The sequence below is a fragment of the Durio zibethinus genome, chromosome 22 (genome assembly GCF_047325235.1).
Source record: "Durio zibethinus cultivar Kanyao isolate XHJ-2024 chromosome 22, ASM4732523v1, whole genome shotgun sequence".
In the NCBI taxonomy this organism is placed as follows: Eukaryota; Viridiplantae; Streptophyta; class Magnoliopsida; order Malvales; family Malvaceae; genus Durio; species Durio zibethinus.
Window position 1 is genome coordinate 15,914,030 of NC_143183.1, and position 71,851 is coordinate 15,985,880.

Consider the following 71,851-nt stretch of genomic DNA (forward strand, 5'->3'; position numbering starts at 1 on the left):
TTAATATTTTTTTAAGATTATTTTAATCATTAAATTAAATAACTGAAGATAATTTTAAAATTTTAACTGCTGCTCTTGCTTTCGAGACAAAAGTGTTGTCTACATCAAGGATTCTAAAAGCACCGGCGCCGATGATTTCACGTTCATGGTCCTTGATTATAACATACAATCACCTCTTTTTGTTACATTGATTTTTTATTTTGATTAACGTTAAAATAATAATTTTGTAATACTGGTCAGGTGTAAAAAAAAATTAATCCCTTGTTTGTTTGTTAGTTTGTTTGTAGATAAATATGAATTAGTGGTCAAGCTCATACCAAGCTAGGACTTCACTAGATAAAGAAACAATAAATTTTCATTGTTCACCAATTTCTTAAAATATATTTATTTCCAATCTATACAATATATTGAAAAAAATTCTTAATGAAAGAAATCTCTTATTTTTACCCATCCCAAATCATAAAATTCTTTCAAAAATTCAAATACAAAACGAACAAATCAAAACCCCCACTTTTGTTATCCCTTTATGTTTTGTTGATATTTTTGTTACTATCAAGTCTCAAAACCAAGACACATTACAGTCATATTATCTTAAAGTAAAATTTCAAAGTAATACAAAGACTTCCTTCTTAATCATTTTAAAATTTTTCAATAAATTAATGATAAATCTCTATATATCTAAATACAAACTAATAAAAATAAAAAACTATTTCATAAGATCTCATTGGCCAATATTGTCATTGATGACTAAGTAATATTTTCCATTTTGATCTTCTAACTTCTCACAAGATTAAGAAAATTTATCACATACTTATGTGTAAAGAAAAAATAAAAGAAAAATGAACAAACCACAACTTAACAAGTATAGACTCACATATCTTATTGGATTAAGTGTTGTTTTCATACATGCATATAGATAATTCAAAACATGTCAAATCATAATATCAAAACATTTCAAAAATCATCATTATGTAAAACATTTTGTAAATCATAAACCAATATCAAAATATATTAATTCATAAAACATCGCAGCATATGCTGTCATTTGGATACTGTAATCAAATTAAACCATTAATCAATTTTTAAAAATCATCATAAATCATTATCATCATAAATCATCACCAACAATTTCATCATCATAATCATTACTAACTATTATAGCCATTTAGCTAAGGCTTATGTTAACTACTATAACTATATTCACGGTTTTGGGACCACCAAACGTAAATGGTGTTTTAAAATCGAAGTAAATGAGGGGAGTCGCCACCAATCTTTGTTAGGGTGTGATTGGCCACCAAAAAGCTTATCTTTTTAATAAAACTATAAAAACAGGTTTAAAGTTCATCAAAATGATAAATTTTGATCTATAAAAAATCAGGTTAGGTCCGGGAGTCGGTTACGCGTGGGGAAGGATTAGCACCCCCACAACGCCCATAAATTGGTACCATATAATTACATGCTATTTTTGGTGTTGGATAAAAACGATTTTAATTTGAAATTTAACACTAATTCCCTTCATTTGAAAAAAAAAATAAAATTTTGCTAAAATATTTATTTAGAACTATTAAGAAAATCTTTAAGTTAAAGAATTATCTTAAAATTCTCCATCATCTAGGCAGAATTTAAAATAACTCTTTTCGCTTAATATTTAACACAATATTCATTAAAATGAAATAACAATCTTTATAGAAACTAATTGTTAGTGACTCTCCAACATCTAGGCAGAGTACCAAGAATTATTTCTTTCAGAATGTTATTTTTAATTTATTTTATAATATCACAAAAAAAAAATTTTTTTTTAAAGTATTATTTTTTTTTACTATAAAATATTTTATCATCGAACAGCAAATTAAAGAGAGAATAATGCAATCAATTATCGATGATGACATGCTAACGTATGTATGCTAATGAATGTCATTTACAATGAAATGCAACTTAAGAGTTGGATTCTTAAGTATAATGAGACCACCCCGACTTTCCAACATCTAGGCAGAGTTTAGGTACGACTGTTTATATTTAAGATCTCAATTTTGTTATACTTTTTATTTATTAATCTTATTATTAATGTGAATTAAGAACTCAGTATGAAAAACTTAATGAAATGGAGTTTCCTAAATACCCCATCATCTAGGCAGCATTCGGGAACAAACTATCTCATGTGAGACTTCCACAAGTGTCCTTAAAGTTTTGAAATAAATTAAGGGTAAAATTTTAGGGTTTAAGTTTAGGGTTTGGGGTTTAATTAAAATGCGAACATCTCTAAAAATCCTCATCATTTAGGCGGACTTTCAGAGCAAGTTCAAAATTTTTTATAACTTTGAAAAACTAGTTAAAATTTTCTTATATATATATATTTTTTATGAAAATTTATTAATAATAATTTCCCAACATCTAGGCAGAATTATTTGTTTGAAGAGATATTTTTTTATTCCCTCCAACATTTAGGCAGGGAAAATAAAAGGCTTATTTCATTATTATTACTATTTAAACACTTTTTAAAATATATTATTATTTTTATATTGTTTTCATTTTATTATTATTAATAATAATTAAATATTTATCCTAATAAATTTAAACATTTATGCATAAAAAAATACTTAAAATAACAAAAATAATATTATATAAAAAAATTCAAAAATTTAAAAAAAAATTTTTTTTTTTACTTGAATCGGACCGGTCAACGGTTCGATCAACGACGGTTCGGCTGGGCGGTTCGGTTTGGGCTGGGAGCGGTCTGGTTGGTTCGATGGTTTAGGCCGATCCAGAGAGCGGTTCGGTTCGGTCTGATCAAACCGATTCAAAGCCGTTGAGAAGTCCAGTTAGCGGGTCGATTGCGCGAACCCCAGGTCGGGTTCGGATCAACGCGCGGATCCTCTTTGGTTTAAACGACGTCGTTTTGGGATGTTTATTGAAACAACGTCGTTTTGGCTATTGACAATTTATATAAAAGTTAAAAAATCTTTCTTTCCCTCATTCCTTTCACTCTTAAAAAAAAAAAAAATTCTTTTCTCTCTCTTTTTTTTTCTCTCCGGCCAAACGCAGATGGCAGGTCGGCCGTTCCTCCGTCGCTGTCGTCGCTGCTCGTCGATCACCAGCCGCTGTTGACGGTGGTAAAAAAATTCTCAAAAAATATGAAAACGTTCCCCTCGACCTCCTGAGTTCAGATCTGAGATCTCTTTCACCAAAAAGTGTCCCTACTACCCTAGATCTGCTAGTGAAGCTTCGGTTAAATCTTTTTTTTTGTATTCTGACTTTTTTTTAACTGACCTTGATTTTCCTTTGTGCAGGGGCTCTTAGCGTTGGGTTCCTCCCTGCGGGGAGGACTGTTTGATTTTTTTTTCTTTTGGTTTTTTTTTTGACAGAATCTCTCATTTCTTCTTCTCTGTGTTTTGGCTTCGCTAGGAGCTCTATTTATAGAGCTTCAGCCATATGCGTTCGGAGGGAAAGGCATGGGGCTCAATCACGGGATGTAAACACGAGCCCTGTGTCTCTTTTATTCATTTCTGTCTTATCTGGCATTTGTCAACGGAAGGAGTAATTAAAAGAAAATGACATTGTGTGTTGACAAACAAAGAATCGATTAAGGCAACATCGAAAGTTGAATAATAAAGAAAGTGATCGAGACGACACTACGAGTCAAGAAATGACAAGATCAGGATTAAACTTGGATTGAATCACAAGTCAAAAATGAGGAGACTGGGATTAAACCATGAGTCAAAAGATAACAACAACAATCGAGATTAAACTACGATTTTAAATTAAAGAGATCGGGATTGAACCGTGAATCGAAGAATAAGAAGATCAGGATTAAACCACGAATCAAATATTAACGATGACTAGGACTAAACTGCAAGTCGAGAGAATTAAAGAAATGATCGAGATTAAACCACGAGCCAAAGATTAAAGAAGACTGAGACTAAACCGCAAGTCAAGAAATTAATGAAATAATCGGGATTAAACCACGAGTCAAATATTAAAGATGACTGGGACTGAACCACAAGTCAGAGAATTAATGAAATGACCGAGATTAAATCGCGAGTCAACGATTAAAGATGACTAGGACTAAATTGCAAGTCAGGAAATTAATGAAATGATCGGGATTAAATCACGAGTCAAAGATTAAAGATGATTAGGATTAAACTGTAAGTCGGAGAATAATGAAATGACCGGGATTAAACTATGAGTCAGATTAAAGATGACTGGGATTGAACTGTAAGTCAGAGAAATAATGAAATGACCGAGATTAAATCGCGAGTCAAAGATTAAAGATGACTGGGACTGAATCGCAAGTCAGAGAAATAATGAAATGATCGGGATTAAATCGTGAGTCAAAGATTAAAGATGACTGGGACTAAACCGTAAGTTAAAAAATTAATGAAATGATCGGGATTAAACCGCGAGTCACAGATTAAAGATGACTGAGATTGAACCGTAAGTTAAAAAATTAATGAAATGATCGGGATTAAACCACGAGTCAAAGATTAAAGATGACTGGGATTGAACCACAAGTCAGAAAATTAATGAAATGATCGGGATTAAATCGTAAGTCAATGATTAAAGATGATTGGGACTAAATCGCAAGTCAAAAAATTAATGAAATGACTGGGATTAAACCACGAGTCAAAGATTAAAGATGACTGGGACTAAATCATAAGTCGAGGAATAATGAAATGACTGAGATTAAATCACGATTCAAAAATTAAAGATGACTGGGACTAAACCACAAGTCGAGAAATAATGAAATGATCGAGATTAAACTGCGAGTCAAAGATTAAAGATGACTGAGATTGGATCGCAAGTCAGAGAATGAAATGACCAGGATTAAACCACGAGTCAAAGATTAAAGATGACTGAGATTGAATCGCAAGTCGAGAAACTATATAAGATTAAGCTGTGAGTTGAGAAATAAGAGATTGGGTACTTCATAGACCAACAGTTTTGATTTTAAAAATTGTGCTAACATACCATCTTCAAGGCCATCATTTTTGTTTCGAGAAAAAAAAATGTTGATTGTTTCTGATATCTCATAAAGGAACCTTCTATGCAACTTATCGAAAGGCATGTAATGCATGCAATGATTGTGATGAATGAAAAGACAAAGACGCCATCAACGAATTATATCATGCATTTCATCCAAGTGAATTCAACTTTTGGTTCAATTCTTTCAAACTTTAAAAGTCGCTTTCAGTAATCTCATTTTTTTTCTCTTTCAATTTTTGACCAGAAATTTTTGTCTCATGACGGACCCATCTGGCTTTTAGTCGCTCTAAAATCTCTTTTTTTTATCCCTTTTTTCCTCTTTATCCTCAGTAATCAATCGATTTCTTTTCATTCTTTCTGCCCCCGTGTTACTATTTTTGTCATCTTCAAATTACCTTCTCTTTTCGAACGATGCATTGGTCTATTATGAACTTTATTAGTCAGTATCTTAATTTTCAATGACAAATGCAATGATCTTAGGTTCAAAGTTAGGTGTGCAATACGATCAGTAATAAGATATTTCAGGTTTAGAAAGATAAGCTTTTCGAGACATAAAGAATAGTTGATTCAAAAGTATTTCAAAAATCAAATATCAATTCTCTAAATAATGAACATTTGGACGACTTCGGCCTACTCGGACCAGGTCTTTTTCCAAAAACTCGTTACATTTGTGATCTTGTCACCTGTGATTTCATATGACCAATCTTTGTCCCATATCTGTGACTAATGAGAACTTGCCCCCTAAAAATCATATCTTTTAATTCTGGTGACAATTCGTTCATTCGGTGCCACTCCTTTGTTTTCTGAAAAATACTTTCTCCGAATTCCATTTTCATTCAAGCCGCCTATACAGGTTTTTAGCTTAAATGACCCTCTTTTGACTCAAATCACCCTTTTCGGGTTTTCAATCTGAATAACTTCTTTTCTCTTTTTTTTTTTCCATTTTTTTATTTTTTTTATTTTTTTTATTTTTTCATTTTTTTTTTGTTTTTTTTATTTTTTATATTTTTTTTGCCTCTTGTTTTTTAAGCAAAATATTTGTTGGCAATGTCTGAATTTATAAGACTTGGTAATTCATCTCCGTTCATTTCTGTAAGGATCAGAGTCCCACCAGAAAAAGCCTTTTTTTACCACATATGGACCTTCCCAATTGGGCATCCATTTTCCTCTATTGTCATGCTGATATGGCAAAATCTTTTTCAAAACCAATTCACCCTCACGAAAGCATTGGGGTCGCATCCTTTTGTCATGTGCTCGTATGATTCTTCTTTGATACATTTATCTATAACTGAGTGCTGAGAGCCTTTTCTCTTCAATAAGATTTAGCTGCTCAAAACGATCTTGAACCCATTCTACCTCATCCAATTTTGTCTCCATCAACACCCTCAGAGAAGGAATTTTCACTTCAATTGACAGTACAGCGTCTATCCCATATACTAGTGAAAATGAGGTGGCCCTTGTGGAGGTTCGAATTGATGTTCTATAGGCAAGCAAAGCAGAAGGTAACTTTTTATGTCAATCTTTATATGTGTCAGTCATTTTCCCTAATATTCTCTTGATGTTCTTATTCGCAGCTTCCACTACACCATTCATTTTTGGGCGATATGGCACTGAATGATGATGCTTGATCTTGAACTGTGCACACAATTCTTTCATCATTTTATTGTTTAAATTGCTAGCATTATCTGAGATAATCTTTTTTGAGAGACCATATCGACATATTATCTCTCTTTTTATAAATCTACACACTACTGATCACGTAATACTAGCATACGAAGCTGCTTCCACCCATTTTGTGAAATAATCGATTACCACAAAGATAAATCGATGCCCATTTAAAGCTTTAGGGGTTATGGGTCCGATCACATCCATTCTTCACATGGAGAAAGGTCATGGTGGTGCCAAGACGTGCAACGAGATTGGAGGGGAATAAATTTTATCTGTATAAATTTGACATTTGTGGTACTTTCTAGCATAACTGATGCAATCATTTTCCATTGTAGACCAGTAGTAACCAGCTCTCATGATTTGTTTGGCCATTATATGCCCATTAGCATGTGTTCCACAAATCCCTTCATGTACTTCTTCAAGTATCATTCTTGCTTCCACTACATCAACGCACCTTAGCAAAATCTGATCTCGACTCTTTTTATATAAGATTTTTCCATCAAGCACAAAACCTGCTGCTAATTTTCTAATGATCCTCTTATCATTTTTTGAAGCCTGCTCTAGGTAGTTTTGACACTTGCTATACTGTATAATGTCATAGTACCATGGTTGTCGATCTACCTCTTCTTCTACATTTGAACAATGAGCTGGTAAAACTTTTATTTGTACTCTAATGGGTTGGATTCCCACACCATTATTTAACTTAAACATCGCTGCCAAAGTGGCTAAGGCATCAGCAATCTGGTTTTTTTTTCGAAGAACATGCTGAAATTGAATCTTTTAAAAATGTTTCCTCAAGCTAGCTATGTGCTTTTGGTATAACACTAGTTTTAAGTCCCTGGTCTCCTATTCACCTTTTAGTTGATAAATTACCAACGTAAAATCTCCATATACTTCTAGTGTTTTAATTTTCTTTTCAATGGCCATCTGTAACCCCATGACACATGCCTCATATTCAGCGACATTGTTTGTGCAATTGAAATCTAACATTGCGGTACATGGGTAATAATTTTCTTCTAGGGATATTAGCACTGCTCCAATGCCAAGCCCCATTATATTGGATGCCCTATCAAAAAACATTTTCCATACTTCTCTTATAGGCTTTTTATCTTCATTCTGTAAGATTGCCATCAAATCTTCATCTGGAAAGTCAAACTTCATAGGTTCATAATCTTTTGTAGTTCGATCAGCAAGAAAATCAGCAATTGTACTCTCTTTTAGGATTTTTGTGTCACGTACACAATATTATATTCTGAGAGCATGACCTGCCATCTCGCTAGCTTGCTTGATAAAGATGATTTTTCAAAAATATACTTGAGAGGATCCAATTTTGATATTAGCCACGTTGTATGGTAGAGCATGTATTGTTTGAGTTTACGAGTAGTCCAAGCCATGGCACAACATATTTTTTCTATTTAGGGGTACTTGGTTTCGTACTCTGTAAACTTTGTCTCGTACTCTGTAAACTTTTTACTCAAATAGTATATAGCATGCTCTTTCTTACCAGTTTCATCTCTTTGTCCCAATACACATCCCATCGATTTTTTTTAAATCGTTAGATATAAAATCAATGGTCTTCCTGCAACTGGTGGAACCAACACTGGTAGGCTTATCAAATACTCTTTAATATTTTTAAATGCATTTTGACATTCTTCATCCCATTCACCAGGATTATTTTTACGAAGCAACCTAAAGATTGAATCACATTTCGAGGTAAGTTGAGATATGAAGCGAGAAATATAATTCAATCGTCCCAAAAAGTCTCTCACCTCCTTTTGCATGCATGGTGCTGATAATTCTTGAATGGCTCAAATTTTGTCAGGGTCTACTTCTATACCTTTTTCACTGACTATAAACCCTAACAATTTTCCAGATTTAACACTAAATGTGCATTTGGTTGGATTCAGCTTGAGCTGGTATCTTCGTAATCTTTCAAAGAGCTTTTTGAGATTAACAACATGTTCTTCCTCTTCTTGAGACTTAGCTATCATGTCATCAACATATACCTCTATCTCCTTATGCATCATATTATGAAAGAAAGTGACCATTACTCTTTGATATGTGGCACCAGCATTCTTTAGCCCAAAAGGCATAATTTTATAGCAAAACGTGCCCCATATTGTCACAAATGTAATTTTTTTCATATCTTCACGAGCCATTTTGATCTGATTATAGCCAGAGAAATCATCCATGAATAAAAAAGTGGAGTGCTTAGTAGTGTTATCCACAAGGGTATCAATATGTGGCAATGAAAAATTATCTTTCAGGCTAGCCCTATTTAAATCTCAATAGTCTACACACATTCTAACTTTTTCATCTTTCTTAGGAACTGGGACTATATTGGTTACCCATTCAGGGTATTTGGCTACTTGTAAGAAACCAGCGTTAAATTGTTTTTTTACTTCTTCTTTTATCTTCAGTAACATTTTTAGCTTCATGCGTCTCAACTTCTGTTGTACTGGTCGACATTCTAGTTTTAAAGGTAGCCTATGCTCAATTACCTCTGTGCTAAGTCCCGACATATCCTAGTAAGACCATGTAAATACATCCATGTACTCTTGCAGCAGATTCACCAACTTTTGCTTCTCAATTGGTGATAGTGAAGTACCAATCCTGACTTCTTTCTTATTATCACCATCTCTCAAATTTAATGGGTCAGTTGATTCTTGGTGAGGTTCTATAATTTTTTCCTCTTGTTCCATCCATTTTAACAAATCATGAGGTAAATCATAGTCTTCTAAATCAACATCGTTATCAAGATCACTAATGTGAGTCAAATTTTCAAAATCAAACCCGGTGTTATTGCCTTGGTCATCCATAATATTCATTATTAGAAAACTTGAAAATGGGTATAATCATAAAAAGATATATATTGATCTTGGCAAGGGCAAAGAGAATGAAAAAAAAGAATGAAAAATAGAAAACAAGGTATAAGTGAAATGCATTGCATTCATCATTTTATTAAGACAATGAAAATAAGCCCATACACTCACATGCTCTTGGGTAGAAGCAATTGGAATTTTTTAGTTTAAAGGTTCAAGGATAACAAAAATGGTACACCATTCTTTGAGTTTCTTAAAAAGGAAAAAAAATCTCTTCATCTTGATCTGTTTCCATTTGAAGTCGTGAGAAAGCTTCCTCTAATCCCATTACCAGTCTTCCTTGTTCAATTCCTGTCGACCCAAGATGGATATGCTTGGCTGAACAGAAGGTTTCGTATAAATAAGGGAACACCATTTTCCCATCAATCAAATTTTATCCTTTGAGGCGCGTCATTCTCTTTTATTTCTTTTCCAACATTACATTCTTCTTATCAGCAACTAAAAGCTTGTAGCCTAACCTCCATCTTTCTTTGTTTTCAACCAGGTATGGTGCTCTTACAATCCCTTACAGAGCTTTCTTTAAGCCTTGCCCGGCTTACCAACCCTTACCAACAGTCTGCTTGATCACCATGTTCGTAGCTTTTGATAATTGAAGGATCGATATCTTTGACCCTTCTCTTACGTAAGTAGCGTTTGTTACTTCAAAAGCTCTGAAAGAACATTCAATTGCTTCTTCTACTGTCTCAACATAAGGAGTTGTTAGGGTCTTTGTTACCAACAAGTCCTCTTCACCATCCACACAGACTTGTTTTCCTTCTATGATGAATTTTACCTTCTGATGTAGTGATGAAGGTACAGTTTCGATCGTGTGAATCCAAGGTCTTCCAAGTAGATAACTATATGCTGGAGTTATATCCATTACTTGAAATATAACATTGAAGATACAAGAACCAATCTATAATGAGATCTCTATATCACCAATTACCTCTCTTCGCACCCCATCAAATGCTCTTACAATCATATGGCAATTTCGTATGTGAGAGGGATCCACTGGAAGCTTTGACAATGTCGTCAGAGGTATAACATTGATAGATGATCCATTATCAATAAGCACTTTGGCCATAGTGTGAGACTTACACTTGACAGTAACATGTAAGGCCTTAACACTACCACGTCCCTTCGGAGGTATTTCATCATCAATGAAGGTGATAAAATTTAAAGCTATAATATTTCCAACCATATGATCAACTTTCTCAATAGAAATGTCGTGCTCGACATAAGCTTGATTGAGCACTTTCAATAAAGCATTTCTATGTGGCTCAGAGTTCAGAAGTAGTGACAGTAAAAAAATGCGAGCTAGTAGTTTATTCAGCTAGTCAACCACACTGTACTCACTATGTTTGATGATCTTTAAAAATTCACAAGCTTTTTTTTCTGATACCGATTTGTTAATTTGGACTTTGAAGCTTACCACCGATTGAGAATCTTGGCTTTCCCTTGTGTCTTCTTCTCTTATCTTGCCTTTCCCTTTCCTGGCCCTTTTTGACATTTTAAGAGTGTAAATTCGACCACTTCGGGTCATTCCTCCTACTCCCGTTATGTTGGCAGTATTCTCCGTGCTTGGATTATTTGAGGTCATATTAGGCCCTCGTATCACTACATCATAATCATATCACCATGGGACTGCTTTGTTGGTTTGATAAGGGAATGGACTAGGGACATGAATGGTCATTGGTGTCATGAGAGAGAAGATAGTTTTCTCAATTATGGGCTCTAATTTTTTATCTTAGTAAACAGTGAGGGGTTTAGGGATAAAAGACTTGCTAGGACGTTCGTCACCCACTGTATTCACATTATTTCCATCATATTCATCATAGAATTCAATGATGGCCTTATCCATTAAGCTCTGCAATGTTTGCTTAAAGACCTCACAACTTTGGATCGAATGTCCAATTGTTCTCTCATGATATTTATAAAAATGGTTTGGGTCTTCATGACTGCCATTGTCATCCAAAAATAGTGGTTGAATCATGCCCGTCTCATACAAATAGTCATATACCCTTTCGAAAGGGGTTCTTACTTTATCTGTGCATCTTTTGATCTTTTCACCTTTTTCTTTACCCACCATATTGATTTTTCCTTCGATGTGATCAGGCAAAGGATTTCCACTAACATTCAGCTTGAATTTAGTATCAAAAGATAAAAGCCCGTCATTTATCAAACCTTGTACCTTGTGTTTAAATGCTGTACAATTTTTAGTAGAGTGTCCTGTAACTCCGTAATGATAATCGCACTTGGCGTTAAGGTTATACCAACTTGGGTAAGGTGGTCTTAATGATTTTGCATAAGTAGGAGTGATAAGGTAGCCTTTCATTAACTGAAGGTATAAATCAGTGTAAGACATGAAAATTGGGTCAAAATAAGGTCTTTCCCGATTATTATTATTTTGTGAGTTTTTTTTATTGCTATTTGGATGGGTCGATCGAGTAAACGGTCGAATTGGAGGTGTAGAGGTGTAATTGGATGATTAAGGGCTAAAACTTGGTCTGGATAACAATTGTTAGGGTGCTCGATAATGGTATGATTGTTGAAAAACTTGGTTTGTGGCAGGGTAGTAAGGGGGATATGGATTATACGGGATAAAAGGATGGTGTGAAAGATTTCTGTGAGTGACAGCATGTGTCTCCTGCTCTTTTTTCTTTAAAGTTACTATCTTTTTTTCAGACCCTTCAATTTTACCACTTTTGATAGCGTTCTCTATCATCTCTCCTGAGATTACCATATCAGAAAAGTTTTTTTGTGGCATTCCCTACCAATCTATTATAATACGAGGCCTTCAATGTATTGACGAATAGCACGGTTATCTTTTTTTCTGTCAGTGGCGGTTGAACCTGGGCCACTGTATCCCTCCATCGATGTGTGTATTCCTTGAAGGTTTCTATCGATTTCTTCTCTATATTTTACAATGACAGCCTATCAAGGGCTCTATCCAAGATGTGCTTATACTGGGCAAGAAAAACTTTGGCTAAGTTTTTTCATGAATTGATCTTACTTAGATCTAACTGTACATACCATTTAGCTGCTGAACCAGTCAAACTATCTTGGAAACAATGTATTAATAGTTTATCGTTATGGGTATGACCTGTCATCTTTCTACAAAACATGATAATATGAGCAGAAAGACACTTTGTCCCATCATATTTCTCAAAATCTGGGGTCTTAAATTTGGGTGGGATAACCAAGTCAGGCACTAGGCTAAGCTCATTAGCGTCAATAACCCCATAAATGTCATTACCTTCAACCACTTTGAGCCTCTCTTCGAGTTGGTCATCTTATCTTGAATTTTTGAGTTTATAACAGGTTCTGACATTTCATGAGACTTCTCTTGTTCAACAGGGTCGTCAAGATTTGATACCATGATGGGATCGACTGGGATGGGTCTCGAATTGGTATTCAAGTGGGTCGATCGTTGATTTGCAGAATGATTGACATAGGGGTGAGGTTTTGCACTTGGTGGTTGAATGTGTATACCCTGAGGAACTTGAGCCTGAACCTGAGGCAGAGTGAATCCCGGAGGGTATAATGGCTCTTCTATATTAACCTCATCTCTTATCTTTAACGCGTCAGTGACTCTTTTTCCCTTCATTAAACCAAGCAACAGTTGTCTTAATTCAGTCATTTGTGCTTCGATGCTTTGCTGTATTTTCATCACTCTTTCTAGTATTTTCTCTTGTGCCCTTCGACCCTTTCAAATCTAGCTATATTCTCTTCTTTCATGGCTTGAGTTTGAGAACGAGTATTATATCTATGCGAAATCGATGAATTTTGGTTTCTTGGCTTTGCTATCCTTGAACCTTAGTTTATTAACCATGAATTAGATCGCATGATATAATGTCGTTGATATTATTGTTAGCATAAAAATGAATGCATGAAATGAATGAAATGTAAATTAGGGTACTGTCTTGGATCGATCGAAACAAAAAGAAACTTTCATTAACCATGAGAGTCTTTATACATTATCCGATCATTCTTGCATTAAAGCCATAAAAACATTTTACTTGAGCATATTGCTCCTTAGCTTCATATAAAAAGTGCAATAATCTTTGACTGTGGCCTTGGGTTGGTACAATCTCCCGTTCCAGTGCTTCCGCCTTTTCAACCATGTTGCTTGCTTTTCGAACAACCTTGTAGATTTGAGTAGTCAGATGTTCGATGTATTACTGCCTCCCTAAACTTTCTGCTCTCTACATCTCTCGAGCATCTACCTCTATATTGCAAGTGCGAGCCCAATAATCTTTTCTATCTTGCCACTCAGTTAAAATCTTGTCTATGTGACTTTGATTGCTTGTCAATTGAAGTTCCAAGCTCATTAATTCATGCTCTAAGGCTTTTTTCTCCCTTTGCAAATCGAAGTTCTTGCTTTGTTCCCTCTTTAGTTCAGCTTTTAGCTTTTCACTTTCTCTTTGGTGTCTTGCTATCTTTTCAAAAGCTCCTGAAAGTTTTTCTTTCCATTCATGCTGTTCTTTGGTGAGTGTGAAGATTATTTCTTTGTTCTTTCGAGCTCTGTTCTTCCAATATTCCATCATATCTCGTAGTTCTTCCACATCTCTCTTGGATCCCTTCAAAGGTCTGCTATCCAATCTTAATTTCTTATTTTTTTGATACAAATTTTGTAGATTTTCTTTTAATATTTTTCGTTCTTTAGTCAACTTCTGTACTGCATCATCTCTCATCATCAAATCATATCTTAATTAGTTAACCTGATCCATCATAGCCATCTTTTCTTTCTCTAACCTTTTTTTTTCAATCTCAAACTCCCGTTGAGTGATCTCAAAAGTTGATAATACTGGTATTGAAATAGGAGCTGACAACTTCTCTGAAATATCGACTGGTAGAGGCTTAATTTCATTAACCTTTTTTATCCTCCAGGTAAGGTAACCTTCTGTAACATTATCTGTAAATCTAGCTGGACTTATTCGGTTGACTTGTTTCCATGCTTTGATGATTTCACGAACCTTTTTCACGTAACCGGGTGTCCCATAATCGAACTCGAGTGAATTGAGTCTATGAGTCATAGGGATAAATTATCGTGAGTCATATTGTCTTTGAACCATAAGGGGTGCGTAACTTACTGCCCCTCATATTCCTAACAAAGGTACCTATGACTCATCTCCACAACTATATAAAATGGCCATCGAAAGCATCCATGGTGCCCTCTATGTTACATCATCGCTAGTGAGCTTCAGAAAGAATGCCAACCATTGACCTTTTGTCCAATCTTTCCTTCATTTTTTAGCAATAAACTCCTTGATAGGACTGAAATGAATAGAGAATGGCTGAAATGATGTCTTTTTTTTTCCCCAAAAATGACTTCTGAGCTAGACAAAAAGTAATTGAGCGCACCTCATAAATCATCTTTCACTTTTTTTTCTACAAAAATTAAGTAATCTAATAGTCTCTGTCAAAATAATTGGTGAAAGGTTTATACCTTTATCTAATTGCTCAAAAAAATCTACCACTGATGTTTCTATATGTCCTAAAACCTTAAAAAATATCATCAATCCATAGATGGTCAAAGCAAACACATCCAATCTCTGATCAGTATCAATATACTTTCTTATGTACTCGAGTAGAAAAGTTGATGGAATGGTCTCAACCCCATTCTTTTCTTTCTTGTGCTTGTCTATCTCTTCAACCTCCACTTGCATGATCTTGGCTAACTTTTTTCTATATCCGATAGTCTTATACTCTTTCCAATAAATTTTATCTTGATTGGTAGACTCTATCAGGAGTAAAAAAGAATATTCTTCGATCGTGAGGGCCAAGTCTTCTTGGTTGAATACAAAGCATCGATAAGATGGATCCCAGAACTGTATTGCCACTCTCATCAACTGTTCATCAACCTTCACTGACATAAGCAGTGACACATCCTCGTATTTCTTGGAAAAAGATTTTTTTCTCTCTATTCTCCACTGTTTCCAAATGGTTTCCAATTTTGATATATTATTCTGACTGAGATCCATATGCACTGACTGTGGTAGCACCGATATGTGACCATCTACTAAGCAATCTCTTTCTTTTCCTTGAGTACCTTCTGAATGGCCCTTAACCTCTAAGTAGCTTTTACACACAGACGACATCCTTTAGGTTTTCTGAAAGTTTTTATTACTGAAGATTGGTCCAAAACAATACCCTCTAAAAATATGATACCTATATGATGCATGCAACAAAATTGAAGACCATAAAACAAATCAATAATGTAAATGAAATAAATAAATAAAAATGAGTAAATGAAAGAACAACCATATGTCATAACAGAATATACATAGTGTCCTAATTTAGGTAATTTTCTCGTAGAAGGGACAATATGGCTCTATCCTAAAGTTGAACCTTACGGCTCACTATATGCCAGGTTAAGCTTTACGCGTCTAAAGGTTCCCAGACTATTCCTCACATCATCATTCATTATAGACTAGTAAGGCTCCCCGATCCTCACCCATTACAGGTTGCTAACGGAACGGGTTCAATCTGAGTGAAAATGTTTCGTTAGTAAATACGGAGGTTATCACCTCACGAGAGCATAGCTACTTCATTTCCTCTTAAAAGAGATAGAGTCCGGGTCTAGAGCTCATGCATGAATATGCAAAGTGTGTGCATAATAATGTATTAATTAAAATAACATGAATAAATCATAACCACAAAAATCAAAATAAATTAATAACTAACATACAATTTGTTTTATTCATTAACAAATATTTTTTTTTGAAAAATCAAGGTGAAGGAAATTAAAAGAAATGTCAAATAAAACCAATTAAATCCAACAATTCTTAATAGCGCATAATTAAAAGTTTTGGCTTGACTCTCGAATTCATGTCCCTAGTGGAGTCGCCAAGCTGTATCCACGATTTTGGGACCACCAAACGTAAATGGTGTTTTAAAATCGAAGTAAATGAGGGGAGTCGCCACCAATCTTTGTTAGGATGTGATTGGCCACCCAAAAGCTTATCCTTTTAATAAAACTATAAAAACGGATTTAAAGTTCATCAAAAGGATAAATTTTGGTCTACGAAAAATCAGGTTGGGTCCGGGAGTTGGTTACGTGTGGGGAAGGATTAGCACCCCCACAACGCCCATAAATTGGTACCATATAATTACGTGATATTTTTGGTGTTGGATAAAAACGATTTTAATTTGAAATTTAACACTAATTCCTTTCATTTGAAAAAAAAAATAAAATTTTGCTAAAATATTTATTTAGAACTATTGAGAAAATCTTTAAGTTAAAGAATTATCTTAAAATTCTCCATCATCTAGGCAGAATTTAAAATAACCCTTTTCGCTTAAGATTTAACACAATAATCTTTAAAATGAAATAACAATCTTATAGAAACTAATTGTTAGTGACTCTCCAACATCTAGGCAGAGTACCAAGAATTATTTCTTTCAAAATGTTATTTTTAATTTATTTTATAACAAAAAGATTTTTTTTTTAAAGTATTATTTTTTTTTACTATAAAATATTTTATCATCGAACAGCAAATTAAAGAGAGAATAATGCAATCAATTATCGATGATGACATGCTAACGTATGTATGCTAATGAATGTCATTTACAATGAAATGCAACTTAAGAGTTGGATTCTTAAGTATAATGAGACCACCCCGACTTTCCAACATCTAGGCAGAGTTTAGGTGCGACTGTTTATATTTAAGATCTTAATTTTGTTATACTTTTTATTTATTAATCTTATTATTAATGTGAATTAAGAACTCAGTGTGAAAAACTTAATGAAATGGAGTTTCCTAAATACCCCATCATCTAGGCAGCATTCGGGAACAAACCATCTCATGTGAGACTTCCACAAGTGTCTTTAAAGTTTTGAAATAAATTAAGGGTAAAATTTTAGGGTTTAAGTTTAGGGTTTGGGGTTTAATTAAAATGCGAACATCTCTAAAAATCCTCATCATCTAGGCGGACTTTCAGAGCAAGTTCAAAATTTTTTATAACTTTGGAAAACTAGTTAAAATTTTCTTATATATATATTTTTTATGAAAATTTATTAATAATAATTTCCCAACATCTAGGCGAAATTATTTGTTTGAAAAGATATTTTTTTATTCCCTCCAACATCTAGGCAGGGAAAATAAAAGGCTTATTTCATTATTATTACTATTTAAACACTTTTTAAAATATATTATTATTTTTATATTATTTTCATTTTATTATTATTAATAATAATTAAATATTTATCCTAATAAATTTAAACATTTATGCATAAAAAAATACTTAAAATAACAAAAATAATATTATATAAAAAAATTAGAAAATTCAAAAAAAAAATTTTTTTACCTGAACCGGACCGATCAATGGTCCGGTCAACAACGGTTTGGCTGGGTGGTTCGGTTCGATCTGGGAGCGGTCTAGTTGGTTCGACGGTTTAGGCCGGTCCAGAGAGCAGTTCGGTTCGATCTGATCAAATCGGTTCAGAGCCGTTGAGAAGTCCAATTAGCGGGTCGATTGCACAGACCCCGGGTCGGGTTCGGATCAACGCGCGAATCTTCCTTGGTTTAAACGACGTTGTTTTGGGGCGTTTATTAAAACAACATCGTTCTAGCTATTGACAGTTTATATAAAAGTTAAAAAAATTTTCTTTCCCTCATTCCTTTCACTCTTAAAAAAAAAAAAAACTTTTTTTGTCTCTCATTTTTTTTTCTCTCCGGCCAACGTAGATGGCCGGCCGACCGTTCTTCCGTCACTGCCGTCGCCGTTCGTCAGTCACTGGCCGTCGTTGACGGTGATCGAAAAATTTTCAAAAAATACGAAAACGTTCCCCTCGACCTCCTAAGCTCAGATCTGAGATCCTTTCACCAAAAAATGTCCCTACTTCCCTAGATCTGCTAGTGAAGCTTCGGTCGATCTTTTTTTTTTATATTCTGACTTTTTTTTTTAACTAACCTTGATTTTTCTTTGTGCAGGGGCTCTCGGCGTTGGGTTCCTCCCTGCGGGGAAGACTGTTTAATTTTTTTTTCTTTTGGTTTTTTTTTTACAAAATCTCCATTTTCTTCTTCTCTGTGTTTTGGCTTCACTAGGAGCTCTATTTATAGAGCTTCAGCCATATGCGTTTGGAGGGAAAGGCATGGGGCTCGATCACGGGATGTAAACATGAGCCCTGTGCCTCTGTTATTCATTTCTATCTTATCTGGCGTTTGTCAACAGTAGGAGTAATTAGAGGGGTGAAAGGTAGGGTCTGGTGGCAGTGGCACCGGGGACGACACCACTGCCATCCTTAATTTTTTTTGTCTTCTGTTCTCTTTTTTTTGTATTTTTTTATTTTGTATTTTTGTTTTGTATTTTGTATTATTTTTGGTATATTTTTTTTGTATTTCATATTTTGTAATATTTTTATTTTTATTTTATTTTATTTTGGGACAAAAATTGATGTCTACAATAACCTATTAACAGAACCCTATTATCATGGCTATGCTAATTATTATAACTCGTTAGTTAGGGCCATAGAACTAGTTCTATTGTCAATGATCCCATTTCCTAGGGATATAAATATATAGTTATCATAAAATCATTATTTAAGCATAATCATTTTCTTATTTCATTCATAAGTATGATCCGTCATTTATATAGCAAAATGCAAAGTAATCATATGTTTGACCCTATTTTTATATATTGAAAATAAAAAAATAAAACATTTACTTATTTAAAATATACATATATACATAGGTTCAAAAACAAGTAAAGTGTCTGTATTCTACTTACTCCCTTTCAGTTACACCACTTATTTTCCCATAAAATAATTAATGGCTTGTTCAAGATTGTTTTAACATATCAAAAATTAATTAACTCTTTTTGAGGCCATTTATACTAAAAACAACTAAGTCATTTAACAATTAACTCAACAAACTAATTATGGCAGTCTGAGTTCTTTTCATTAAAATGATCATAACTCAAATATCTAACTCAAAATAAAGATATTTTTAGTGCGTTAAAAACTAGACTCGATAAGCTTTCTAACCATATATGGCCGACCATGTAATTTCTTATAGATTAATTGTAATAAATTTTGAAATCCATGTTTGGAATTTAGTTCCACTTGTTTTGTTAGAAAATAGACTCAATAATCTTTTTCAAACATGTATGGCTCAAATCGTAATTCATTGTATAAAAATTAAGAGAATTTTCGTAATTTTTCCTTGCTATTGCTGCCAAGCAACCTATACATTCTTATATAAAAATTAAATAACTCTTCATAGAAAACTCGAAATTAACTTCCATTTGTTTCGTTGGAAAATAAGTTCAACAAGCTTTCCAACGATATATGATACTTACATTAATAACGTATCCATTAATATAGAATTTTATTTTAATTCACTATTGTAGATAATAGCATTTCACTCAAAAACAAAATTTTTTCTTTAACCTTTAAAAATCAAAATCTTCACTTTCAGCTTTTGAAATCCATTCAAAATTATCATTAAATCTTACTAATATGCAGAAAACAAAGCCCAATAATTTTTCTAAATAGATAATGAGATTTCATAATTTTTTTCTTGATTGTTCTTTTATAAACTTCAACCCCAAATAATAACAATCAATATGACATTCTTCTTAAATAAAAAGAGGACATATACTCACTTTTAGGAGAATAACTCGATTGTAGTCCCTAATTTTCAGATTTCTAACTTTATTTTCAAGTTCCCTAACCCTAAGAAAGATGAAAAAGAATAGCTATCATTTTCTTATATGTTTTACAATAAACAAAGATGGCTAGGTTTTCTCTCATATAATATATTAATCACTCTTTCTTTTACTAATTAATCTTTTAATAAATTAATAGACTTTGATAATAGTTTAACTTAATTATCATTTAAGTTGGGGTATTATAGTTATTATAATATGTTATGTGTTTTTTTTTTTTTTCATTATGATAGATTCTTAGCCACTTGTTCTTTTACTAATTAATGTTTTTATTTTTGTTATTATAATATATTGTACTTATTTCCTTTTATTGAAAATTAAAATGTTTAAGATTTGATGGGAGTTAAGTTTTAGTGATGGCACATTATGCTAAAGTCTGGGTTGAGTCTAGTGGAGTTTTAGGTGGTGGAGTTTAACATAGGGTATTTTTCTCAAATTAAATTAATTTTTTATTTTGATTAATGTTGCAATAGTAATTTTGTAATACTAGATAGGTGTTAAAAAAGCTTATCCCTTATTTGTTTAGTTGTAGACAAACATGAATTAGTGGTCAAACGCATACCAAGCTGAGACTTGACTAGATAAATGAATAATAAATTTTCATGCTTTACCAATTTCTTAAAATGTATATATTTCTAATCTATAAAATATATTGAAAGAAAATCTCAATTGAAATTATTATAATGTCTTTTTTATTATTTGATAAGGAGTTGACACATGATTAAATTGACTATAATGCTCATATTTTTATAATTGATTAAAATTATTATAATGCTCTTTATCACAATATGAAATGTCATCCTACCTTAATTGCCAAAATTTTTATAATGTTTTTTTTTATCATAATTATGAAAATATCTTTCCTACCTAATTGATTAAAATTATCATAATGCCCCTTCTATCATTATCATGAAAATGTCTTTTGATTGCTCCATAAGAAGTTAACGTGCCATTTTGTTTGAAAATTATTATAATATTTCTATTAAATTACATATTAAATTTTAATATAATATAAAATTAACCTCATTTAAATTATTAAAATATTCTTACCATTATTTCATAAAAATTTAACATGTGGCGTTTTGTTTGAAATTTAATATAATATCCCTATTAAATTATATATTAAATTTTAATATAATATAAAAATAACTACATGTTAAATACTAAAATACCTTTGTCATTACTTTATGAAAATTTGACTTGTGATATTTTATAAAATTATTATAATACTCCTATTAAAATACATATTAAATTAATTACATAAAACTTAACTATATATTAAATTAATATAATAAAATAAAAATTAAAAAATATAATGTGATATATATAAATATAAAAAGACATAACCAAAAATTAAATTATTTTTTTATTTTAAATATTTTAACAAAAAAAGTTTATAAACTATAATAAATTGAAAATCATATGCTTGATCAAATAATTAATAAAAATACAACGTTCATAATATAATATAAAGATTAATAAAAAACTATAACACAATATATGAAATACTATATATATGTATATATATTAATTTTAATACTTTTATAATATTTATTATTTTTATTCAAATGTTTGTTAATTGGTTGACTTTTTGTCAAAATAAAAATATTAAAAAAAAAGTGAGAAGAACCCGCTAGAGAAAAAAAAAAAAAAAAGAGATTTCATTGTGTTTTAAAATAGTATAAGGAAACGAAATAAGAACTTGAAAAAAAATGAACAAACAAAAAGAGAAGTCATATAAAAGAAAAAAAAAAAGCACAAGGGAGAAGAAAGATGAGAAAGAGTGAAAAAGAAACTAGAAAGACAAAAGATACGGATCCATAAAAAAATTAAAGAACAATAAGTTTAATACAAGAAAGAAAAGATTACTATTTAAAATAAAAAAATGATTATAGATATTAAATTTTAATTTTAATCTTATTAACTAATATAAATATTACATTTGAATTTTAATTCCATTAAATATTATTTTTTAAAATATTATATAAATAAATTGAGTTTAATTTTTAATTATATATAATTAAAATAAATAAATAAATTTTTATATTTAAAATTATTAAAATTTAATTCCGATGATGAGAATTAAAAATCTAATATTTAACCAATATATCACCTGATTATTGCATATATAATCATATAATCTTTATTACCGTTAATTGAAGATGAACCCCGCAAGATTAAAAGAAAAAAAAAAACAAAAGAAAGAAATATCCATTCTAATTTTTATAGTAAAAAAAAAATTAAAGAGGGAGAATCTAAGAATAAAGATACCTTAATCTCCTCGTTACAATGACAAATTAACACTTGTCAACAGTAAAGTCAGATATTTTTCAACTCCCAATAACGTTTGCCACGTCTCTCTTCAAAATTGGCAAAACGGCAATCCATATTTACCCCTTACTAAAATCTAATTATTACCACTAACAATAAAACCCCAGCTTACGTGGCAGCGTAGGGTGCTTCGCTCAAAATATCCAAAAAATAAAAAAAATTAAAAAGCTAAGTCCTACCACCTCCCACGCATCCTTCTCCCGCAAAATTGCTTGTTGCCGCGGCCACTCTTTTAGTAGACAAAATTGAGCCTTCGGATATCCTGTAATTACCAGAGCTGCCACTGTGGTGGATTTCAGGCGACGGTTAGATGGAGGCTGGGGTGACGACGACGACGACGACGACAACGGCGTCGTTTAGTTCGATACTTGATAAACCCCTCAGCCAACTAACCGAAGAAGACATTTCTCAGCTCACTCGCGAAGATTGTCGCAAATTCCTCAAAGAAAAAGGTTCTTTTAATTTATGAGTTTTTTTGTTTCCTCTTTTGCCCTTTTTGGTCGCCGATTTTCTTAACTGTATCCAGAATCCCGGAAAACATGGTGAGACAGGAAAAAACGTAATATTTAACGATTAACACGTGGCATTACAGGAATGCGGAGGCCGTCGTGGAACAAATCGCAGGCGATCCAGCAAGTGATTTCACTAAAGGCGTTGTTGGAGAGCAACGACGATTCCGGCGCCGGAGCTCTCCGGAAAATCCTCGTTTCCCCTCCACCGCCGTCAGTGTCTCCTCAAAATGCAGCGGCGCGTGTGAGTTCACTTCTCTCCTTATTTGTTTTCTTTTGCTTCACTTTATTATCTTTTTGGGTACATTTTACTTCACTTTGTTAGTTAGAGAAATAGACAATAATTTTGGAATCCTCTGTTTAGGTGGCTTCGAATTCAGGCGATTCAGTAAAAGAAGGGGAATTTGGAGAAGAAGAAAGCCCGTATCGGCGAAAAGATCCTCCTTTGGAACCTGCTCCCGTAGGGGAGATAAATTGCCGGGGCGGTGACACGGATAACAAGAATCTCTCTCCTAGGTTTATTTATTTATTTTTTATCTTTAGTATTTGGCACTTAGCAGTATTTTTTGAAGTCAATTTTGTGTTAGTGTATTTTGCATTGAGGGTTTTCATCCATGTCCTTTGATAGATCTAAAAGTTTACTTGGATTTTGTAGTTTATTGAATTTTTAAGAAAGCAATGAAATTCAAAAATTGGGTTTTCCAAAGGGATGATATTTATGGACTGTTTAAAATTTTCTTTCAATTTAGAATAGTTTATGTTTGAGTTAAAATCCTGTTGTGCTATCACCTTTTCCTTCCATTGATGTATGGATATTGCAGCTAAGTGTTGACACCTTGACACTGGTCATATAGTCAAGGCTAACAGTTAACAACTCGCATGTCTGATTTTTGTATTTGTGGATAGGCTATATTACCAATTTAGATGGGGTATTAGTATACTTTTGTTTTGAGTATTCTTTACTTCAAGTTCTCAATGGGAGTATTTGAAATTGTTTGACAGAAGTCCATGTGAAACAAATGAGTTGGGTGGGCAAATGACGATTTTCTACTGTGGAAAGGTTAACGTGTATGATGGAGTACCACTTGATAAGGTAATGAAGCTTCCTCTTTCTGTGGATACCTGGAGAACAATGTTAGCATGTTGGCCTTCCAATGCATCCAAATATGGGTTTGCAGGCACGGGCAATCATGCAACTGGCAGCGAATCCTATTGATTTTCCTCAGGACAATATATGTAGTGGAAATGCTGCCCTTAGATCCTTTGTGTGCAATGTACAAGCTGCCAGTGACCAAAATGGCCTTATTGCTTCTGATTCCTTGAACTCTCATACCATGCAAACAGGTTAGATTTGGAATGGATACACGAACTGCTTTCTTTGGCTATTGCAAGGAAGCAAATTATGATGTTTGAAGATTATTTAAGCTATACTTGAACTGTAGCTACATTTTAGTTAATCAAAGAAGAATTCAGAAATCGGTTGTTTCTGATGTATGGAGCAGATTAGCATGACTGTGTTTGCACTTGAAACATATCTCTTTGTTATCTAAAAAGAAGGAAACTAACTCTCATTATCTGTAATTTTTTGTGACTATGCTTTTTGTAAGTTGTATATCTCTTTTTAAATGGTATATGTGCATCTCATGCATCTCTCGACTAGTGGTTTTAGAACAGAAATAGAGCATTAAGAGCTAGATGCAGTCTAAACATTTAGGTCTTATAATAAACAATAGATAGAGTATCGGCATGAAAGTGGCACATGCTTGGTTGCTGAGATGAAGATAAATCTAACAATATCATGTGGTTGGCTTTTTTTTTTTTTCTTTTCAAATCTTATTGCTAAAATAGTAGCTTGGTGATAATTTATTGACAATGATTACAATTAACCTTTACAGAGAATATGGCAGAATACCAGCAGCAGTTTGGGGAAGAAGTAAACATCACTCGTGACTCTGGTATGGCTTTTTTTTTCCTTGTTTTATTTTTTTCTTATATACTCTTCTATTTATAAATGCTATCATAACTCTTGTTTGGTGGAGTAATAATTCTATACATAAATAACTTTAGAGTTTTGAATTTTAATGGCTTTATTTTGCCAACAAATGCTAGGTCTAGCTTAGCATTCCTTTATCATGATGATAATTAACACAAATGTGGAGAAATCACTAAGAGAATCAACCATAGGGTTTTATCTACTAAAAACCTTACCCATTGATTTTGCTATAGACATGGTTATAGATGAAGTCTAAAATGAATACATGACAATAGATTAGTATGGAACCTCATGCTACTAAAATTAACATCGAGGAGACTGGTCCTAACTTATTTGTCATCATTTAGAAGGCTAGTTGCTGCGTGCTGGAGTTTATTTCCTATTTTTATTTGCACAAAACGTTAAAGCAAGTGCTTGATCATGTTAGTTATTGTAGGCAAATAAGACTCTTGAAAAGCGTATCCAGATGGTTTCTTGGAAAGATCTCAGTGCCTTGGGACATTGATAATTTACTGGTGACTGGGGAATTAAAAGTATTTTATTCTTGATAATATGCTCTTTATTTCCTGTTTTAACACTTGTTGCTTGGTCTTAAGATGTAGAAGGGCAGGTGAACAGAAAATTATCATTGCAGAGATATCTTGAAAAGCGAAAAGACAGGTACTTATAGTAGTTAAGATATCATTTACTCTGATACCACTAATTTCAAGTTACTATAACACCTTCAAGCTACTAAATGTTTCCAACGTTAAATTTTAATTTCTTTTCGGCCTATTCTTTATTAGGGGAAGATTTTTGAAGGGTGGAAAGAATATAGGACAAACTTCTTCTAGCTTGGAGATGTACCTGAACCATCAGATAAGAAATCACAACTCAAATGGACAATCAAGCCGGAGCAGCACGAGTTCTCCACCACAATCTGTATTGCCACATGCATTTTGTAGCTCAGCTGACAACCAAGCAAAACTTGCAAATCTTTCTGTAGATCTCAATGATGAGAGTAAGCTATGAAGTTATTTTCTTTACATTTCCTATTATGTAAATATGCTACTTAGTTTGTATTCACAACTAGTCGAGAGTAATACTTGATGGTTAATCTCATGTGTTGGGTAAAATTCTGGTTCTTGTAACAACTGTGGCTGAAGGATGTGCATATATATAATTGCTGAGGAACAGTTTTGGCTATCTTTTTGTGCATATATATAGATTGTGGAGAACAATCTAATAATTTCGCTACTATTAAATTCTGTGAGATTTCTAGTTTACAATTGGCCGTGTATTGTTTAACCATATGAAATAGTTCATCATGGAGTTTTATTTCGGCAATATGGTGATATATATTTCCTTTGCTTTGCAAAATATTTGTATCAAATGAACCCTTTTCTTTTTTTTGGCATAAGTTATCAAATGAACCTAATTCATCATATTTGCTCCATCATAATTGCTCATTACTTGTGCATGTCATCCCGAGTCAACTTTTGAATTATGCAGGGGTGGAATCTAATTTGTGTTTTGATTTCCATGCAGGTGTTCAAGAACTCTGAATTAAACATGCTTTATACATCTGAACATTGAGAATCAAGTAAAGAGATGTTCTTTAGGTGCATTACCATAGCAGACATAGAAGGGAAGAAACAGTAACCTGAGAGCCTTCTACATGCCTGCATATTATATAATTTGGCTTCTAAGGGTTGAGTTTCTTACTCGGAGAATCCTCTTTCGAATGTTAAGAGTTTCACAATCCTCTGATCAATTTTGTACCTTGGAAGTTCGGAACCATCTTCGGTAATTTCGTGTTTCTGATGTTAGGAGCTATTGGCTTTGAAGTATAGAGCCACGCACTTGCAGCGGCTAGCACTAGCAGTGCTTTTCTTTCGCGTAACCTTTGTATGTAAATTTTGACTACCTTTGGCTGTGCTAATAGCTTACTATTTTACTGGTTGAAGTAAGCTCTATTTCTATCAACGAGTATCGTCATCTATATTTAGAATTTAGGACTCAATTTGGGCTATGGTGACATGATTCCATGCAGATAAGCTTTTATTTACCCCCCTAATCCTCATTTTTAATTTGAAACCTTCTAGAGTTGATAGGAGGAATTTTGCTAACAAGCCTTTATGTTGCAACAATTACATTAACAAGTAATGATCCGCATGGTTTGACTGTAAGTGTTAGTGTTGGAAAAGTTGGTTTTGAAAAGCTAATTCCTCGTAAATTTATCAAATCTAGCGTAAAAAAAAAAAAAAAAAGTTACTAGAGTGAGAAGTTTAAAGTAAAATTTTGAATGTATCATCTATTTATTATTATTAGTGATTACTTTCTTCATTTTGGTATATTAGCTAATAATATTATATGGTTGATTTTTTTTTTTAGGTACACCATACTTTATGTGGTTGAAAACAGTCCATCTCTGAATTCCCATTTCCAAATTATAGACCATAAAGTGGAAAAATAAAAAGAGTTCAATTAACGCCAAAACTAATATTATTTGGATTACTAAGGCAAACACCACAAAAACAACAAGAGAAAACCAGACGTCACACGTGGCAAACCCACGATTAAGCGACAGGAACACTCGACCTCCACCAACGATAAATACCAAACGAAACTCACTCAACTTCAAGTCTTCAGCGTTGAATCCGACTCATCACGCATGGCTATCGAGGTAAGTTTCTTCGCTGCCAGTTTCATTTCTAAGCTCAATCAAATTGGAAGCTCTTGCAAATTGGTTGATCGACAGTATTGGCTGTTCTTTTCAAATGAAAAAAAAAAAAAAAAGGCTTGGTTTATGGATGAAAGCAAAGAAGATCAAAGGCTTCCTCATCAACGCAACCCCAACGAGCCTGTTTCGTTGGACCACTTGGCGGGTCAGTTTCTTTTCTTCTCTGCTCTTAGATTTTCTGGGTTTTACTTCTGTTTTTGGGTTAATGAAAATGGTGCTGATAAATGGCAGTGCTGGGAGTGCTGTATTGGCATTTGAACCCCAAGGATTACGAGAATGATGAGGAATTGAAGAAGATCAGAGAAGCCAGAGGTTACAATTACATGGTAAAACTTTCTGTTTAAGTTCCCTGCCCAATTAGCTTTCTCTATGTATGCTTTGCCTGCTCCTTCATGCTCTTGGTATGAAATTTTGAAGCATCTGATGAAAAGCCTTTTCCTTTTTCTTTTTCTTTTTTTTTTTTTGTTCTTTTTGATTGGGGAAAGGGGGATTCTAATATATATTTTTGAGTAGAGGAAGCCATTGAGCTTATTCTTTGCAAATCAATAGTATAAAAGTCCTTTTTTTCTTTCTTTAATCTTGAAATGACTCTTTATTTAGAGTGACAACATCCCCTACACCAGGAATTTTGTTTCTAATAGTCAATACATAAGTATACTTCAAGTAAAAATGAAAATATATTATGTGCTACTTTTTTCTTACTTTGACTTTTTAGACAAGGTAAGCAAACAAGCAAAAACTTAGTGATTATGTGTTACTAACATTCGGGTGAAAATATGATTCATGATATTTTTAAGTTCTGAAAATATGATCTAGTGTGATTGAATGTAGTCTGTAATTTAAATCAGACATAGCTTACAAGTTAATTTCATGGTATATGGTTATTTTGCTTTTCCTTTATACCTAAATGGTGGACTTGTGTTGTATTTGTAGTTTTTGTTAGGTTGTGTAACCATAATGATATTGTAAATATGAAGAGGATGAAGATTGATAGAATCCAGTTCTGTACTCAATTCAAAATAAAAAGCTAATTGCAACATAGGCAAAAAAAAAAAAAGGGTTACAACTGGACTTCTCATTTCTTAATATAGTAGAGTGTCTGTAAGGACTAAGGGGTTGTTTAGTTGCTTAGTTTTTACTTTCAAGAGGAGGCCTTTAGAAGCAAAAATTGACTAAGGCATCATGTTGGTCGCATAGGATTTGCTTGATTTATGCCCAGAGAAAGTTGCTAACTATGAGGAGAAACTGAGGAACTTTTATACTGAACACATACATGTTGATGAAGAGATACGCTATTGCTTGGAAGGCAGTGGATATTTTGATGTTAGGGACAAGGATGACCGATGGATTCGAATCTGGATCAAAGCAGGTGATCTCATCATATTGCCCGCCGGAATCTACCACAGGTTCACTCTTGACACCAGCAATTATGTCAAGGTAAGGAAATGTGCAAAATCTCATGCTTTAGCATAAAGGGAACCAATTTATAAGTGAATGTGGATGTCAGAGCTGTGATTGATTGAATTTGCGTGTTACAACATGCAGTTAATGAGGTTGTTTGTGGGAGAACCAGTGTGGACAGCATATAATCGGCCGCAGGAGGATCACCCTGCAAGGAAAGAGTACACTAAAAGTTTGACCGAGAAAGTAGGGGTGCCACTAGCAGCTCATTAGAGCTTTTGAGCATCAGCGGTTATGCAGTTGTGTCTCTGCTTGTGTTGTCTGCGTATCTTATATGATATTCATAGTTTCATTATATTCTCAAATGCGAAACTTGGTAAAACCTTAAATAGCTGTATATCAAACATTGAACTCTTAATACTAAATTGTTGTACTTCTAGTTATAATTTGAAAGCATAACTACTTATCGTGACGAATGACTGTTTGAAAGGGAAATGCAGGGCAAGGAGGTAATGCATGTTATGATACATCTTATTTCATCTTATCATGAAATGAGGATTGCTGCTTATCTTCTTCATCTTCTCCCAAATGACAAAGGTTGATCATCAACTATTCAACTTTCAATTAGAAGTGTTATTTGGTGATAAAAGTTTTGGTTTGTTTTATTGAGTCTCCAAAAATGAAGTCTGAGAAATTATTGAATTCTTTTAGCATTCCCTTGACACTTTCAAAACAGGCAAAAAGAAGTGCGAGTTCTTCTGTCCTTGCATGGAAATAGAATTCTTGACTTCTTGGACCAGAAAAACTTGCTTCATCCCTGCTTGGTTTCAAGAACAAAAAAAAAGAAAAAAAGCAATGAACATCATAACAGGTTGACCACAAACTAGAAAAATATGTAAATAAACATTATAACATGTTGACAAGAAAGGAGAGATTGTAATAAACATCATACAGGTTGACAAGAAAGGATAAAATGTAATAAAATGATAACAGGTGGACTGGAAACTACCAAAAAAAAAAAAGCAAATTGAATGTTTGATATTTTGATCCCATTGGTTCAAATGAAAACAATGGACAAGCAACCAAAACCAATGTGCGGCGGAATTTAAGGATGGCAAAGGTCCTAAAAGATTTTATTCATCCGACTTGATATTAGATTATTTTTTTTATATTTAATTTCAATTTAATCTATATTTTTAATATCTGATTTTAATTTAATATTTGTATAATTAGTATGTTATCTGAATCAATTTAATAATTTTAATTTAAAATAATATTAATAAAAATATTTATTTTTAATATAAATTATATTTTAATTATATATAAATATAATATTTTTATTAAATTAATGAATTAAATAATAATTTTATTAATATAATCTATATAATTAAATAAATAATAAAAAAATTAGTATTTGATACACTGTTATTATAAAATTTGAATTATACAAATAGGACTAAATAGGTGACCCATATATTTAAAAAAAAAAAACTAATTAAAAAAGAATGAGATATGTGTCATCTAATTAATCTTAATTGTATAATTAAAATTTTACATTAACAATGTATCAAATTTTAATTCATAATATATATATATCTCTATATGAGTAACCTTAAAATCTACCTCCTATTCAATCTCAATTTAAAAAAAAAAAAAAAAAAAAAAACTTGTCCCACCACCGATCATGCTTTGATTTAAAAAAAAAAAAATCTATCAAACTGAAAGAAGTCGAAATCCATCATATACGAATAGTTTTACTCTTCATATTAACAATTGCTATCTTTCTTTAAGAAAAATATAAGATTTAAGTTTGATTTAAAAAAAAAAAAAGATTTAAAGTTTGAATTCTCCTGCTCTTGAATTTTATGAACCAGAAAATAAATGGCCTTGAACATAATTTTTACTATAGGTATATACTTTTACAATGATAATAAAGAACAATTATAATATTATATAGCATGATAGAATTCAGAATTATTGTTTGTAGATTTATTAAATGAGAAATTATTTAATATATAATCAGTGAATTTTTTTTTAATTTTATAAATAGAGTTAATAAGGTGATATTAAGTTTAATTTTTTTTTTAGATTATTATTATTTTATTTTTTAACATAAACTAAGAAATTATTTTGTTAATTCGGCTTGTAGAATTAAAAAAATTTTATTATTAATATATTTATAAGTTTTTATTAAATCATCAAATTGTATCCGGTCTAATTAAAAAGAAAAAGAAAAAGAAAAATTTCAATTATTATTGTACACAGTATTAATAAAATTTTTAAAATTTTCGAATGAAATAAAAATATTGTCAATTATCTTATTATTTATTATATTAATTTATTAAAATTTTAAATTAAAAAGAAAAAACTTAGTAAACAAAAAGGAAAACTGGCTAAGGGATGATCTGAGCGCTGATGTAAGCCAAAGCCATGTATTCAAAACCAAAACAGAAAGCAGACCAGTCAGCCTTCACATATAAAATGACAATAAAGCCCCTTTAACGTTTCGAAAGGATTCAATTAATCTGGATGTTTTAAATCATTCTCAACCCACACGCCCAAATAAATATTAAGGGTATATCTGTCTTTCCATATTCTATCGAGTGACTTTTTAAACTCGTCCGCAAATTCTCCATCTCGTAGGGATGCCTCTAAGCGCTTCTGGAAAAAAGGAATTTGACCGAAAAAAAAAAGCTGTGAAATATGGGTGCTTCAGACAAGGTAATCTGTTTGTTTCATTGGAAAATTTGTATATAACATCATGAATTTTCCCGCGAAAATTTTGCTATAATCAGTTTTCATATCTCCCTGTTTTTGGAGGTAGTGTTATGTTAACTGTTTGGCATTTGGATTTTAGTGTTTCTTTGTTCAGAAGCTGCTGAATTTGAGGTGGGTCTTTCTTAAAGCCAGTGAATAGAAAAAGGGATTTTTTTTTATTTTAAATTATAGGCATAGAATTGATAAAGCTATTACCTTTATTTCAGTTATTGACATGACTTTGTAAAGTGAAGCTTTATTGGATATCTCTATGTAGTTTTTTGCTCCTTTTCTTTTTCATTTTTTGGCCAGTTGTTTTTTTCTCTTTTTCAATCTTCATGTCTTGTCAACATAGATCCTTGTTGATATATTGCTTGAATCTTTTACTTGATATATTAGAAGTCAAAAATCCAATTTTATGTGGTCATTTTTAAAGAATGACTTGAGGATAATTAAGTCCTCATATTGAGGGTTTGATTGATAGGTTTGTTATGAGACTCCTAATGATTACTTAGAATGCATTGTTTTAAGACTAAATGTGACATTGAACCTGCTAAACTTTTCTGATTCAATTCATTCTGCTGTCTTCCCATCCTTGTTTATGACATGGTGTTGTGAGGCGTAAGTTCTAGGGAAGGGTTCATAAAATAGTTAATGTTGAATGTTGGATTTTCCTTGGTTGAACGTTCTGTATATGTTCCAAGAATAATTGAAAAAAAAAAAAAAGAAGAGGTTTTCCGCAGTATTTCTGAATTTTGAGTTATGTAGAGGGAGGAAGTGATTCAAGCATGGTACATGGACGATAGTAATGAAGATCAGAGGCTTCCCCATCACCGTGAGCCTAAGGAATTTCTGTCCTTGGATCAACTTGCTGGTAAGCATCTTAGATAAGAAGCAATTCATCAAAAGATTTTCGATAGTTTACTCATTTTAGGTTGTCATGTTTACCTCGCAGAACTTGGAGTACTCAGTTGGCGATTGGATGCTGACAACTATGAAACTGATGAGGAATTGAAGAAAATTCGTGAAGATCGTGGTTACTCCTACATGGTGTGTACCTTATTTTGTTTTCTTTTCCCTTTGATTCCAATGCAAACAAATGAATCATTCTTGGCCTTAAGCCTAATCCAAGGAGTAGTTGTTTTAATCTCATAAGTAGGGTTTACTAGCCATGAAAGAATTTTCATTTTCCTGTTGTTTCATTTGTATTGATAACATTGGATCATTCAATATTTGGATAGTTAGTTGATTCAAAAAGAAGACTTATAGTTTTTCTTCTATTTCTTTCTGTGTGTCACTTAATCAGTTCTTTTTTAAGCTTCTGAGTTTTCTATTCTTCCTAGTTCCTCCTAATAGCCTGTAATCGGATTGTATTATGCTTGCATTGACAAGATACTCTTTTTCTTCAGGACTTCTGTGAGGTTTGTCCAGAGAAGCTGCCAAATTATGAAGAAAAGATCAAAAATTTTTTTGAAGAACATCTTCATACTGATGAGGAAATTCGTTACTGTGTGGCAGGAAGTGGTAAGATCCTGTACTGGCTGTTTTTTTTAGCGATAATCATTTTTCTCACCAATTTCTGTCTATCTGACATTTTTTTTTTGGTGAAGGTTATTTTGATGTCAGGGATCACAATGATCAATGGATACGCGTGTGGGTAAAGAAAGGAGGCTTGATAGTTTTACCTGCTGGGATTTATCATTGCTTTACTCTGGATACAAACAACTATATTAAGGTACTAAGCAACCCACTTCCCCTGTCTATTCTCCCAGAAAGTGGACTTTCATTGAACACATTGTTGTAGAAGGTTCACTTCATTCATTTATTTTGACTATCATTTAATAAATGATTGTGAAAGTTTGGTAATGTTTGAAAAGGATTACTCTGCTTATCCAACCACTTCCACCTCGTGAACTGTGCAAGTGACTTTTTTTTCTTTGCCTCTATAATCTGATTATCAATATGGGTATCCTTATTAATTTGATTGATGTATGTGAAAGGTTGGTTTTTATTTTTGAAAGGATGATTGCTTTCATCGTCGTCAACTGCCCAAGTTCTTTCCTTTTTGTCTTCCATTATGCTTCTACTGTTTATTCATGTGGGTTAATGCCGTCTATAGAGCCTTATTATAGTTTCTCTAGAAGTGCTTGTGATCTTAAGAAATTTTTAAATATATTTGTTGGTATTTCTCTTAGCATCAATTCTGAACGTAGAGATTTCCTCACAAATTTATCCATGTAGGCAATGCGGCTCTTTGTTGGCGATCCAATCTGGACTCCATACAACCGTCCTCATGATCATCTTCCTGCAAGGTATTTTTCTTCCTTCCAACATGGTGAAATCTATACTGTCTTCATGTTGCTCGTAAAAAGCATTTGAGGGGCTTAATCGTAAACATTTTATTTCTGTTGCAGGAAGGAGTATGTTGAAAACTTTTTGCATAAGGAAGGTAGTGGTCAAGCTGTTGATGCTGCTGCATGAAATTGGCATTTGTCTCTTTATTGGGTCTTAAACCCTGGATTGGCTGTAATAAATAAGTCTAGGCGTTTCTGCTTGTAATTTGTGGTATGTGTTGGTCATTTTGCTTAAACGTATGGCTTGTTATGATTGTAGCTTGCTATATTGCTAGTCCATACTGACAACTGGCAAACCTGCCAAGTATTTCTACATTTTATTTGCTGTCCACCAGATAGGTTCCTAATGATCATGTTTACATTTACATTGTTGGTTGGGTTTCTGCATCAAAATGTTGTTGTTGGGAGTAATTCTTTGTCAACTTCTCTCTTAGCATGCTTTGGTCTAAAATTGGTTTATCATTGCTCATTCTTGTTTAACGTGTGGGTTCTGTGTATGAAACCACTTGTGATTTGCATTATGAATCTTGAATGCACGATTTTGCATAGGAACGTTATATCATGTACCGAGTCGGGAACTCAACAACCAATTTATCATTGGAGTTATTCATCAAAAGAAATTTTGCATTATGAATCTTTGTCTAGTTTGATTGGATATGGTGTCTCACCGGTCGTTCTCTTTGGTAGTTGAAAACACATGTAAATTATGGGTTGGGCTTTTGTTCATTAGTTTTTCTCATTATTGTTAAATATATTCGTCCATACCTTTCATATCTCTAAGTTTCATCCATGAATTTTGAAAGTGATCCTTGAGATATTAATTAAAGTTGTATTGAAAAATAATGGATAAAAAAAAAATTATGGAGGGGAATGAACTTATGGAGTATATTCAAAGGACAATGATATCTTGATTTGCATGGCATTAATCTTAGGATAACAACAGTTTGATTGGGATGATTTTGAACAAAAATTATGGTTAATGTGTAGTGTTTTGATTTGTTCAAAATCAAACTGAATCAACTTGAGTCTAAGTCCAATGGTTGATAATCAAATTAAACATTTAAGCACTATATATATATATAATTTTTTGCACAAATTTAAAAATAAAGTATTTATTTCTATATTATAAAAATAAAAAGTAATTAAAAATTATTAAAAATATAATTTGATTCTATTTGGTTAATTTTAATTCTTCAACTCGTGAGTTGAAAATCAAATTGAAAGCGAAAGAATTCAATAAAAAATAATTTGAACCTAATTGAATGTTGTAACTTCAACTTGGTTTTTGATTTTTTAATCTTAATTAATGATGTAACCATTTTATCTGTTTAATATTTAATACCATTGGCTTCTGTTCATTTGAGAGGGTTCCCAATTTAGAGTGTGGAATCTTATGGCCTCAATAATGGAGAGATACAAGATTTTATATTATTAACAATGTTTTGAATATGTTGATTGCAATAATTCAATCTTATAAGCTAACAAAATAGCCACACACAAAAAATAAAATAAAATTGAAAACTTCCTCCACTTGCTTTTCAAATTCTTCTTAAATTTGCCTGTGTTGAGTATATTCGGATAACTTCTACACTGATCTTCCAATAAATTACAAAAAAAAAAAAAAAAAAAACCATTGCTTGTAGTATTATTATATTGCCTAAGACCCATCTCTAATCAAGTGTTTTTGCCTTTGATATCGTGGCTACTTGGAAGTTTGCCACCTATTGCCTTACTGGTGTCGAATGAAGTGAAGTTAATCTGTCATCTCATCAGCTTTTTTCTGACGCTAGGCCACGTGTCCAAAATTTTGGATTCCATTTTTGGCCTTTCCTTTTTTAGGGAATTTGGGTCAAGTATTTGACCAATACAACATAAATATTAATGATAAAAATATTTTGTTTATTACCCTTGAGTTTCACTATTGAGTTTTAATAGTGTATGATAATTTATATATTTGTAGTATATTTATTTTTTTTATTAAATAAATATATAATATAAAAATTATTTATTATAATTTATATCGATAAAATAAATATAAGATATTTTTTTATTTCTATTAAATTTATATATATTTTAAACAAAAATTTTAATTTATATATTGAAATTGAAAATTTTGAATTTTAAGTATTTCTATTGTTAACATAAATTTTACATTATTTATTAATTAAAATTTGATAACGCAAGCCGGGATGTTTTCATGTTTTGTTTGATTATAATCTTTCCTTCAAATAAATTTAAAAGCACATTTCAATAACCAACGTGATACATCTAAAATTTTATTCTTTTCATCACCCCGCATGACAAATCCTAACGGACAAGGTTAGAACTTAAAAGTAGGTAAGGAAAATATAACACTTTAAGCAATTGGATTGAGATGAAAACATGGGAAATAAAAGAAAGAAACATGACATGTGATTGTCTTTGGACTTAACCATCCCAGTCCAACCTCTACACTTTTCGGCACCTGATAGGAACACAAAAAGTGCAAACCAATGACATTGTGCCACATTACCCAAATAGAAAGTACCGACACCAAAGAAAAATTCTCCGAATCAAATTCAATATTAAAGACCTAATCTAATTTAGCCATAAAAACAGGGGTTGGCCAACAACATATCACCATCAACAATATCTAGTGAATGAAAATATCAAAAAGATTGTAGGGTCCAATAAAGAAGGTGTCCTAAGTCCTTGACATAAGGCTAGAATTTAATAATGGACCAAAGTTGAATTCCCCTATGATTTGTGCAGATAATAATGCTTACATACTTAGATATTTTCCAATAAAAAAAAGAGAAATAGCTAGATATTTTTGGGAACCCCAAACCCTTTTCCCTAACTCTCCAACCAGAGATGAATTTTGGGGTGCAATTCTTCACATCTCCTAGATTCTGTCACTGTACCTTAACGAAAAGTTGTACATGACGAGGTCATCCTGTTTTTTCGAGGTCCCAAAATAACAGCAAAAAGCAGAGAAAAGTTACTTGATTTCTATTTTAGGGACCCAAAAAACCCCCCCCAAAAGAGCAGAAAAGAAATGCTAAAATCCTTTTCTTAAAAATATAGGTTTTGAAAATTATCAATTATCTAAAATCTATTCAGAAACTACAATTAAATGCTGATAATTTATGTTTTTGTATTTTGTTTATTTAGTGTTAAATATGTATAAAATATAAAAATTATTATATTATAATTTACATTTATATTTTAAATATAAAATATAATTTTTTAATTTTTATTATATTTTTATAAAATTTTATTAAAATTTTAAATTAAATTATTTTTATATTTTTAATATTATCATATTATATTTAAAATTATCAAATATATCTACAACGCAACTTGTAGCGATTGAAGTAGCATAACTTTCTGAACCACAATTTTAATGCCATAGAAAGGGAACTAAACAGGAAAATCCCTCAGTTTCTTTAGAATGTTCTCTGTCTAAAATTACAGAATTCATATCCATTTTTGCTGGTAAATCAAGAAAAATTAAAAAAAAAATTAAATGTTAACTTTTTGCATAATTATACACTCTTACCCTTCAAAAATCTTTGTCCCTGTGACGAAATACAGTAATAGAACAAAACTACAAAAAAGCTAGCCAAATGACTTTCCTAAAGAAGTAACCTGTAGGGTAGAGAGCAAAATATCTCAGTATAGTCAATACCACTCCATTCTGGTTTCTTTTTGCATCATTAGTGTCCCAACCGACCAAAAGAAAAAGAAATGAGTAAAAAATGTAAAGTAACGCGTAACATTTTTTTTATTGACTATTTATATAATCTAATTACACCTATGTTCACATCTGTCTCTTGTGGTTCAATTCTTCCATTTGTTTTCTGCTTCTTGGTCTCTCTAACCAGTGAACTTTTGGCTCCTATCATAACCTGAATTCAATCTCACTTCCTTGCTTCTTTTTTTAAAAATTATTATTTACATGCATTTCAAGCTCCATTTTTGAAAGCTCTTTCTATCACTCAATAGCCCAACAGAAGTTCAATAGCTTACTCAACTGCGTTTATATTTTTTTACATTTACATTGATATACAACGAAAAGGAAGCTAACCCAGATCAAGTTTTCACTTTTTTTGTTTCCTGGTGAATAAGGAAACATGAATCCTTGTGGAAGAGTTAAACAAGAGTTTCCAGGAGCAAGCTCATCATATCCTGGTATGCCTTTTATGGGTAACCCTCAACCAATGGAAGGACTCCATGATGCAGGTCCTCCTCCTTTCCTCACAAAAACATATGATATTATTGATGATTCAAGCACCAATCACATCATCTCTTGGAGTAGAGGCAACAATAGTTTCATTGTATGGGATCCCCAGGCATTTTCCATGAGTCTTTTGCCTAGATTCTTCAAGCACAACAATTTCTCAAGCTTTATCAGGCAGCTCAATACCTATGTAAGTAATACTACTAGTTTTTCTTTTTTGAAGTAGACAGTGATTTTATGAGCTCTAGGAATTGTGTTAACTTTTTATCCAATTTACTGCATTAAAAAGATGAAAAACTTTCTCGATAAAAGTAGTAAAATTTGCTTTGAATGGTATTCGAAACTGTGTAAGTTTCTGTAGATGTGATTTAATCCATGTTCATTCTTATTCATGAAAGAGCTAGATTGTTTATTTTATGTATATTTTTTTCTGGTTTTTCTCTTTGTAAAAGAGATTTAACTGGTCCCTTTTGCCCTTTTTGTTTAATGAGCTTAATTACTTATTATGGACATTTTTGTTTGTTTACTAGGAAATGGAAGTGCAGAACTCAGAATACATATAAAACATACATTTCATTCACTATTGTTATGTTGCTTTGGAGTCTGCTCTGGCAGTGCTGTCACTTCAGAATTATTACATTTTATGGGAGTTAGATGTGTCAGTTTAATCTTCTTAGATATTGAAGGTTGAGAAACACTTAATTCCTACTATTGATTCAATGTTATTGATTTTTTTATATTTAAGGCTGCTAAAATTTGATTTGATTAGCATTTTACTAATAAATCACACGACTGTTAATGATGTTATTCAATATTATAGCCTCTTTTGTCCCCCCCTTTTCGTTTGTCTCCCATTTTGAATTTGATCATGAAGAATAAAGATTTGATTCATGTAGGGGTTTAGAAAGGTTGATCCAGATAGATGGGAGTTTGCTAATGAAAGGTTTCTTAGAGGGCAAAGGCATCTGCTCAAGAATATTAGGAGGAGAAAGACCCATCAACCTCAGGCTTCACAGTATGCTGTAGATCCTTGTGTTGAAGTTGGGAGGTTTGGACTTGATGGAGAGATTGATAGGTTAAGGCATGACAAGCAGGTTTTAATGATGGAATTGGTGAAACTTAGGCAACAAGAGCAGAACACTAGAACTTGCCTGCAAGTGATGGAAGAAAGACTAAGGAAGACTGAGATAAAACAGCAACAAATGATGAACTTCTTGGCCAAAGCAGTGCAGAATCCAAACTTTGTTCAGCAACTAGTCCAACAGAAAGATAGGAGAAAAGAACTCGAGGAAGCAATCACCAAGAAGAGAAGGCGGCGGATTGATCAAAGGTCCAGCAGTGTTGAAACTAATGAAATAGGCCAGGGTGTGGGAGGAGGAACATTTGTCAAGACTGAACCTGAGGCTGCGGACTATGATGATATTGCTGAGTTTGAAGTTTCAGAGCTAGACAAACTTGCCATGGACTTGCAGGGACTAACTGGAAGCCAAATGAACATAGAGCTTGAGCATTTAGAGGAAAGAGAAGAACATTATGGAAGTAAAGATAAAAATCTTGATGGGGGGTTTTGGGATGATTTATTAAATGATGATATTGAGCAAGAAATATCAGCTTTAGGTGTTGAAGATGAAGATGAGGAAGATGTCGATGTTTTGGTTGAGCAGCTGGCCTACTTGGGTTCTAGTCCCAAGTAGAGAGAAGAAGCCTCATCTATGATCTAACCGTTTCGTTTCTGTCTTCTTCATAATTGATGGCGGCCTAAGGGGTCACAGTGATGCCAAAACCAAGTATAAAGACTTTAAGGTTTGTTTCTTGAATCTTGACATAGACAAAAAGGAATTAATGCTGGTAGATTTACATTGGAAGAATATTGTGTTGTTCATAGAAGATCAGCAAGACTCAACCAATGTGCAGTAGCAAAATTAGCTTGTTTTCTTCTCTGGGATATTCAAAACAATAACGAGTTTACTATTCTTGGTGTTCTTGTAGTGCCTTTCATACCTTAATATCTATTTAATTTCTTATAATTCAGCAGTATTTTAGTCATTGTAGTCAGCTGTTGGAACTTAGGAAAACCCTCATTGATTATAACATCTTTCAAGTTATATTTTCAGTTGTAGAATGATTTTTAATAATTTCAGGGTGCATGGAATGGAATATTTTAAATTTGTTTTCCTAATCGAGTCAGGATGACGGATAGTTATGGTTAAGGATAGGGTTCAAAAAATTAGTTTAAGAATTTTTTTTTGCAATTAATCTAAGAATTAATTGTAATTTTTTTCTTAAATATTATCACTTATTACCGTTACTAACATTAAATTGATAAGAACAAAATTCAGTGGTTCATTTTTTCAGGAGATAAGAGATAAGGGCGGTAAGATTTAAATTTTACGTATTTTTTTTAATTTTTTTAATCATTAAATTAAGAAGATGAAAATAAATGTCGTCGCTGATATCATTTTTAAAAATAATATATAATAAATTTAAAATTTAAATTTATCCTCACATTTATTAATTTTTTATTCTTAAATTACGATTTGTTTTATTAAAATATATTTTTTCCTTCGTAATTAAGCAACTTCACATTAGGTTTTGCTAAAAAAATTGAAAAAGAAAAAAAAACCATCGCCTAGAAATCATGTTACATTTTTGTCCCTGACTCTGTTAACCGTCATCTAAACGTTTGCACCTCTATATTTTCTTATAAAAAACAACTTTTTTTTTGGCATTTAAATAATAATTATATCAGGAAAGAGCTAGATTGCCGATTTGTCATGGTGGTGTAAAACAAAGTTTCTAGCTTGGAATCTGGTTTGCATTAACATATGCTCAGTCGTATGTTTGTCATTTATATATTACACTATTGTGTTCTTGTTATTTTTAATTTTTTTTTCATGAAAAATTGCATTTTTTATGAAGTATTTTTCTTCTCATCATCAACCAACAGCATTGAAAATATGTCTGTCTTACATTCAAATTTTGCAGGTGACATATAAGATTAAATTAAAAAAAAATTTAGGATGTAAATTGTAATGATAATCACCATTAAACTGAGTTGAGGCAACCAACAAAAGTAGGCTATAACACCGTCAGGCAATTATGGAACATGTGCAGCTGTTAAAGAAGGGGCTTGTGCATGGCACCTTTGCCTTTTGCCTTTTGCCTGTTTAGTAAGGGCAAAAGGGCCAAGGGGAGAGCCTAGATCATGAACTTCCTCGAACAAGAAACTTGAATAAGGTTGCCACCACAAGAACTGAGTTGGCTCACATTAAACCTTTCTCAATTGTCTGCTCAAGAGATAGAATTGCACATGCTCCGCATGAGCAGTTGGCATGTGTGTGAGACCCAATGAGAGGAGCCAACAAAGTTGGTAAGTACTTCAACACTCTCTATATCCCAAATCCCCCAAAAGAAAAAAAATGAAGAATTATATTGGGGTTTATTACTTATAAGTGTATATTCCATATAAAATTTTAATAGATCTCCTCTAATTTAAAATTATAATATACTCAATTAAAATAGGTGATATGCTTCCTCGACACCTTATTAATTTTGATCACTAATAAACAATGACTTTTTAGAATTGGTGTAAAAAAAAATGTGTTTGACTTGAGCATGGAAGGTTGAGTTGGATCAAAACCTAAATTGGGTGTGTTATTTTCAAGGGTAGGAATTCGTATGTCATCCAATATCTTTTCATGGTGTAACGAACATTAAACACGAAAATGTCAACAACATATCACTTCGAAAAACCTCCATTAAGATGTTTTATAGTAGCATCAAGTTTGGTGAAAACCTACAACTTCAAAAATTCCAAACATTCCCAAAGTTAATTTTTAACTATATTTTTTGCACTTTGCAATTGACTTCATTCTTAAGATAGTTTTGGTCTAAAACCAATAAAAACCTACTAAACTTTTGATAGACAACCAAACCATACGAAATGTTTTCTCTTCTTTCATTTGTGAGATGGAACACCTAACCATTAGGCCAAAACTCATGCTCAAATTAACTTGTCTTATTAAAATAAGTCACTTTGTTTATTGCCTTTTCTTTGAAAAAATGAATTAGTAAAAAATGAATTAGTACATTTATTCTTTATTCAAAAAAATTAGTTTAAGACCCCGTGAATTAATTTAAATAATTCATTCACATATCTTAAATGATAAATTTCAAAAAGATTAAGATTTGATTTTCAGCGCTTGCAAAATTTTTTTTTCGTTAATTTTCTCTTGAACTTGGACCTCATTCATAAATAAAAAAAAGTTCAAATCTTCTTCTTCAAATAAAAAAAAAAAATTATTAGCAATTTTCCTCCTCAACCTAGATCAGTAGTCATTAGTGAAGATGCCAAAACTAAAACCAGTTTTTTTCTACTAAAATTTTAAGGAGTGTCCATCATACAAGCATATTGAAGCATTTTCTAAATTTGAACCGGGCCAACAAGGTTTAATGGAAGGTTCCCCCCAATTGTGCCAAGAAGAGGACCAAGGCAAGGGCCGATCCATATTACCTCAGCCTCAAAAGACTATTTTTTTTCCCAGCCACACAGCCCAACTCTCAACTATCAATATTTTTTTCCTCTTTCATTTGCGGAAAAGCTTGTCTTTTTCTCTTTATAATTAACTAATTATCCACGAACCTTTCTCCCTCTTATTCCCTAACGCCTATCAACTCCTTTAAATTTATAAGCTCCAAATAAACAAATTTTAATATCATATTAATTCATTCAAAGATCAATCAACAATTTTTTTTTTTTTGAAATAGGCTCTCAAATTTTATTTTGAGTTAACTTTAGTTTCTATCATTTAAAGTAGTCTCTATCTTTTAAATTATTTTATTTAGATTCATAATTTTAAAAAAAATAATTTCATTTTTCTTTCTGTCAAATAATTTTATTAACTCTGTCGACTATCTATGTTCTAGCTTACGTAGAATCTGCCGTCAACATTTTTTTTTTGAATTGTTAATGAAAAATGTGACAAAATGATTAAAATGAAGCTACTTAAAAAATTTAAAAATCCAATTGAAATAATTTAGAAATTAAGGATTGAAGTTGAATTAAACTAAATGATTCACCATTTTTTTTAAGAGTTGAATTTTTATAAAGTTGATTGATTTTTATCACTTACAATTTTTTTTTTCAATTTCACAATTTCTCCTATGCTTTTACCTTATTTGTTAAAAAAAAAAAAACAAATTACAAGTTCTTAAAGCCTATAAAACAAGACTTTTTTTTCTTGGTCATGATAAAGGAATCTAAAATCACAAAAAAAAAAGAAAAAAGAAAAGAAGTTTTAATACAATGATTTGTTTGAAAGTCAGTGTACATCAGATGCCGGATGGAAAAAAAGAAGTTGAAATTTTCACGAAGATATATTATTTATAATAATTGTATTATAATAAATTAATTAAAATTTAAAATTAGGTAAATTTATTAAAATATTATATGAAGTCAACATTTAAAGATGTCGTTTTTGTTTATATTTGATGAGAAATTTAACTTTTTATTTGAATAAAGATGAAGATAAATGTTAAATTTTTAATTGAGAATGAATATAATTTTAAATTTTTTATTAGATACAAAGAAGGAAAGGAGTAATATAATATTCATACTATATCCTTTATATATATATTTATTTAAAAATATATTAATATATATGTTTATAAAAAATTAAATAAATATAAAAAATATAAATAAAAAGTAAAAAATTAAAATATTATTTTTATCTTAAAAAAATTATTGATATAAAAATTATTTGTACTCATTAAATATTCATAAAAATGAAAATGATAATAAATTTAAAATATGTATTAAATATAGATACAAAAATAAATATAATACAAAATTTAAAGATTAAAATAAGAAATACTTTATTAATTTTTTATCCTATCTATTAATATTCCTACCAACACTTATAATTAATAAATTTCTATATAATTTTTTATTATAATTAAATAATTACATAATTATAATAAAATAAATTATAAGTGAAATCCTCCTTCACCTAGATGATAGATTATCGAATTAAAAAAAGTGAAAGGATAAGACTGATAAATCTCTGAAAGTCAACAAAACGTATGGCGCACGTCCAACATGGGATAAAATTTATTAGCTCAATTAATTAAATGAAAAGTCATTTTATTAGTTTAATTGGTATGAAAATTACTTGATATTTTTAAATTCATTTATATTAATTTAAAATAAATAAAAATGTATCAAACGAAATAAAGAAAGAAAAAAAAATGTTCTCTCGTTTCAAGTGGGCTCTTACCAACGAACAAAAATGTAGTTCTCAAATGACAAGAAGATTTTTTTTTGGCGAGAAGAAGACTTCAATAAGAAATTTACATATGCAAAGACTAAACTACCCTCCCTCTATAGTATTTATTTTGAAGTAATATGAGATATTTTAAAATTTTAAAATTTTAAAATTTTAAAATATGAAAAGTGGAATTTAATTTTAGAGGCAACTTTTTTCCTTCTCATTTTACACCTAAATAAAGCTTTATTACTGATAATAATTAAAACCTCCTTTTGAAAAAGAAAAATAATATATATTTGACTTTTTGATGATATGAAGCTTGCGAAAGGATTTAAACTTGAAAATTTTACCCAAATTTAATTTAATAAAAATTAAAATTTTAAATCGATTCAAACCAAATTTAAAATAATTTAAAATTAAATTAATTCACATTCAAATGATTAATCTAAATTTAAATTGATCTAATTTTAATTTTAAATTCAAAATGATGCAAATTCAATGGCTCGAACCTAACTTCAAATGTCTATATTTTATCTGTCCAATTGTCACCTCTTACAGTGGCATATCTTCACTCTTCAAGGGTTTATAATTCTTAAACTATTTATATTTAATCACAAATGGACCAAGAGGAGAAAACTATAAAAATGAAAACAAAGATAAGGACTGTTAAAGCATTATCAAAACATTTTTATGCATTATGCAGTAATTTTCCATCGAATTTTCATTGTCATGATCCCCTATTTTAATGAATTTTATAATAATCTATGATTATTTTTTGGCTCTACAAACAATAAAAAAGAAACGAAAAATGTTTATTGCTATAAGTGAACAGTAAAACGAACAGGCAGGAAGTCTTTCAGCCATTCAAGAACCATCATCGCTTTGCTGAGCTGCTTGAAAACATTTATAATGTATTCTTGAAGAGTTAATGTGAAGGAACTCACTTGGCATGTATAAAAAGCTAATATGGGATTACATCGTAGAGTTTCCTTTATACATTTGTTTCACATTATTGTATTAAACTTTTTTAAACCTTTGATTCAACTTTAATGGTAATACATCGTACCTGATTTTTATCATAAAATTGAAGGATTTCGAGTATTGACGGATTTTTTTATCTTAAAATTGTTGGGAAATTAGTATCATTGAAGTTTGCTATATACATCGATAATTTCTTTCCGGGTAAAGCTTGAAAATCTTGCCCATGAAAAGCAAATATTATAAAACCATAATGTTTACGAAATACACAAGTTTTACCAGTATGGAAACTTCATTATATATATTTCCATTGTGCTAAATTACATGCCTAAGGTGATAAATTACGCCTCATTTTAGCATTATATGACCTAAATTAGAAAATAAATAAATAAAGTGAAAAACAGAGTCACACAAGGGTTCCGCCCTTAACATATTCAGTGAATGCCAAAGCAACAAGTCCCAACATAGCCAATCTCCCATTCCACAACTCAGCATCCGAAGTCATGAACCCTTCAGATCTGGACTCTGCTGTCACACCTCTAAAAAATGGGATCAATGATGCAAGTGAGAGCACAATGCTGGTTCCAAGGAACAATTGGATACCACCGTTTGATATTTGGGTAAACACATCTTGGCCCTTGGATAGCTCCACTACCAGGGCTGCAACAAACCCAACCATCGCCAGTCTCCCGTTGATCCTCGCCGGTGCTGGTCCACTGAATGCTAATACATCAGAGAATTTCGTGCTCACTTTTGGCGCTGCTGGAGACGGTTTCGGTTTAGGTTCTGGGGTTGAACTTGTTACATGCGTTGCTGGTAATTGCTGCTGATCTCCCTGCAAGTGCAAAAGTGAATCATTTAAACTGGTTTATTAATCCAATGACTCAAATCTTAAAACCAGAATTAAGAAAACTTGAGCTTTAGAACTTTACCTCTGCCAAGCATCGGACCTGAAGATTGGCATTCCTCTGCAAACGAGGCACAGATTTTACAGGAGAAAATTGAATCACCTTGCTCCTATTAGCAACGCAAGTCACAGGACTTGCCAACAGGAGGGATTGCATGGCACTTGATGCGGCCATTGTCTTGCACGTTTACAATTACTGACCTGAGCAAGAGAATCGCAAAAGCTTGGGAAAATGTTTGATGAGCATTGAGTGATAGGCAGCATTAACTTGTACAGCATAGGCAAGGGAGAAAAGGGTAGTGGATATATTTAGGTCCACGTCATTTTGTATCCAATTCTTGAAAGTCAATGAGTCACGTGGACTTGTTGACCATACATGATTGAGTTTGGTGGCGTGTGCTCTTTTACGACCAGAAAATGAGACCACTGAATCTGAGGCCATCAGCATTCATGTTGTTGTTTCAATTACAGCTAGGACACTCTGGTTATCTTTCAGCATGGGGCGTGGCGTTTTCTGGATTCTCGATGGAAGATTCTAGGCTCTTACTTCTTAGCCTGGACATGCATGCTCGTCAGTCGTCCCTCCCAAGACGCTGGGACGGAATAGTAGTTGTTGGGCCTTGATTTTAAGACATGGATCGTGTTCAGGGACTAGACACAACAAACTTGTTAACTTCGGGTTTTTTTTTTGGTTGCAAAGTTAAACTAAAGATCTACCATGTTAAGCTATGATGGTAACATTAGAAGATCATAATAACAACTTGACAAGCCAATTCAAAGAAAAATGTTCCAGTTCCTGTAAAAATAAACATGCAACGTTGCATGTGATGTTGTCACTCTGTCTTTTCTGCATCCTTTAGTTGGTTAATTTCCAGTTGTTCTAATTTCCAATTCAAATCAAAATATTGGGCAGTTGAAGGTCACACACAGCTCAGTTTAATCCAAGAAAAGGGAAATATTCACTATTGTTTTCCCCTTGACTTCGACTAGTGCAGTAGTGCTTGATGGTAACGCTCGCTGATTAAGTTTGAGAATGAAGGATTTTATACTAGTGCAGTAGGTAACGCTCGCTGATTAAGTTTGTGAATGAAGGATTTTTACATTACAAGATTGTCCGGAAATACAATATATATATATATATATATATACACACACACACACACACATTCATAGTTATCTATGTTGAAGAATATTGACAATTTCCATTTTTAAGTAGGGTGGATATCTTCTCAACAGGTGATCAATTTTAAGAGTATTCGAATTTTTATCTCACTTCCAATATTTTATGGAAATGCATGATTTCCTTGGATAAATTTCTTATATTTTTGACATAACATACCTGAAGACAAAAAAAAGAAAAGAGAATGAAAACCCAAATTGTTATAATTTTTTTTTCACACAAGAGATCAAAGCATAAATGAAATTGGGGAAAAGAGAATTTGTAAGTGCTAGAGCTCTACTCGACATAATCATCTTAGGTCCTAAGAGAATTGTCTTGGCATAAACATCTTAAGTCTTAAAAGAGGTAGGTGAATTATTTGGGGTTCAAATTGTTATAATGTCATTAGAAAAGGGTTCCGCCCTTGAGATATTCAGCGAATGCCAAAGCAAGAAAACCCGACATGGCAAATCTCCCATTCCACAGCTCAGCATCTGAGGTTAAAATCCCCACAGAACTCTACTCAACTGTCACCCCTTTTAACAATGGGATCGAAGATGCTACTGCTATCACAATGCTGGTTCCCAGTAACCATGGAATCCCACCATCAGATATCTGAGTGAACAGATCCTGGCCCTTGGATAACTCGACTGCCATGGCTGCAACAAAGCCAATCATCGCCAACCTCCCGTTGATCCTCTCCGCTACTTCTCCCCTAGATAGCACATCAAAAGATTTTCTACTCGCTAAATACTCCTCCACATATTCCTGAAAGTGCCAAAAAAGAGGATTTTCGTAGATCTGAAAACCATGTTCAACGTTAAAACTAGGGACTTTATACTAATAATGAATTTACCTCTGCAGAGCAGCAGATGCATACATTGGCGTTCCTTTTCAAACGAGGCACATGTCTTACGGGAAAAAACTGGATTACCCTATTTCTGTTAGTAAGGCTAGTAGTCAGAGGACTTGCCAGGAGCAATTGCATAGCAACTGATGCAGCCATTTTACTTAATTTGAACGTTAATATTTTCTGAAAGACTAGGTGAAATGATGAAAAATTTTGATCAGGAGCATGGAATGAAGCCAAGAACTTGTTACTGATATAAAACTGAAGCAACTGAATGCAATTTACTATAACTAGTAATTCATTGCATTAATGTAACAACTAAGTTAGGTAGCATGGACATATATAGTGTGGCAAATGAAAAAGGGGAAATGGTTAAATTTAGTTCCACATAGTTTTCAAATGATCAAAGAATATGGAAAGATATCAAAGCATTCACTAGTAGCAAAGAAAAGACTCTAAAATCTTGCGATCTTAAGTTTAAATTTCATTGTGTGTAGACTTAATTCAACTATATGTTGGATTGATTTAATTATGTTATAGTTTATTTGTTTAATTACTCATTCATTACTAATTTGATGTAATACTTTATTATAATTGTTACTTATAATTATAATTTTATGAAAAAAATCAAACTACCACTTAATTTTGAGTTGAAAATTTTCTTAAGACAACTCTTACATTTATATTAGGGAAAGAGAATCATATCTTTTGATAACAATTATTACTTTTCTTTTTCAAATAAAATCTCAAGATCTCTAATAAAATATAAAAATCCTTAATTTTACATTTTGAATTTGGTTAGATTTTTTTTCAACGGGGTTGTTGATGGTGTTTTTAGTGTTTAGCTAGACGGAAACTTATGGAGGTTGAAAGCGAGGGAACCTAGATCTGTAGCCAGAAAACACAATCAATCGACATCTGAATTGGTTTTTTAGGATGTGCTTTTATGCTCAAGTTAGTGAAATTATTTAAGGCTTGGTGAGCAAAAAAGTAAGAAGTATTGAGGAAACTAAAATGGAAAGGAATGCTTAAATCTTATTTGTATGAACTTCTTTTTTATTTTATATATGAGATGAAAGGCGATGATTTGATTGAGATAATTGATAATTGATGATAAGTTTATGTGAAATTTAAAAAGGATCTATGTAGATAATTGCAAACTACATTTAATAATTTCACATAAATGTGAATTACATTTAATGATTTCAAATAAATTAAAGGTAAAGTGATTTATTTTAAAGTGATGCCTTGGACATTAGTAGTGGTGTCGGGTGAGCCCTTTCTCGGCAACGGGCGAGTCAATTCTAAGGTGAGGGTTATGGATGTTAACCCATACTGTCGGTGACGTAACAGCTTGATGTGTGTTGGCTAAGTGACCAAGAGAGTTGACTTTGTTGATCAGGTAAATAGGTTTAACAATTGCGCCCCCAAGTTTGAGAAAGGGGGTATAAAGTGACCTTCCTAAAACAGTCGACTAAAGTCTAGGAAAATGCATTTCACAGGAAGGCAATGTTGGATTGGCAAGCTACCTTAATGACATGTCCTTGCAAGGCGAGGAGTGCTTTGTTGGCGAGTTACGTTGATGATGCATCTTTGGAAGGCGAAGAGTGCTTCTTTTGAGAGTTGCGTGGTTAGTTGAGGTATAGGGAATAGCAGGGAAGGATTTAGGAAAATTTTTATGTGAAATACTAGTTCACTAGGCTGTGCGTACGTTGGTGTAGCACACTTGATGGGGCGGTGTGAGGTATGCGCCCATGTTTCTAAATAGTGCGGCTATTGAGGATAGTGCAATGGGGTTTGAGAGTGATTAGGTGTAATGTGTTTAAATTTTAAATCGAACTGGTTCTTTGAGAGGGAATGAATGTATCTTTTTTGAAAAACTGGGAAACCGAAAGGTTGGGTTTGAAGGGGATTAGTTTGGGTCATTTTGTAATCGGTTGAAACGGTTTAAATTGTTATCATTTTACTGATGCTATTTAATGTTGAAACGGTCCTAATTGGTACTATTTCACTCATGTCGTTTAGTTTGTTATAAATAGTTTCATACTCACTTCTGCGATTTGCTTACAATAAAGAAATTTTGTGTTCAAGTGTCTTTATGCTTTGTTAATTGTCTTTCTGTGTTCCTGCAAACTTTCTATAGGTAAGCAATTTTCATTAGATTTTTTACGATCTTTTGTTGGTTTTCTAAGAGATATATGGCACCAAAGACGAGAATTGTTATTGATAACTCTAACGATGATGAGGGTATCAAGGTATTTACGGCCACCATTGGTGGCTAGCATAGGGGTGAAGCAAGGTAGAGTAGAGAAGAGGGGGCCCAAGGTAGAGGAGAAGGGCCCAAGGTAAAAGCCACGGGGCTAAGGATAGGATAGATGCTTGTTGCTAGCCTCTTTGAATAGGGTTTGGCATATTTTGAAAGAATTTCTCATAATAAAAATAGAATAAAATTGTGGGTAAACCATAACTTTATGATTTTAACGTATGGAAGATTATATATATGTGTATACATATATATATATATGTATAAAATATATATATATATACATGTATGGATGACTTTAATGTATGGATGATTATATAATATATATATATATATATATATATATATATAATGTTTATCTTTTCATTATGTTGTGAAGTAAAATAAGTATAGCAGAAAATAGACACATTAAAGTTTTTCTGGATGCTTAGGCTTGAATCAATAATCACATTGTTCTTTGTTTGTTTTATCTAAAAATATTTGAAAAAAATACAATATTACAAAAAAAAAAGGATCTATGTAAAGCTGTAAAAAAAATTATATTACAAAACTAAATATTTAAAAAAATAAAGGAAATGTGAAGAACATTTACTTGTTCAAATGATCAAAGAATATGAAAAGAAATCAAAGTGTCACTAGTAGCACGAAAAAGACTATGAAATCTTGCAATCTTAAATTTAAATCTTACTGTGTGTGGGCTTTATTCAAATATATATTAAATTTATTTAGTTATGTTTTAATTTATTGTTTAATTACTTTGATGTCATACTTTATTATAATTATTATTTGTACTTATAATTTCATGAAAAGAACCAAGCTCTCACTTAATTTTGAGTTGAAAATTTTCTCAAGACAACTGTTACATTCATACAGGGGAAAGAGAATCATATCTGTTGATAACAATTATTACTTTCCTTTTTCCAATAAAATCTCAAATCCTCTATAAAATATCAAAATCTCTAAATTTACTCTTTAAATTTGGTTAGATTTTTTTGAATAGGGTTGTTGATGGTGTTTATGGGTGTTTAGCTAGATGTAGAGATGTTTATAATTTGATTTTAATAGAATTAACTGACCAAATCGATTTAATTTGAAATAATTTGGTTAATTGGTTGCTACTTATTAAATTCGATTGGTTATCGAAAAAGATTTTAGAGAAATTGCGGTTTTTGGTTAATTTGGTTCAAAAATCGAATTAACTAAACTTTTAATCGAAATATAATAAAAATTATATATATAACTAAAAATATATGAAATTACTCATATCATTTCAAGTTATTAAAGGTGTTAACTTAATATTTTGGTATTTAAATATTTTGTTAGATGATTTTATTTAATTTGTTTTAAATATAAGAAATTAAGAATTTAAAATATAATTTAACTTAATGTATTTTATTATTCAGTTAATTGAAAAAATTAATTGAATCGATATAATTGATTTTGGTTGGTTAATTTTTGAAATTAAAAAATTCAATTTGGTTAATGAAGATAGAATAACATAATTTGGTTAATTCGATTTTGGATAATTTGGTTTGAAAGTAACAGAATCAACCAACTGAACACTCCTAGTTGATGGAAACTTGTTGAAGGTTGAAGATGAGGGAACCTAGATATGTAGCCATAAACATGGTTGAGGGGTGTTGGAGTTGGTTTTTTGGGATATGCTTTGAAGCTTAAGTTAATGAAAGTGTGTAAGGTTTGCTAGGAAAAAGGTAAAAAGTATTGACGAAGCTATAATGGAGAGGAATGCTTAAATCTTATGTACCTAGAACTCTTTTTTTGCTATATATAAGAGATGAAGGATGATGACTTGACTAAAACAGTTGACAGTTGATGATAATTCTATGCAAAGCTTAAGGAAGGTCTACATGGATGATTGCAGACTGTATTTAATAATCTAACATAAGCATGTATTACATTTAATAATCTCAGACAAGTTGAAGGTCAAGTATTCAGTTATGAAATAATACCTTGATAGAATGTCAGTTGAAGTATTAAATGAGCTTTTTCTTAATAAGAGACGAGTCAATTCTAAAGCAAGGATTCTAGATGTCAATTCTTACTATTGATGACATGATAGTTGAGCGTGTATTAACTAAGTGACCAAGAGAGTTAACTTTGTTGATCAAATAAATAGGTATAACAATTACCCTCCAAATCTACAGAGGGTTATAAAGTGACCTTCTTTAAGTAGTCGACTAAAGTCTAGGAAAATGCACTTTGTGGGAAGACAATGTTGGCTTGGCAAGCTATATTGGTAACATGTCTTGCAAGGCAATGAGTGTTTAGTCGGTGAGTTGTGTTAATGATGCATCCTTAGAAGGTGAATAGTACTTTTTTAGAGAGTTGAGTGATTAGTTAAGGTACAGAGAACAGTAGGTAAGGACTTAAAAATTTTTTTATGTGAAATACTAATTCACCAGGCTAAGCATGCATAGGTGTACTGCACATGTTAGGGCGATGTGGGATACGTGCCTATGTTTTTGAATAGTGCAGTTGTTCAGGACATGTGGTGCAATGGGGTTTGAGAGTCATTAGGTGTAATTAACGGATTTTAATTTTAAATTGAAGTGGTTCTTCAAAAAGGAATGAATGTGTTTTTTTTGAAAAAGGGGGTAATTGAAAGGTCGAGTTTAAAGAGGATTAATTTGGGTTGTTTTGTAATCGGTTGAAATGGTTCAAATTCATACCATTTTATTAGGTTGTTTATTGTTGAAACAGTCCTAATTGATACTGTTTCATTTGTGTCATTTGGCTAGTTGTAAATAAGAAAGTTAAAAAATTTTCAGACTCACTTCTATGATTTGCTTACAATAGAGAGATTTTGTGTTCATATGTCCTTATGCTTTGTCAATTGTCTTTCTGTGTTCCTGTAAACTTTCTATGGGTAAGCAATTTTTGTTAGATTTTCTATTATCTTTTGTTGGTTTTTTAGGAGATATATAACACCAAAAAGGAGAATTGTTATTGATAGCTCTAGCGATGATGATGGCACCAAGGTATCTGTCGTAACCATTGGTGGCTAGTGTAGCAGTAAAGTAGGGTAAGGTAAACGAAAGGAGGCCCAGAGTAGAGGTCGCGGAGCCAAAGAGGTTAGGGTAGTAAAGGCCATGGTTATGGCATAGTGATCAAGGAGGTGGGGGTTCCTTTAACTGACGTGATGCTCTAGTTGTTAACAAAGGCAAAGAAAAAAAAAGGGAAGGGTAAAATGGTGATAGTGGAGGAGCCTAAGGATTTGGCTCCAATAATGTGGTCGTCAATCATCTACCACTCCAATGTGATGCCAGTTGTGGTAAAACCAGTGTTGGATCATGTAAGCTTCAACCCAGGCAACTTCATGTACGAGATATCTATGTTGCCTATGGGCTTCACCATCAGCCAAATAGAAGACAACTAAGGGATAGCAATGTTCTACCTACATAACTTCGGACATAAGTTTCATCTCTTATTGCATCCCTTTTTCCATTTTTTGTTGGCTACCTTAAACTTGGCAGTGTCCTAGATAATGTCGAATGTGTGGGCCATCATGGTGACCTATTTCATCCACTGCATGCTGTAAAAGTGGGTGCCTTTGGTGAGTGTCATCCTCATGTTGTACATGCTTAAAAAGATCAATGGTTAGCTATATTACCTCCGGACGTATGGGCGGTTATGTGTGGTGGACCTACTTTCCAACCAACCACCCCTATACAATAGATACTTGGTGGCACAGACCAAGCTCCCAAGCGCATGGTTCCCTCTTAAAATTAGATGGTCCCAAGCTAGCATGTTAATGAGAGGGTTCCTAAGCTTGAGGCAATAAGGCCAAGCAAATGAGTATCTTGAAAGATGCCAGGATATCTTATCATAACTTGACCACATGCGAGAACATCTATGACTACTACCTTATCCCAAGCAGAGACTAAGATTGGCTGCTGCTGCCCAAGGGATGCTAGATAAAAGGTAGGATAGAAAGGGAGGAGCAACCAATAGGGGTAAGCAAATGGTCAGTTCGATTAATTCGGTTGTAACAATTTGAAAATCGACTTAATCGATTTCATTTATACAAAAATCGAACCAACCGATTAAAAGATTAAAAATCGACATAAACCAAATAGACTTTAGTCGATCGATTTGCAAAGACTTGTCTATTTTTTAAAAACTTATCTTCTTTTAGAAACTTTTGCACCATCAATAATAACATTAAAAAACAACAAATTAGCAAAACCACTATGCTTTTATCTCTAAAAATAAAAGCATCCTATTAAGTAACTAACATCCATGATAAAAATTTTAAAAGACTTGGAAATGAAAATAACTAAAATACACTAAATAAATCACAAATCTAAAATTATCAGTAAGAGATTAAAAATAAATAAACAATTAACATCTACATACAAGTTAAAAAACAAAATATAACTAAAAAATATTCAAAGTTTTATCTTTTTTCCTAAGATATATTTAAAATTTCACATCCTAGAAAATAAATTTGAACTTTTACCTTAAAAAAATGAGTAACAACTAAGTAGAAACAAAACCATAATCAAATAAAAGGTAAACATTTTCTAAGAACCAATTGAAAGGAAAATTGAAAAAAAGAAAATCTTAACAGCTTTGGCATTTACGAATTATTATGAGAGCTAAGGGTAGATTAGTGAAGAAGAAAATACAAACCTTGAAAATTATAAGGACAAAAGTTCAGCTGTATAACTTGACTCTCAAAGAAGGGGAAAAAATGAAAGAGAAAAGAAGTTTAAGCAGCCAAGTGAGGTGTGAGGGAAAAAAATAGAGGAAAAGGAAATGAAATAGCTGAATAGGGATTTTAGATTTTAAGGTTTCATAAATGGGTATTAGATAAGGGTAAATGGTTATTTTTGTTAAATATTTAATTATTAAAAGTTAAATTTTTTGGTCAGTTCAGTTTATAAGATTTAAATCACAAACCAACTGATTAAACTGCCTAAACCGTTCCCTAAATCAACTAAACTGATTAATCTAAAAAAACCTACTCAATTTAATTAAATGATCAATTTTAAATTGGTTTAGTCTTTTAAACCAACTAATTTTTTTCTCTTAGTAGCAAAGGATAAAGAAATAAGGGCTCCTCAAAACAAAAAATGTAAGTTAACTATGATGTTTTGTTTGTGGATTGATATGAGATTGCTATGGATGGTGTTATGATTTATGATTGTGAACTTATTTTGGTATTGCAATGAAAAGGGTAGCGATGAAGCCCAAAAGGTTTGAGGTTCATTAAGAGGGTCTTCCTATTGGTATTGGTTTCCTGTAAGTACGAGAGTTTGCTTAATTTAGGCTAAGCTTAATAAAAACACTTAGTGATTTGGGTAATAATCATAAGATAATGTGTGTTGTGAAAGGTCACATACTTTAGACTAACTTGTTTCCAAGTTTTTAAAAAATTTAAGTGAACTTAATCAGCTTGATGTGTTAGGTGTTTTGTTTGCCAAAAAAGTCATGTTTCTAGTCTTTTCTAACTTTTTCAATTGTCATAATGCTAGATCCGTGGACCTAACGTCAGACATTGATTTAGGAGTCGTCACTAATCTTTTTATTTAGGTACGATTAGCCACCGACTGAATCTGTCCCTTTTTAAAGAAAAATCTTAAGCTTAACTTAAGTATCTTTAAAACGTAGATTCAATGTCTATGAAACCAAAATTAGGTTCGGGAGTACGATTATGTGTGAGAAAGATTATAACACTCCCACGACGCCCATCCAAAGGATGGTATTAGCTCGATTTCGTGTTATCTATTAAGCCTTAAAAATCTTGCCGAGTAATTAATTATTGAAAATTATTCTTAATTGACTCCAATACTTTTGGTAGAAAATTAAGAAACTTCCTCACCTCAAAAGTATACAAGGAAACTACTGTTTCTCTAGCAGAGGTTCCGTCATCGGATTATTTAACATTAAAAAACTTTCAAGAAAAGAAAAAAAAAAGGAATAAGGCTTTAACCTTTTATAGGTATCTCTTTTATTATTATTATTATTTTAAATCATGCCTTTATCCAAGAAAAATTGATACTTTCAACTTTTTCTCAAAATATTTTTGAAATTTTTATTTTCAAGGAAAATTGATACTTTCAATTTTTCCTTAAAAATACTTCTTTTTGAAATTTTTACTTTTATTGTTTTTGTTCAAATTATTATTTTTAATTATTAACTATTGTTCTTAAATCATAAATATTCCTTATTTAACAAAACACAATAAGTGAAAATAAATAAATAAATAAATAAATGTTAAAACTAAAAAATAAAAAATGTAATACTAGAGTTTAGGTTAAGACCTAAATCAACAATCGATTTGGGCTAATTTTTTTTGGGCTTGTTTTGATCACAAGTGGAATCAGGCTTGAGTTGTTTTCTGAGTGGGCTTGGCTTTGGCTACTACTTGGACTGGGCTTGGAATTGATTGTGAGCTTGCACACACACAAACAAGCATAGCTCTGCTCTCTTTTAATTCCAAAGGTATTTTTTCATTACCGTAAAACCTAGGAATTGATTGTTACTGTCACTTGTTGTTGCGAGCCACTGCCATTCTTTGTCGATGCCTCTACCTCCTTTGGTCATGGCCACTGCTACCTTCCATCGCTGTTCACTTTTCCTGTTGGATATCTCCCCTATTTTCTCTATGATTTTTACTATCAATTGTTATTGCTTTTCTCATTTTATGGATAGAATTCCATGAAAATCCTTTAACCAAAAGCATGTAATTCCTTTCTATTTGCTGCCTTCGTCTACTGGATTCTTTTTGTTGTGGTGTGGCTTATAGGTGGCCATTTGGCGAGCTTGTGGTAAAAGTAGGTTCTTTGGAGGTTGTGCTTTAAGAGAGGGTTGATTGGAGGTTTGTGCTTTAAAAGTGGATGGATGCTTCAAAGGCTGTGACTTGAAAGATGGTGGGTTGATTGAAGGTTGCTAATGTTATAGACAACAGTAGGGTATTAGCGTTGATGTTAAGATGGCAATGCTTGAAGTTTCTGTTTATGTGGCTTCTTTTGCGTTCTTTTGCTAAAAGTAGGTTCTTTTAGCATTGCTATGAAAAATTAAAATATCTAAAGAAGATATAATGTTGAAAAAGAAAAATAGGTTATCCTTTTGTAAAAAATAAATAATGAAGTGGGTATTTAATATATTTTGTCTCCAAATCATAAATTTCAAACTGCAAACACTTTTTAATTAGTTTTTACCTTTGGCTCATTTTTAACATTCAAAAAGTACTTTTAACTCAAACTATAACATATTTAGCATTACTTTTACATTCAAAAACTATGCTTTAGAATCCAAATGCAATACTAAACAAGCCTAAATCAAGCTTAATTAGATAATTATGAAAGCCAAACATTCTTATACAATATCTTTAAATATTATTACTAATACAAAAAGAGTGAATCTGGAGAAAATTCGATGTGGTGGTGATAGATATGCATATGCCATGTAAGGGGATTTTTTTTCTTATAAATGTAAGTAGCAATTGAGTTTCCTATGTTTGGACAAATGTGATTAAGTGCAATGGATGGTCAAAATTCAATGACCTTCTATTTAAATAGTCATCTCTTGATACATATTTCACAAAAATAAACATATATTTAGCTAAAATACAATTTAAATTTATTTTCAATAAAAAAAAGAAAAAAATAATGGTGAACTCTCAATGGTTAATGATTTACCAAAAAACAACTAGAGAAATAAACATTGTCCATTGATTGTTTTTTGGTAAATCACTGATTCAATTAGAATTCATTTCTACATGGTAAATCCTAATATAGGGAACTGGTCTATTCTTGAGGTTTTAGTCGGTATATGTTTTTATTTTTGTTTTTTGTTTCTAATTTTCTTTTTTATTTATATTTTTATAATAAAAATTAAATATTTGTCAAAAGAAACTTTAAAAATTACATTTGGGTAGGTTTTTTAAAAAAACAACAAAAAGTTTTATTGAAAATGAAAGCAATTAGTAACTATTTCATCTCCAAACATTGCTTAAATTGAAATGTTATTATTTTCAACATGAAAATCTACTTCTAGTCAATTTCAAGTTTAAGGTAAGATATACTTATAAAAAGGGAATCAAAAGATGTCCATTATTTTTCTATAAAGGAGCTTGTAATTTGAGGTAAAAAAGAATTGTTAGTTTTGAAATTTGAATTGAATATTTAGCTTAAAAATGCTAGATATCCGAGTTAAGCTTGGAATATCTCTTTAAAATGGGATAAATTTAATTATGTGACCAATCGCAACTAAATAAAAAAGATTGGTGGTGACTCTCTTAATTTTATTTAGTGATAGGTCCATAAATCTAGACGTTATGACAATTTGGCAACTCCACTAGGAATTAGCCAAGAGAGTTAGGCTACCAAACTCATGTTATCCAAGCCTAACTTAATAAAATTGAGAATTTTATTTTAAATGTTTTATTCATTTTTTCATGTCACATATTGTCATCAATTTGCATGTGCATAACATGATCTCTATGTCTAAGTTTCGTCCCTTAGGAGAAAGTAAAGTACCTCTATTCTCATGAGATTTCATGTCTTTGTCTGGGCTAAAAATACTTTTACTCAAATTGAACAATTTCGTTTATAGCCTATGATGGGCAATGATTGGTTTGCCTTACTAGTCTGTGATGGATAATTATGTGAGGAACAATTTAGGAACCTTTAGAATGTAGACACCCAATTTGGTCCAGGTTCGAATTAATTGGGCTTGGTCCAAATGAGTAAGCCCAATTTTGCTTTTATTTTATATTTTAGATTATTTTTATTTTGTATTTTATATTTTTTCCTTTGTATCTTATGTATTTATTACTTATTTATTTATTACTACTATGTATTAATATATGTATATCTTTATTATTATTATTATTATTTTTTCTTTTTCTTTCTTTTCTGTTAATATTTATATATGTATTTGATTTATCTAGTTATATATTTATTATTATTTATTCATTTATATATTATAATTTATCTGTTATTATTATTTTTTATTTATCTTGTAATATTTTTGATTTATCTTATTATTTTTTTCTAATTATCTATTAATATTTTTTTATTTATCTGATTTTTTTTGGGACTAAGATTGAATTTTTTTGAAGAATCCTACTGTGAATGGGGATTCAATTAGAATCCAGATTGGATTCAAAGATTGAATCCCCATCCAAAAAGGAATAAGGATTGATCAAAAACTCTTCTGATTAATCCCTATAAATAAGTACTGAAACAGAAGGAAAATGACAGAGAAAAGAGCTACTGGCTGAAAAAAATAGACAGAAGAGATTTGAAAGTTGAAAAAAGGGTTTAGAGGCGTTAGAATAGCTTTAAAATCGGTGGAAAATTTTTTGGAGATTTTTTTGGAAATTTCTGGAAATTTTTAGATTTCGGTTGAATTTTTCGACGACTATTTCGGCCAAGTTTGAAGTTTTCGATCAGCTGCTTAGTTTCTGGTGATAATTCCCAGAAATCGATTAACTTTTCGATGAACTTTCGATGAAAAATTCAGATTTCGGCTAAAATTTCCAAGATCCGGTGAGTATTTAACCGGAGTTCTTCGAATTCTAGAGAAAATGGAGAGAAGAAAGAAGGGAAGAGAGAGAAGAGAAGAAGGATTCTACTAAAAAAATGAAAGAATCAGCCTTATATACCTTCTCAAAACGACGTCATTTTTGCGTTAAGTAACTCAAAAGATCCACGTATTTTGCCAAGATCCGACCCGACCCGAGTGGCGACTCGCTTTCGACCCGCGCGTGTCTCGCCTCTTCGAGCCGTTAGCCGAGCCGAGCCAACACCCTTGAGTCGCTTCTCCGAGCCGTTTTTCTTCCTTAAGACGAGTCGGCCGAGCTGTTAGCCGAGTCGTTTCAGGTTTTTTTTTTCATTTTCTTTTTTTATATATTTTCTTTATTTATTTTTATTATTAGATTATGTTTATTTAATATTTTTTTATTTTTATCTTTATCTTTATTTTATTTTTATTTTTGTTTTTATTTTTTTTATTTTTTTATTTTTAATTTTCACTTTTATTTTGTTTTATTATTTTATTTTCTTTAAATGAAATAAAAAAAAATTTTGGGGAAAAGTTGAAAGTATCAATTTTTCTTGAAAACAAGCTTTCAAAAAAAATATTTTTAGGAAAAAGTTGAAAATATCAATTTTCTTTAAAAATAAACTTTCTAAAAAATATTTTTTGGGAAAAGTTGAAAGTATCAATTTTTCTTAAAAATAAATTTTCAAAAAAGGTTTTTGAGGAAAAGTTGAAAGTATCAATTTTTCTTAAAAATAAACTTTCTAAAAACATTTTTGGGGAAAAGTTGAAACTATCAATTTTTCTTAAAAATAAATTTTTAAAACGGTTTTTGAGAAAAAGTTGAAAGTATCAATTTTTCTCGAAATTAAGGTTTCCAAAAAATATTTTTGGGAAAAAGTTGAAATTATCAATTTTTCTTAAAAATAAATTTTTAAAAAAAGTTTTTGAGAAAAAGTTGAAAGTATCAATTTTCATCAAAATTAAAGTTTCAAAAGATATTTTGGGGAAAAGTTGAAAGTATCAATTTTCCCTGCACAAAAGCAGTCATTTCTTTTTCTTCTTCTTTTTTATTTTTTTTTAAATAATCCGACGATGAAGCTTCTGTAAGTGAAACAGTAGTTTTCTTGCATACTTTTGAGATGGAGGAATTTTCTCAATTTTTTTTAAAAGTATTAAAGTCAATTGAGAATACTTTTCAATAGTTAATTACTTGGTAAAATTTTAAGGCTTATTGGATAACACAAAGTTAAGCTGGTACCATCTTTTGATGAGTGTTGTGAGGGTGCTATAACCTTTCTCACACGTAATTGAACTCCCGAATCCTGTTCTGGTTAGTAGACCTGAACCTATTCTTTTAGGGACCCTTAAACTTAGGTGTTCCTTGAAAGAACAGATTCCTTAGGTGGCCAATAGCACCTAGATAAAAAAGATTGATGGTGATTTTTTAAGTCAATGTCTAGCGATAGATCCCCGGATCTAGACGTTATGATAGCTTGGTGACTCCGCTGGAGACACTGAGAGTCAGACCAACAAATAAATTTGTGTTATCCAAAAGTCTAATAAAATTAAATCTTTTTGTATATATGTGTTATTATTCATTCATGTTTATTTATTTTATTAATTATGTCATTCATATGCATGTGCATAACATGAGCTCTATACCCGAGCTCCGTCCTTTTAGGAGGAGTAAAGTACCTATTGCCTTTGTGAGGTCTAATGCCTTCGCAGTGGCTAGCGAAATACTCCCACTCAAATTGAACCTTTTCCGCTTGTAGCCTGAATGGGTGAGAATTAGGGTGCCTTATTAGTCTGTGATGGATAAGGATGTAAGGAACAATTTGGGAACCTTTAGACTTTGACTTTAAACCACATATAGTGAACCTTAGAAGTGCCTAACCTATAGATAGAGCCATTATTCTTCCCTTTTAGATTTGACCAGAAGCATAGGGTTCATTCCTCTCTTTTTTTTGTGTAATGTTTAAATTTACTTAGTTATTTATTTATTTCTTTTTTTTAGGTGTACTAACCTTTTCTCCCATTTTTCTGCATTGGTTCATACTTATATCATACAGTTGCATAAAGAACATTTACTTAAAAGACGGTCTTCAACAAATTTGTTTTCATGGACTCCAATGAACGACTAGTTTGCTCTTCATCCGTATTAGCGCCTTATGAGACACCCAACGAAGTAAGGGCCCAGTCAGAAAAGATTCAACTGAAGATGAAGGATTGTTTACCAATCAGATATGATTCTACTTTATCTCAAGAAACATCTATCCTCTTCAAATAGAATAATTTAAAGGATTTGATTGATAACTGAAAGAAGATGAGTCCGTCAAGATAAGAGCAGTTTTGCCAAATACATGGTCATATAGCACACCTTCTAGCAGTAGTTATTGATGATCAACTAATCAGAGCTGCAGCATAATTCTGGGATCTTGCATATAAGTGTTCATCTTTAATGAAGCTGATATGACTCTCACCATCAAAGAATATTCAGTTTTATTAGGTTTGCACCTCAAGGCTCCTGACAAGATATATGTAAAAAAACACATGTCAAGATTTCATAAAGGTCTAGCTCAACTTATGGGGATAGACAAGAAAATTATAGATTCTCATACAAAGAAGAAACAAGAATAGGTTTGCCTACCTTGGAAGCTCTTTCATGAGTTTCTGATGTAATATGCCAATGAAGAATGAGGGTTAGATATATTTACCTTAGCTATATACAGAATGGTGATCTTTCTAAAGGTTTTGAGTTATATTGAGATAGCGGTGGTGGACTTCTTCGAGAGTATGATCAATGTATGTAATCCCTCAACGGTAATATTAACAGAGACTATCAGATCTTTGAGTTATTATCGTCAGAATGGAGGGTGCTTCATAGGTTGCATACAGTTATTATACTTATGGATGAAAAGCCATTTTGAACAAGGAAATGGTGCTTTCTCAAAGCTTTATATCCATAATCGTGCTCCGATCAAGGAATTCTACGAAAGTGGGTAATCGAAATAAAAGTCTAAAAAAGAATGGATAACTTTCTTACAAAGGTTGACCAGTGCCAAGGTGAGATGGTTGGCCCTATGGATGAATCGTGAGCCTATGTTGTATCAATGTGGGGATAGTACAATGGTCCCACTTCTAGGTTTATGGGGAGCGACAAATTATTCACCACTTCTAGTGAAAAGGTAATTTGGGGGAGAACAGTTCATTCTTATGACTTATGGGTTTCATCAGTTAGAATTCTCTTACAGTGAGCCTAAAGCATTTCAGAAGATGAATGAGATGATTAAAGCATGAAAAAATCCCCAAAATGTGAGTCCTGAACCGTTTACTGATAAAATCACCTCAGGGTACTTGGTTTGGAGAACAAAAAGAAGACAAGAAATGGTATTCACTTATGAAATCTCTCAACCACCAATAAAAAAAAAACTCAAAGAGACACCATCAGAATTAGAGCTTGCAACAAAAGAATTTGAGTTTGAAAAGGGTAAGTTAAAGTAAGAAATCCAGAAGCTTCAAGAAGAAAAAGATCAATGGAAAAATAGAGTTGAAAGTCATGAAGTTAAAGTTCACAAGATTGTTAGAGAACGTGATATAGCTATTGAAGACCTAGCAAAGCTACACAAAAAGATAAAAGGTTATATGTGAGAGAAAGGGCCAAAGAGATAATCATTGTCGAGCTGATTGAGAAAAATACAAGATTGAAGCAAGAGTATGCTAAATTGGAATAAGAAAGTATCGAAGTACGGATAGAGAATAACATGCTAAATAGTTACTTGAGTAGGTTAAGGCAAAAGTTAAATGAACAAGGAGACCACATCGCTGTATTGGTTAGGGAACATAGAGAATTATCATACCAAGTCTGGTATGGTAAGAGGAAGAACTTAAAAAGACAAAAATACATTGAGCACCTAACGACCAAAATCTGTAAAGGGGTATGCAAGGCAAGAGAGATAGTGGAAGAGGCAGAGGTATTGAAAAGAGTAGTGACCCTAGTAGGAGAACATGGACAGCGTCTGTTGAACTTCATTGAGGAAGTCAAGGCCTAGTATGAACAGATCAAACAATTTTATGGTTATAATTCTAGGATGATAAACTCATTGTAGACAAAAGTTTTTTGAAATAAATGAAATCTTCTAGTTGAATATCGTTTTTGAGGCAAATGTTCTTTGCATACATGCATTTTTCATTCATTGCATTCTCATTCATAAAGAAACCATATGATAGTCATACAAATTTACTAATTCTAAGACATGGTACTCAAGGTTCAAGGATAGCTCCATCTAACGAGAACTCTGCCCATCGATAAAACACAAGATCCAAAGCCAGATAAATGGAGCAGAAAAATTCGCACAGATTTGAAAAGATAGAAAAAGCACAGGAAAAGATTGAAAGTGAGTTGAGCAAAATTTTGGATGCTCTCAATAAGCTGAATAAGGGAAAAAGAGTTGAAGAAAATACAAGCCAACAAGTTTCTTCATTGTAAGAAGTGGCTGACCCTTTGTATCTTTCAGGTTTTAGCCCCCCTCAAGCTTAATCTGCTCAAAAGGTTCCATCGTAACACTTCACATATCCAATATATCTTGAAATACCGTCAGCTTTCAACCCAGGGCATTATAATAGCTATGTAAATCTTGTCTTTACTGAAAAGGCAGTAGAACCAATTCTTGATCTAGATGATTTGAAAGAAAAGGAGAAAGAAAAGATAAGAGTGGAAACTCAAGAAAGCTTCAAGATTAGTATGCTAGAACAAAGGCTACGGGCTGTGGAAGGATTTGGTTTTTATGGTTCAGTTGATGCTGTTGAGCTTTGCTTAGTCCCTGATGTGGTCATTCCTCATAAGTTCAAAGTACCAGAATTTGAAAAATATGATAGTAAGAAGTGCCCTAAAACCCACATCACCATGTATTGCAGGAAGATGACAGTTCATGCTTATGATGAAAAACTCTTGATGCATGTTTTTCAAGATAGCCTTACTGGCTCTGCTGTTAGGTGGTATGTTCAGCTAGATAGAACCCATATTCACTATTGGAGCGATATGGCTCATGACTTCATTGGTCAATATCGACATATTATCGATTTGGCCCATGATCATTTGTCTTTACAGAACCTGAAGAAAAAGGTAAACGAGTCTTTTAAAGAGTATGCCCAGAGGTGGAGGGATATTACTTCTCAAGTACAACCTCTTCTGATTGAGAAAGAGACTACAGTGCTGTTTGTTAGCACTTTAAAACCTCCATATTATGAAAAGATGATAGGGAATGCAATGAAAAATTTTACTGATATGGTAATTTCAAGAGAAATTTTTTAGAGTGCCATCAAGAATGGCAAGCTAGAAGGAAATGAAGCATCTAACAAGAGAGTCCCAAAAAAAAAAATGGAAGCTCAGGCTATGAGCTTTGATAGACAGCAATTTGGGGGCTATCAACCCTACTCACCACCAGGATATCTACCATATTATCCTACTATAAATAACACTTCCCCTTACCTATACCAACCATTTGTATAGTCACCATACCTCCAAACATCTCAAACCCCTCCTAGGCAACAAAATACCATGTACAGTCTAAACACTCAGCCTACCTCAAGACCCCAAACTCGCCCAACTAACCCCATGGGTGATTCACGAGAGCAACGAACTACCCGTGAGAAACTTGTGTTTGACCCAATTTCGATGACTTATACAGAATTATATAAGGAGCTTTACAACAGTCATTTGATTGCTCTTAGTAAATTGGAACCCCTCAAGCCACCTTATCCTAAGTGGTACGATCCCACAACCTATTATAACTACCATTATGGGATTGCTGGTCATTCCACCAAAAATTACATCACCCTGAAACACAAAGTGCAACGATTGATCAAGGATGGAATGATCTACTTTGATATAGGAGGGGTGAATGCATCGAATGTTAGTGGCAATCCCTTGCCAAATCATAATGTGAATGCGATAAGTGAAGAACAGGAGCACCATGTGAAGAAAAGAGTGACAGATATTAAGACACCTCTCAATCAACTGTTCGATATTTTACGGAGAGCTGACATGATACAACTAGTAAGTCCACATACCTATCGTAGAGCATATATAGCTTGTACTAGTTGTATGTATCATAATGGGGCAATAGGCCATTCCATTGAAACCTGTGAGCAGTTTCACCAAGAGGTGCAAAAACTCTTAGATTCATATCAGATGGAGGTCTATGAAAGAAGAGAAGACTTAAAGAGTGTTGAGGTGTCCATGACCGATAAGCCCGTAAAGCTATTTCCAAAACCAGTGACAATTCATTATGGGAACAAGCCAAAGTCAATCAGAGATAAACTTATTTCTAGGTCGGTAAATTTTAAAGTTTCGACCCTTTTTTCGTACAAGAATGATAAAGCTGTACCCTGAAGATATGGTTGTGATACAATGGTTCAAGGGCAAGAAGAAGATGTCTCCAAAGCTGACGCTTCCAACATAACTGGTGTAAGAGGCATTACCCGAAGTGAAAGGTGCTACACTTCAAAAATGTTAGAGAAAGCTAAAAGAAAGAAGGCTAAAGAAGAAAAAGGATAAAATAATCCTGAAATAGAACCTGAAAAAGATCATCCGAAGCTGGTATCAGAAAGAGAGGTTTATGAATTCCTGAAGCTGGTAAAACATAGTGAGTATTTAGTTGTTGAACGGTTGAATAAAATGCCAGCCCGAATCTCATTACTATCACTACTGCTAAACTCAGAGCCACACTAAAATACCCTGCTGAAACTGTTGAATCAAGCATACGTGACACATAATGTATCTGTTGAATATGTGAACCATATGACTGAAAATTTAGTCATGCCAAATCACATTTCATTTAGCGATGATGAGATTCTTTTAGAGGAAAAAGGAAATGCCAAGGCTCTGCATATCACAGTCAAGTGTAAGAGCCATATCATAGCTAATGTCCTTATCGATAATGGCTCTGCTATCAATGTCATGCCTATGTCAACCTTGGCGAGGCTACCCATTGACTACTCTTATATAAAAGATAGTCAGATGATTGTAAGAGCTTTTGATGGGATCAGAAGAGAAGTCCTAGGAGATATCGAGATGCATTTACAAATTGGGTCATATACTTTCAATGTGAAGTTTCAAGTGATGGATATCTCTTCATCCTACAATTATCTATTAGAAAAGCCATGGATTCACATGGCAGGAGCTATGCCTTTTACTTTGCACTAAAAAATCAAGTTTAATGTAGAAGGTCAATTAGTAGTGGTAGTCGGGGAAGAAGACATGCTAGTGACCCAATCATTGAATACTCCATATGTAGAGGCTGTCGAAGAAGCATTAGAATGTTCCTATCGATCTTTTGAATTGGTTAATTTTGTAGGTGAAAAATTTAAAAGTCAACCATTTTCAAGGATATTAATGAGCCAAGTCATCAATAAGGGCTGGTATCTAGGACTGGGGCTGGGCAAGAATTTACAGGGAATAAAAGAACCCCCGACGATGATAGACAATAGTGACAGATTAGGCCTAAGCTATGAGATGGCAGAATGAGAGGTCAAAAGAAGGCCAGTAGGAAAGATAGCAAGACTAATGGTTATCTCACACCTGTATGAGACTTTCAGACCTAGAGGATTCATGTATCCAGATACAAGAAAAAGTGTGAAAATGCTTTTACCCAGTTAACCATTAATGCTATTGAAGATAAAGTGAGGTTTAATCAAGAGGAATGGGTTCACCTTTGTTCGCCAGATTATGAGCTGAATAATTGAAGTGCCATCGAGATGCCTGTGATTTTTGAGACTAATACAATGTAATTGTAACATCCCAATAGCTATTGCCCAAGGCATTGGGGTGATTTTTCTTATTTGGGTCATTTATCTTTTATTATTTTTAATAAAAAAATAAAAAAGATGTATTTTCATTCATTTTTTCTTGTGTCTTTATTATTTCCATCTTTCCAAGCACATATTGCCAACATATCCCATTTCATTCAATTTTAGGTCTTTAAATGAACATGAAGATAATCATGATAACAATCAAGAGGTTAGCTTTGAGAATTCAATTAACACTGATGAATTTAACAATGAAGAGAATTCTGAAGAATATGTTATGCCTCCAGACCTAATGAGATTGATTGAATAAAAACATAAGCCAATTGAGCCTCATCAGAAAATAGTCGACTTAATGAATTTGAGAGATGAAGAGAATAAGAAAGAGGTTAGAATGGGCACTTCGCTTTTATCAGGAGATAGACAACGATTGGTAGACCTATTTCGAGAATTCATAGATGTATTTGCTTAGTCTTACCATGATATACCAAGGTTGAGCACGGAGATAATGGAGCACAGATTGCCCTTAAAGCCAGAATGTAAGTCAGTTCAATAGAAACTGAGACGGATGAAGCCTGAAATGCTACTAAAGATCAAAGAAGAGGTGAAGAAACAATTTGATGTAGGTTTTCTACAAGTGGCTAAGTATCCAGAGTGGGTAGCCAATATAGTACCAGTTTTTAAGAAAGATAAAAAGGTACAAATATGTGTAGACTATTGAGACTTAAATAAGGTTAGTCCAAAAGATAACTTTTTTTTACCTTATATCGATACACTGGTAGATAACACAGCTAAGCATTCGATTTTCTCTTTTATGAATGGTTTCTCAAGGTATAATCAGATAAAAATGACTATAGATGATATGGAAAAGATCACTTTCGTGACTATATGAGGGACCTTTTGTTACAAGATCATTAATTTTGGGTTAAAGAATGTTGGGGTAACATATCAAAGGACCATGGTAACATTTTTTCATGACATGATGCACAAAGAGATCGAGGTGCATGTAGACGATATGATTGCAAAGTCTTGTAAGGATGAAGATCATGTCACCAGCCTCAAAAAGTTATTTGAGAGGTTGAAAAAATTTCAGCTCAAATTAAACCCAGCCAAGTGCACCTTTAGGGTAAAGTCAAAGAAGTTGCTAGGCTTTGTGGTTAGTGAAAGAGGAATTGAAGTCGATCCAGATAAGATACGGGCCATTCAGAATTTGTCACCTCCTAGCACACCAAAGAAAGTTTGAGATTTTTTGGGGAGATTGAACTACATTTCTCAGTTTATCTCTCAGCTTACTTATAAATGTGATCCTATGTTTAAGCTTTTTCGTAAGAATAATCCTGGAAAATAGAATGAGGAATGTCAAGAGGTGTTTGATAAAATTAACCAATACTTGTCAAACCCTCCAGTGTTGGTGCCACCTGTTCCAGAAAAACCTTTAATTCTGTACTTAATAGTATAGAAAATTCAATGGGATGTGTGCTGGGGCAACAAGACGAGTTTGATCGAAAAGAGAGAGCCATTTACTATTTGAGTAAAAAATTCATAGAGTACGAATCTAAGTATTCTCCATTGGAGAAAATGTGTTGTGTATTAGTGTGGACTGCCAAAAGACTCAAACAGTATATGCTCTATCATACCACATGGCTCATAGTAAAATTGGATCCAATTAAATATATCTTCGAGAAATTTTCTTTGTCTGAAAGAATTGCTAGATGGTAAGTAATGCTTTCAGAGTATGATATTATATATGTGAGCCAAAAAGCAATAAAAGAGGGCGTTATAACAGAGTTTTTTACAGACCGTATTACTGAAGAATATGAGCTAATGAAGTTGGAATTCCCTGATAAAGACCTAATTACTATTTCTCAACTGGAGAAAGAAGAGTATGGAGAAAAATACTAGAGAATGTATTTTGATGGAGCTGTCAATGCCTTAGGACATAAAATTGGAGCAATTCTGATCTCTCCAGAAGAACAATACTGCCCTGTAATAGCAAGGTTAAATTTTAATTACACAAATAACATCGCTAAATATAAGACATGTGTCATGGGCTTGCAGGCTGCTATAGATAGAGGAGTGAGAACATTAAAAGTGTTCGAAGACTCGACTCTAGTTATATACCAATTAAAAAGAGAATGAGAGATGAGAGATTCAAAACTCATTCCATATCATAAGTATATTCTAGAGTTGATGAAACAATTTGAAGATATCCAGTTTGACCACTTACCTCGAGAAGAGAATTTGATTGCTGATGCATTGGCTACTCTGGCTGCAATGATCCAAATTAATGATAATACTAACATTCAGCCCATCAGGCTAGATGTTAAGGATATACCAGCTTATTGCTCTAATGTAGAGGAAGAAGAAGATGTAAAACCCTAGTATTATGACATCCTACAGTATATTAAGGATCAGCAGTACCTAGTTCAAGCAATGAAAAATGATAAAAAGGTCATCCGAAGATTTGTTATGAGCTTTTTCCTATATGGGGATGTTCTGTACAAAAAAAATCGGGATCAAGTATATTGAGGTGTGTAAGTAAAACTGAAGCGAGAAAAATCATTGAAAAGGTACATGATGAAATATATGAAGCACATACTAGTGGACATATGATGGCAAGTCAGATAATGATAGTAGGATATTACTGGTTGATGATGGAAAATGATTGTATTGATTATGCTCGTAATGCCATAAATACCAGATATATGCTGATAAGATCCATGCTTCGCCATCTACTTTACATGTTATGGCACCATCATGGCCATTCTCAATGTGAGGCATGGATGTCATTGGTCCAATCACCTCAAAGGCTTCTAACGGGCACAGATTCATTTTTGTGATGATAGATTATTTCATAAAATAGGTAGAGGCAGCATCATAAGCAAGTGTGACATGATCTGTGGTTTGTAAGTTCATAAAGAGAGAGATTATTTATAGATATAGACTTTCAGAGAGAATTATTTTAGATAATGCCAAGAATCTAAATAGTAAGATGATGCAAGAAATATATGCCCAATACAAGATCAGGCATCATAACTCGGTACCATACCATCCGAAAATGAATGGGACAGTTGAGGTAACCAATAAGAACATAAAAAAGATTTTAGAAAAAATGACCGAGACTTACAAAGATTGGCATGAGAAGTTACCATTTGCATTACATGCATATTGAACGTCAATTCGCACCTCTACTGGGGCAACCCTATTTTCTTTGGTTTATGGGATGAAATCTGTACTACCAGTAAAAGTAGAGATATCTTCCTTGAAGGTTCTAAAAGAAGTTGAGTTGGAAGAAGCTGAATGGATTCGAGAACGCTATGAGCAGTTAAATTTCATAGAAGAAAAGAGATTGACTACACTGTGCCATGGTCAGCTATATCAAAGAAGAATGATGAGAGCTCATGATAAGAAGATTCGACCCTATTGCTTTCGAAAAGAATAGTTAGTTTTGAAAAGAATCCTCTCAATCCAGCATGATAGTAGAAGAAAATGAACTCTAAATTGAGAAGGACTGTATGTGATGAGACGAGCTTTTTTGGGTGGAACGCTGATACTGACTGAGATGGATGGAAATGATTTACCCCATCCTATAAATTCTGATGCTGTGAAGAAATACTATGCTTGAAGAAAAAAATGA

General features: G+C 32.3%; 6 protein-coding genes across 7 annotated transcripts; 4 read left to right on the plus strand and 2 right to left on the minus strand.

Moving 5' to 3' along the window:
• The first annotated feature begins 22,643 nt into the window (after positions 1-22,643).
• On the plus strand, positions 22,644-26,978 carry LOC111307351 (protein TIFY 4B-like). Of its 2 annotated transcripts, none has more exons than XM_089751561.1 (9): positions 22,644-22,963; positions 23,104-23,264; positions 23,385-23,536; positions 24,023-24,113; positions 24,199-24,364; positions 24,916-24,975; positions 25,610-25,673; positions 25,799-26,013; positions 26,541-26,978. In XM_089751561.1, the coding sequence occupies exons 1-9, from the start codon at positions 22,822-22,824 to the stop codon at positions 26,555-26,557; spliced, it is 1,068 nt and encodes a 355-aa protein (XP_089607687.1). In that variant the 5' UTR covers positions 22,644-22,821; the 3' UTR covers positions 26,558-26,978. The 2 variants fall into 2 exon arrangements, with proteins under 2 accessions (XP_089607687.1, XP_022761094.2); XM_022905359.2 differs by having other exon boundaries at positions 22,697-22,963; positions 25,805-26,013; positions 26,541-26,705.
• Positions 26,979-27,386: 408 nt separating this feature from the next.
• ARD4 (RmlC-like cupins superfamily protein) lies at positions 27,387-29,608 on the plus strand. The gene is made up of 5 exons (XM_022905360.2): positions 27,387-27,678; positions 27,793-27,880; positions 27,967-28,061; positions 28,933-29,172; positions 29,281-29,608. Exons 1-5 carry the CDS (start codon positions 27,667-27,669, stop codon positions 29,407-29,409), a joined length of 564 nt encoding a protein of 187 aa, XP_022761095.2. The 5' UTR covers positions 27,387-27,666; the 3' UTR covers positions 29,410-29,608.
• Positions 29,609-31,775: 2,167 nt separating this feature from the next.
• LOC111306660 (acireductone dioxygenase 2-like) lies at positions 31,776-34,612 on the plus strand. The gene is made up of 7 exons (XM_022904447.2): positions 31,776-31,857; positions 32,662-32,767; positions 32,849-32,943; positions 33,303-33,417; positions 33,504-33,628; positions 34,135-34,205; positions 34,308-34,612. The coding sequence occupies exons 1-7, from the start codon at positions 31,840-31,842 to the stop codon at positions 34,372-34,374; spliced, it is 597 nt and encodes a 198-aa protein (XP_022760182.2). The 5' UTR covers positions 31,776-31,839; the 3' UTR covers positions 34,375-34,612.
• Positions 34,613-38,057: 3,445 nt separating this feature from the next.
• LOC111307353 (heat stress transcription factor A-6b-like) lies at positions 38,058-40,604 on the plus strand. The gene is made up of 2 exons (XM_022905361.2): positions 38,058-38,659; positions 39,366-40,604. The coding sequence occupies exons 1-2, from the start codon at positions 38,363-38,365 to the stop codon at positions 40,161-40,163; spliced, it is 1,095 nt and encodes a 364-aa protein (XP_022761096.2). The 5' UTR covers positions 38,058-38,362; the 3' UTR covers positions 40,164-40,604.
• Positions 40,605-45,925: 5,321 nt separating this feature from the next.
• On the minus strand, positions 45,926-46,906 carry LOC111307354 (early light-induced protein 1, chloroplastic-like). Its single transcript, XM_022905362.2, has 2 exons — positions 46,646-46,906; positions 45,926-46,548 (listed from the first exon to the last, which is right to left on the minus strand). The coding sequence occupies exons 1-2, from the start codon at positions 46,793-46,795 to the stop codon at positions 46,120-46,122; spliced, it is 579 nt and encodes a 192-aa protein (XP_022761097.2). The 5' UTR covers positions 46,796-46,906; the 3' UTR covers positions 45,926-46,119.
• Positions 46,907-47,956: 1,050 nt separating this feature from the next.
• LOC111307109 (early light-induced protein 1, chloroplastic-like) lies at positions 47,957-48,828 on the minus strand. Its single transcript, XM_022905143.2, has 2 exons — positions 48,636-48,828; positions 47,957-48,547 (listed from the first exon to the last, which is right to left on the minus strand). Exons 1-2 carry the CDS (start codon positions 48,783-48,785, stop codon positions 48,299-48,301), a joined length of 399 nt encoding a protein of 132 aa, XP_022760878.2. The 5' UTR covers positions 48,786-48,828; the 3' UTR covers positions 47,957-48,298.
• Positions 48,829-71,851: the final 23,023 nt, after the last annotated feature.

Excerpts from the sequence above, each read along its gene's own strand:
- LOC111307354 (XM_022905362.2), bottom strand. The coding sequence starts at position 46,795 with ATGGCCGCATCAAGTGCCATGCAATCCCTCCTGTTGGCAAGTCCTGTG. Across the intron at positions 46,549-46,645 it reads AGGTCCGATGCTTGGCAGAG|GGAGATCAGCAGCAATTACC; the intron begins GTAAAGTTCTAA and ends TTGCACTTGCAG.
- LOC111306660 (XM_022904447.2), top strand. Across the intron at positions 32,944-33,302 it reads ATCGTGGTTACTCCTACATG|GACTTCTGTGAGGTTTGTCC; the intron begins GTGTGTACCTTA and ends CTTTTTCTTCAG. Across the intron at positions 33,629-34,134 it reads ATACAAACAACTATATTAAG|GCAATGCGGCTCTTTGTTGG; the intron begins GTACTAAGCAAC and ends TTATCCATGTAG.
- LOC111307351 (XM_089751561.1), top strand. The coding sequence starts at position 22,822 with ATGGAGGCTGGGGTGACGACGACGACGACGACGACAACGGCGTCGTTT. Across the intron at positions 23,265-23,384 it reads CTCAAAATGCAGCGGCGCGT|GTGGCTTCGAATTCAGGCGA; the intron begins GTGAGTTCACTT and ends TCCTCTGTTTAG. Across the intron at positions 24,365-24,915 it reads CTCTCATACCATGCAAACAG|AGAATATGGCAGAATACCAG; the intron begins GTTAGATTTGGA and ends TAACCTTTACAG.
- LOC111307109 (XM_022905143.2), bottom strand. The coding sequence starts at position 48,785 with ATGGCTGCATCAGTTGCTATGCAATTGCTCCTGGCAAGTCCTCTGACT. Across the intron at positions 48,548-48,635 it reads GCATCTGCTGCTCTGCAGAG|GAATATGTGGAGGAGTATTT; the intron begins GTAAATTCATTA and ends TGGCACTTTCAG.
- LOC111307353 (XM_022905361.2), top strand. The coding sequence starts at position 38,363 with ATGAATCCTTGTGGAAGAGTTAAACAAGAGTTTCCAGGAGCAAGCTCA. Across the intron at positions 38,660-39,365 it reads TCAGGCAGCTCAATACCTAT|GGGTTTAGAAAGGTTGATCC; the intron begins GTAAGTAATACT and ends TGATTCATGTAG.
- ARD4 (XM_022905360.2), top strand. Across the intron at positions 27,881-27,966 it reads TTCGTTGGACCACTTGGCGG|TGCTGGGAGTGCTGTATTGG; the intron begins GTCAGTTTCTTT and ends GATAAATGGCAG. Across the intron at positions 28,062-28,932 it reads CCAGAGGTTACAATTACATG|GATTTGCTTGATTTATGCCC; the intron begins GTAAAACTTTCT and ends TTGGTCGCATAG.